At 46.8% G+C, this 72,089-nt stretch overlaps 2 protein-coding genes and 1 long non-coding RNA gene across 4 annotated transcripts; 1 reads left to right on the top strand and 2 right to left on the bottom strand.

Moving 5' to 3' along the window:
- The first annotated feature begins 24,741 nt into the window (after window positions 1–24,741).
- Window positions 24,742–42,671, top strand: LOC138792228 (ecto-ADP-ribosyltransferase 5-like). Of its 2 annotated transcripts, XM_069969392.1 has the most exons (6): window positions 24,742–25,110; window positions 27,365–27,427; window positions 31,154–31,835; window positions 35,484–35,540; window positions 38,397–38,429; window positions 39,519–42,671. In XM_069969392.1, the coding sequence occupies exons 2-6, from the start codon at window positions 27,371–27,373 to the stop codon at window positions 39,596–39,598; spliced, it is 909 nt and encodes a 302-aa protein (XP_069825493.1). In that variant the 5' UTR covers window positions 24,742–25,110; window positions 27,365–27,370; the 3' UTR covers window positions 39,599–42,671. The 2 variants fall into 2 exon arrangements, with proteins under 2 accessions (XP_069825493.1, XP_069825494.1); XM_069969393.1 differs by lacking the exons at window positions 24,742–25,110; window positions 27,365–27,427 and adding an exon at window positions 28,803–28,859.
- A 71-nt stretch (window positions 42,672–42,742) lies between these two features.
- LOC138792240 (uncharacterized) lies at window positions 42,743–43,125 on the bottom strand. Its single transcript, XR_011363111.1, has 2 exons — window positions 42,992–43,125; window positions 42,743–42,927 (listed from the first exon to the last, which is right to left on the bottom strand). It is a non-coding gene; the product is annotated as an uncharacterized lncRNA (long non-coding RNA).
- Window positions 43,126–43,998: 873 nt separating this feature from the next.
- On the bottom strand, window positions 43,999–62,561 carry LOC138793983 (ecto-ADP-ribosyltransferase 5-like). Its single transcript, XM_069972748.1, has 8 exons — window positions 62,523–62,561; window positions 61,772–62,471; window positions 60,796–60,828; window positions 57,970–58,197; window positions 53,755–53,868; window positions 48,227–48,340; window positions 47,483–47,596; window positions 43,999–44,649 (listed from the first exon to the last, which is right to left on the bottom strand). The coding sequence occupies exons 1-8, from the start codon at window positions 62,559–62,561 to the stop codon at window positions 44,561–44,563; spliced, it is 1,431 nt and encodes a 476-aa protein (XP_069828849.1). The 3' UTR covers window positions 43,999–44,560.
- Between the last annotated feature and the right edge of the window lie 9,528 nt (window positions 62,562–72,089).

Raw genomic sequence — 72,089 nt, 5'->3', positions numbered from 1 at the left:
GATCACATGCAAGCAGCATTAGAAAAAAAAAAGAATCAGAGCTGTTAGTGTAATGTAATGTACGCTCCTACATTATACTGTATTTCAGCCAGTTTTACTAAGCTGATGTTCCCTTTAGAAGTATGTTACGTGTTAAAAAAATGTTGATCATTTTCTGTTGTCCCGACCGTGGAACATTTGCTTATTTAGCTACGCCACTTTTCTGTAATCAGCCCTCAAAGATGGCGACTGAAAGCCAACCACTCCCCATATCATCCACGTCTCCATTATAATTGTGACGTCTCAAAACCATGCCCTAAGCCAACACCCCTATATCCGGTTATCTAGTCCGGTGGCCATTTTAACTCCTGGCATTTCTGTCCTCCGCCCATATTGCTTAGTGTCACTGAGGGGGCGGGCACACGACTCTCCGATAGAGTCTAACAACTGTTTTGCACATTTATTAATGAATGTTATTACCAGATGGTGAAGAAAGTTAGACAAAGGTTTGTTGAAAGGAAAAGCATAGAGACTGTTTGAAGGAATCAGGTCTAGTAGACCTGCTAGTGTATAAGATTGTTATACAGGAGTGTCAGTAGTCAGAGAGAAAAAGTACGTTTTATTAGGAATGTCAAGAGAAAAGTGATAATTGGTAAAGATCAAACGCAGAATTTTGTGCACTTATTAAGAACCCAATGGTATAAGGAGCCTGTAGTAACTTATTACTGTAACTTACACATTTTTATTTAAAAAGTATTTTGTAGGTATATATATATGTATCCCAATATATATTGTAAGCAGATTTTCTTTAAGTGTGTGTCCCCAACGTATGATATTTCAAAGAAGTAGTTTACTACAGTAAAATATATATATTTCTAAGGAGTAGTAACTTACTACTGTAATATATATATTTCTATGTAACTTTATTTAACAAGTGTTTATATATATATATATATGTGTATATATGTGTACACAACTATCCTAATAAGTTCTACGCAAATTGGTTTTTTTTTCCTACTAAGTTATAAGTATGTGTGTCACTGTCCAAGGTTACAGTCTGGTGTATAGGAGCACAGCGCTGATATCTTCTGTAACTTCAAGGATGTTAGAAAAAAAAAAAAAAAAACTTCCAAGAAGTTTTAACTCTTGTATCTATGATTTTACTGCTCACTGCTCAAGGTTAGAAGTGAGGTACAGAGCGTTCTACTTACTGATAAGAGACGCTTACTAGAGGAATGGATTCATTTCAGCTAATGATGGTACAAATTAAGCTGAAGGTTCTGACAAAAAGAATTATTCTATATACCGTATGTTTTACATTTCATCTTTAAGGTGTGTTTTATTTAATTTTTTTATCAAAAGAAGGTTAATATGGGACGAGTGTACAATGTTTAATTATTTTTATTTGTTATTTTTAGGGGTAACAGTTTTGTGATGATTATAGCAAACTAGCTCATGACTTTATATATTGTCTTATCCCTATAAAGCCACACCCATATCCATGGCTCCAGTCTGCACTCCTTATGCCCCCCCAATATATATATATATATATATATATATATTTTGTGTTAAGTGCATTGAATCCAGCATATCTGTTGACTCTTGATGTAGATTCAAATGGGGGAGGGGATAGAGGTAAATGGAAATGGAGTAGCCAATTTTAATGTTTTAAAAAAAAAAAAAAAAATTTTTAAACACCGTACAAATTTTTGTATTTTTGAATAAGGATGTTTTTATTACTTATTGTGTTTGATATTTTAAATTGTGAAAGATGAAAATGTAATTGAAAGCCCAAATATTAATGAAAGTTTAAAAGTTTTCATTGTAGATTATCCCAAACTTTTCAAAGATGGATGACACAAGACGCAAGGATATATGGTAACCGCCATGCAGTGTGACGTTCCACTGCAGAAACCGCTCCTGCCATAAGCTGGAGGTGAGGACAATCACTGAGACATGTAGGATGGTTGAGGGTAACTGTGCAGATGTCTATATGAAGCCCACCATTATGGGTTAATTGGCAAATTAGAGATTTGTTTGGTCCCTGGGCTTACCAAAAACACTTGTAAAAAAAAAAAAAAAAACTGTTCAAAGAAGAAAAGCTGCCATAGAGCGGCTGACGCAACGTTCACGCAGACAAACCCTGATGCCAAAAAGGGTGATGGATGATGGATAAAGCTGGTGATGCGGTGGTTTCTGTGCTCTTCCCAAGGTAACAGCGTACAAAGCGTACAAGGGAATGGGGAGATGTTTCCAGTCTCTTCCTGAGGTAACCGTACATAGTGTACAGGTGGAGGGGAGATGTGGATCTGTTTGTTTTTAAATCTTTTCCAGAGACGATCAGCAACAAGCTGAGAGACCAGCGGATGGAGAGGAGGTACAGGGTAAAGATGGCATGCAGACAGTAAGTAAGTAACTGTGTTTGCCGCCTGCCTTGTATCCCACTGTAAGTTATCTGACAAAACCAGCAGAAGGAAGCCATGTGTAATGTGATGTAGTATCCTCACATTGGGCGGCCCAGGGGTCAACAAATATAGCAGAGAGGGTTGTGTACGGCTGTATTATCTACACCTGTCATAACCTACTGTAAGTAACACCGTAAAGTGCCTGTCTGCATAGTCTGTCATCTTCCTGCCTGTTTCAGGGAATGTAAGTGGACGTCATCCACCTGCCACAGGTGGTCCATATAGGTATGTCCTTGTCTGTATTGGTGTCTTCTTTACAGGTCAAGCCAAAACTATGGGAGACGACAAAGCCAATGTCTGAGGTGATACTAGTGGCCTTAAAAGAAGCGATATAACTGAGGCCAAGAGTCCAAGTGTCTGTAAAGAGGCCTGTCAGTCAAAAGATGGGTTTAAGGATAAAGGATCCATACCAATGCTACTATTACAAAAAGGATCATATGATATATATTATTCTCATAATAAGGTCTTTGAAACCTTAGGTGATGTATCGTTTACACTTTGCTTTTATTTCTATGGTGGTTATCTTATGTGTAATATGTGATGATCTCAGTGAGACAAGAGATAATTTAGTAGGATCCAAATATTATATCGGTAATAAGCGCCCAGTTACTTCATATTATTGGTGTATGTATTATACTATATGATTATGTACAGGAAGAGATGTGACCATGCGACCAGTCATTAGACCTGTGGGATCTAATCATAAAGACGTTTTCTAGGTACAAAATGAAGTAAAAAGACTAAAAAGAAGTGGAAATTTTGAGAATCCCTTACTGAAGATTGTGAATTCACTAATTGGTTATTATAAGTGAATCTAGTGGTTACATAGTAGGTCACATTGTGGAGATTTTATTGCATTTACCTGTTATGCTGTTTTTGGTTTATGTATCAATCAACTTTTCATTTTGCTTTTGCCATGAGATAAGATTTGCTCACATCAAAATTTTTTCTTTTCAGAAACTTTTTAAAGTTAGTTGTTGTGACTTTCCAATACCCACATGATGCCGAAGTGGTAGAGTCCTTGTGATAGAGTCACGTCTGTTATATACAGTGAAGAACTTATTGTCTGATCACTCAGTGTCACAGGGAGACGTAGGAGTGACAGGAGACTAGTTAGGTTCGGGACGGAGGATTGTCTTACCTTTAAAGCAGTTCTACGGTAAAGGGACCTAGAGAAGGGGGCTACATCTGTAGTCAAGATTAGGGACAAATCTTAGGGACAGGAGTGATGAGACAATAAGGTTTGGTTATTTTGATAAAATCCGGAGAGGTATTTGTCATATATATATGTTGATTTGGGTATTGATAATAAGCTTTTATTTGTTTTGTTGTAACTAAGCTGTATATTGATGTATACTGTACAGACTCACCCATTGTTTAGTTTTTTTTTTCGGTTATTGCAGATCTACCTACCTCATCTGCTGTAAGTTTGTTCCGCCATCTATAACTTTCAATAAAACGTATGGTACTATTTTTGTCTATCCTATGGTGATGCCCATAAACTAATGGGAGTCCTTCAGGGTCTCTTCCAAGTGGTCTTATGCACAATACTGATCTGTTTTTCAGTAAAAGTGTTTATGTGTATTCTCTCTCGTATAAAACCTCGACAAACAGGAAGAAGCTTCACCCTCATATAAGAGACTAACGTTACTATGCTTTCTTTCTCTTATCGGTTCTCTTGAATCTGTGCCGCCTGGACATTTCTGGAGGTTGGATGCTGTACTAGTACTTGGAGGATGTTTTCACCTGTGGTCCCTTGATCAACCTGCGGCTGAGGGTAGAGTCCTTAAAACCTCCGGCTACGACCCAACCACCAGTGATGAACCATATCCATGCTCCACGGATGTCAAATGGGGGAATGATAAGGCCAGCGATACGATTTTACCTACCTGCACCGTACCTATATGACTACACCTATATATATTGCCCTCTTAAGAGACTGGAGATGATCAGAGCGTGATGAGAGCGTGATCAGAGGGTGACAGAGAGATGTTCTGGATAAAGAAGAGGAATGCTGGAAGCACGTCACTGAGAACAACTCCTGGAAAGTTATCATTTGTAGACACAATCCCCAAGGACCCAGAGACTCTTATCTATAAACAATTTATGGAAAACAACTACATTGTGCTCTTGGATTCATGAAAAAGTATCTTTGTACAGAATGTATTGTTTTAACCTTTTTGACCTTTTTGAATAATAATAATGAATACTAATATAGATGCCATTGCGCATGACTGAATATCTAAATCACTAGCACCGCCTCATCTATGTCTTATTAGCATTTGTTACCACCCTATATTTTATCTGACTATAAAATGTGATTACCATAATAAAACTTGGGCCATTTCTCCAGGCTTATAATCATGATACATTGTCTTATCTGTGTCCATGACGTATAAGTAACGAGCTGGTAATACTGCAGGATTCCAACTCTAGATATAATTAAAAAACCATCCTTTACCTGGGTTTTTGGCTTCTCTCCATAGAGAGAGGTCAACATATAAATTTAACCTTAACAGATGTCTGCCTGATCTCCCCTCATAATACTCCATCACTAAGATGTCTGCCTGATCTCTCATAATACTCCATCACTAAGATGTCTGCCTGATCTCCCCTCATAATACTCCATCACTAAGATGTCTGCCTGATCTCCCCTTATAATATTCCCATCACTAAGATGTCTGCCTGATCTCTCATAATACTCCATCACTAAGATGTCTGCCTGATCTCTCCTCATAATACTCCATCACTAAGATGTCTGCCTGATCTCTCATAATACTCCATCACTAAGATGTCTGCCTGATCTCCCCTCATAATACTCCATCACTAAGATGTCTGCCTGATCTCCCCTCATAATACTCCATCACTAAGATGTCTGCCTGATCTCTCCTCATAATACTCCATCACTAAGATGTCTGCCTGATCTCTCATAATACTCCATCACTAAGATGTCTGCCTGATCTCTCCTCATAATACTCCATCACCAAGATGTCTGCCTGATCTCTCCTCATAATACTCCATCACTAAGATGTCTGCCTGATCTCTCCTCATAATACTCCATCACTAAGATGTCTGCCTCAGGGCAGTTTCTAGGTCATTTTGACAACAGGGCGGATCTTGATAAAAGCGCCCCCCCTCACTCACTCAGTTCAGCCCTGGGGAAGGAAGGGGGGCTTTTATCAAGATTTGGGTTATTAGAAAGAAGCAGTGTGTGTATTGCGGCATAGAACAGTGTTGCACCCCTGCCAAATAATGTTCCACTGAATACAAAATCTTCATACAGGGACTCACAGGTGACATCTTCTTTGATCTGACGGGTTGACATCTTCTTTGATCTGACGGGTCCCTTTTCCTCTTCATCCGGCCCAGACCTCCATAACGGTTTCTTGCAGCTACAATTCATCTCTTTAGGACCTGCCAGACAGACATCTTAGGCTCTGCACTTCCAGCAACTTCCTTCCCCGTTTCCCACTTATAAAGTCCCAAACTGTATGCTGGGAGAGCTGGTGACCTCCATTATACACTGACATACAGGATACTGGGAGAGCTGGGTGACCTCCATTACACTGACATACAGGATGCTAGGAAAGCTGAGTGACCTCCATTACACTGACATACAGGATGCTGGGAAAGCTGGTGACCTCCATTATACACTGACATACAGGATACTGGGAGAGCTGGGTGACCTCCATTACACTGACATACAGGATACTGGGAAAGCTGGGTGACCTCCATTACACTGACATACAGGATACTGGGAGAGCTGGGTGACCTCCATTATACTGACATACAGGATGCTGGGGGAGCTGGGTGACCTCCATTATACACTGAAATACAGGATGCTGGGAGAGCTGGGTGACCTCCATTATACACTGACATACAGGATGCTGGGAAAGCTGGTGACCTCCATTATACACTGACATACAGGATGCTGGGAGAGCTGGGTGACCTCCATTATACACTGACATACAGGATGCTGGGAAAGCTGGTGACCTCCATTATACACTGACATACAGGATGCTGGGAGAGCTGGGTGACCTCCATTACACTGACATACAGGATACTGGGAAAGCTGTGTGACCTCCATTACACTGACATACAGGATACTGGGAGAGCTGGGTGACCTCCATTATACTGACATACAGGATGCTGGGAGAGCTGGGTGACCTCCATTATACACTGACATACAGGATACTGGGAGAGCTGGTGACCTCCATTATACACTGACATACAGGATGCTGAGAGAGCTGGGTGACCTCCATTATACACTGACATACAGGATGCTGGGAAAGCTGGTGACCTCCATTATACACTGACATACAGGATGCTGGGAGAGCTGGGTGACCTCCATTATACACTGACATACAGGATGCTGGGAAAGCTGGTGACCTCCATTATACACTGACATACAGGATGCTGGGAGAGCTGGGTGACCTCCATTATACACTGACATACAGGATACTGGGAAGCTGTGTGACCTCAATTACACTGACATACAGGATGCTGGGAAAGCTGGATGACCTCCATTATACACTGACATACAGGATGCTAGGAAAGCTGTGTGACCTCCATTACACTGACATACAGGATACTGGGAGAGCTGTGTGACCTCCATTACACTGACATACAGGATGCTAGGAAAGCTGTGTGACCTCCATTACACTGACATACAGGATGCTGGGAAAGCTGGGTGACCTCCATTATACACTGACATACAGGATGCTAGGAAAGCTGGGTGACCTCCATTACACTGACATACAGGATGCTAGGAAAGCTGTGTGACCTCCATTACACTGACATACAGGATACTGGGAGAGCTGGGTGACCTCCATTATTCACTGACATACAGGATACTGGGAGAGCTGGGTGACCTCCATTACATTGACATACAGGATGCTGGGAAAGCTGGATGACCTCCATTACACTGACATACAGGATACTGGGAGAGCTGGGTGACCTCCATTACACTGACATACAGGATGCTGGGAAAGCTGGATGACATGTAAACTTTGGCGCGAGGGGTGCTTATCGCGGGGGGGGGGGGGGGGGGTCGGGGCCATTATCGGGACATATCCCTCTATGCAGGATTCCCCCACCAGATACTCACCTGTCACCCTGCGGCCTCCAGCTCCTCTTCTGGTCCCTCCGTCCTCTTCTGGCTTCCGGTGCAGGCAGCCACCTGTCATACAGAGGCCGCCTGCACAGGAAGCCTCTGTGTCTCTGCCCCGGCTGCTGTTTCCTTTAGCTGTGCGAGGGTACGCACAGCTAAAGGTTGCTCTGGCCAGGGGATCTGGAACTTAAATTCCAGATCCCCCGGCCAGCCCTGAGGATGCGGGGGCTGCGGACTGGGTTCTGTCGGGTGCCGCAGGGCGCCCCCTAGCTGTGGGTGCCCCGTGCGGTGGCCCGGCTTGCCCGCCCCTAGAAACGGCCCTGGTCTGCCTGATCTCCCCTCATAATACTCCATCACTAAGATGTCTGCCTGATCTCCCCTCATAATACTCCATCACTAAGATGTCTGCCTGATCTCCCCTCATAATACCTCATCACTAAGATGTCTGCCTGATCTCCCCTCATAATACTCCATCACTAAGATGTCTGCCTGATCTCTCCTCATAATACTCCATCACTAAGATGTCTGCCTGATCTCCCCTCATAATACTCATCACTAAGATGTCTGCCTGATCTCTCATAATACCTCATCACTAAGATGTCTGCCTGATCTCCCCTCATAATACTCCATCACTAAGATGTCTGCCTGATCTCCCCTCATAATACTCCATCACTAAGATGTCTGCCTGATCTCTCCTCATAATACTCCATCACTAAGATGTCTGCCTGATCTCCCCTCATAATACTCCATCACTAAGATGTCTGCCTGATCTCTCATAATACTCCATCACTAAGATGTCTGCCTGATCTCTCATAATACCTCATCACTAAGATGTCTGCCTGATCTCCCCTCATAATACTCCATCACTAAGATGTCTGCCTGATCTCCCCTCATAATACTCCCATCACTAAGATGTCTGCCTGATCTCTCCTCATAATACCTCATCACTAAGATGTCTGCCTGATCTCCCCTCATAATACTCCATCACTAAGATGTCTGCCTGATCTCTCATAATACCTCATCACTAAGATGTCTGCCTGATCTCCCCTCATAATACTCCATCACTAAGATGTCTGCCTGATCTCCCCTCATAATACTCCATCACTAAGATGTCTGCCTGATCTCCCCTCATAATACTCCCATCACTAAGATGTCTGCCTGATCTCTCCTCATAATACCTCATCACTAAGATGTCTGGAACACAGAAAAAAAGACAAATTTGGTCAGCTCTCCTAGAACACCATTCACACTAGGCAGGAGCACGTTGCTATGGCTGAAATTGCAAACACACAAAAACACAGAAAAATGCAACAGCTCACCGCAATGGCAAGATACAGACCCACTACAGACATGAAAATAGTTAAAAGCAGCCTCCCCCCCAAAAAAAACTGCAAAAAAAACTTCCAGAAAAATAATGAGGCTTTAAGTTACCATTTGCAAATGTTGTAAACTACCCCACCACGTTACGGTGGCCTCATAACGAGGCAGTCCTACACTGCATTATGGCCTCTCCATGGCATGAAATACGCCTATGCTCTGGGCATGCAAGATCCAACCTATACCGGCAAAAGTAATTATGCGCTGGGGCCTCCCGCTGAGGGTAGTAGTAGGTGGTAGTACTGGGTAGGACCTGGGTAGCCAGTTGCCAGATGTTAGGTCACGGTATTGGCACGAGGGGAGCTGACTAACCCACTGGATCCTGACCATGCGGGGCCCAAGCAATTCCTCGTTGTCCCTAGTCAAGGCACCAATAACTAGACCAATGCCAGGGTTCAGAAACAACGGTAGTTGTGCGTTTATTATAACGGTGGTAACCAATAGCAACAGTCTCTCTGGATGCAACCAGGATTGAGGCAGACTTGAGTATAACTGTGAAATGGGTGATGCTGAAATAGGCTGTGATGGTAGCGTTACTTGAAGTGAGGAGACTGAATGATGGGAGTAGTAGTGCCGGAGATATGATACTGGGCGGAATAAGCTGAATGAAATACTTGCTGTTAATGAGGACGAATGATAAGGAGAGTAATGACTGAGAACGGCACCCAGATCTTGCTGAAGATGAGAATCTTGGAGACTTAGGAAGGTCCCGACTGGACCGGAATACTTTTGAGGTAACGCTGGAGCAGCAGAGAATAACTCCTTCTCCCCTGAAGGTGGAGAGAAGGCACACACACCCTTTCCTCTTAAAGGTAGAGGAAAGGACTGAGGTAGACAGGAAGTGACATAGCATCCCCAGCCAAAGCTCGACGGCTATTGGGGTTACCATGGCAGCAGGGGGAAGTCACGTGTCACCAAGCCTATTGCATTATCACTCCATTAAACCATAGGCAGATACATATGCATGAGAAATACTAGACTTGAACACTGGGGGGCGACATAGTACCAGCAGTTTGCAGTGGCCATTATAGTTTCCAGAACAGGAACACTAGAATACAGACAAATCCTGACACCAATATACACTTTTAGGAGAAATTAGAGAAAACCTCTGTTCTGGGACACTGCAATTACACCACCTTGGTGGGATAGGTGGAGTGCACGACCAATTAGAGGCAGCCACTCCCTCTATCCGGAACACAGAAAAAAGACAAATTTGGTCAGCTCTCCTATAACACCATTCACACTAGGCAGGAGCACGTTGTTATGGCTGAAGTTGCAAACACACAAAAACACATAAAAATGCAACAGCTCACCGCAATGGCAAGATACAGACCCACCACAGACATAAAAATAGTTAAAAGCAGCCTCCCCCCCGCCCCAACTGCTAAAAAAACTAACACTAAGGGTATAAACACACACACCGTATACGCAGCAGATACGCAACAAATACGCAGCAGATTTGATGGTGCAGATTTGATGCTGTGTTCATTTATATAGATCTAATCTGCTGCGTATTTCCTGCGTTTCGCAGCAGTAAATACGCTGCATATACGGTGTGTGTGTTTATACCCTGAAACCAAGGTTTTTTTTGGCAGTTGGGGGGGGGGGGGGCTGCTTTTAACTATTTTCATTTCTGTAGTGGGTCTGTATCTTGCCATTGCAGTGAGCTGTTGCATTTTTCTGTGTTTGCTAAGATGTCTGCCTAATCTCTCCTCATAATACATCACTAAGATGTCTGCCTGATCTCTGTCTGCCTCAGGCAGGCTCAATCAGCAGAGCACCTTTTAGGGCCCATTTACACAGAAAGATTATCTGACAATTTATCAGCCAAAGATTTGAAGCCAAAGCCAGAAACAGACTATAAACAGAGATCATGTCATAAAGGTAAGCCTGAGATTTTTCCTCTTTTCAAATCCATTTCTATCTTTAGCAGATAATCTGTCAAATAAACTTTCTGTGTAAATGGACCCTTAGGGTATAAACCCACACACCGTATATGCAGCGTATTTACTGCTGCGATACGCAGCAGATTAGATCTAAATAACTGAACACAGCATCAAATCTTCACCATCAAATCAGCTGCGTATTTGCTGCGTATACGGTGTGTGGGTTTGTACCCTTACACTGATCAATGCTATGCCTAGTGATTAGTGAATGCAATCTAAGGGCCCTATTCCACAGCCCGATTCGGCCAATTATCGTTTAGTGAAATAGAGAATGATCAGCCAATGATCGTGTCATCGGCTGATCGTTCATTTAGGGCCAGACCTAAAATCATCGTTCCCCCACCGCGCATCGCTTCGGTTGAATAGCGGTGTGCGGCGGGTGACCGACGATTTGACAGGCTGCAGCATCATACATTACCTGTCAGGTCTTCTCCGCGCTGTCTTTATCCCCGGGTCCTGCGCGCTCTATCTTCAGAATGGCCGGTCAGCTGACGGAGCGCTCAGCCAATCAGAGGCCGGGACGATGTCCTTGCAGCCCTCGCTCAACGATCATCGGGCCGTGGAATAGGCCCAGTAAACGAGCGGCAATCCAGCAGATCGACGCTCGTTTACATCGTTGATCGGGCCCTCCTCGGCCCGTGGAATAGGACCCTAAGTATTGCATGTAATAGTCCCCCAGGGGAACTTAAAATGTGTAAAAAAAAAAAAAAGGAAAAATCTTTATAAATACACCAAAGCCCCTCCCCCAATAAAGATTAAAATCACCCCCTTATCCCATTATATAAATAAAACATATAAAAATAATTAAATAAACATATTATATACTGTAGCGTGCGTAATTGTCCAATCTATTAAAATATGACAATCGCCATTGCAAACGGCGTAAATGAATAGAGGGAAAAAAGCGCCAGGATTGACATTTTTTTGGTTACATTATATATATAAAACCGTAATAAGAGTCACAATAGGACCATTGTATTAATAATTAATTGCAAAAAATAAAGGATTTTATAAAATATATTACCGAAGATAATCTGTGTAAACCTGCATATGGTTGTGTTTGGACTGACCTACAGAATAATGCTACCATGTCAACTATTTCTGTATAATGCATTGCGTACACACAGGAGGCCCATGACCTCTGGGGGAGACCCCTGACCTCTGAGGGAGACCCATGACCTCTGAGGGAGACCCATGACCTCTGAGGGAGACCCCTGACCTCTGAGGGAGACCCCTGACCTCTGAGGGAGACCCCTGACCTCTGAGGGAGACCCAGCTTTCTCACACTGGGACCTACATTATGCTGCACAATGTGTAGTCTTCAGACTTCATAATGCCATGCACACAGTCATCAGTCTAGTGCCAGAGGCAGCAAAGCAACCCCAGACCATCAGGGAACCTCCGCCATGTCTGACTGTAGGGACCGTGTTCTTTTCTTTGAAGGCCTCATTTTTTTTTCCTATAAACTCTATTTTGATGCCTTTTCCCAGAAAGCTCTACTTTTGTCTTATCTGACCAGAGAACATTCTTCCAAATAGTTTTTGGCTTTCTCAGGTAAGTTTTGGCAAACTCCAGCCTGACTTTTTTATGTCTCTGGGTCAGAAGTGGGGTCTTCCTGGGTATCCTACCATAGAGTCTAGAGATGAGCGAGCATGCTCGGCCGAGCTTGGTACTCGTTTGAGTATTAGGGTACTCGATGGTGCTCGTTACTCGGACGAGCATCTCGCGATACGCAAGACAATGGCATCTTCCTCTTCCTGCATGTTTAGCGGCTTTTTTTTAGCCAATCATCATGCAGGAGAGTCTTTGGGAGCTCGTAGCATCACGTGAGAACCCTACATGTCGATAGCAGCAATTGGCTGGCCAGATCAGATGACCTGGGCATATAAGAATAAGGTCCCGTGATGCTTGCTTCAGACGCAGGCTGGATGAGCATAGGCAGAGAGCTGCTGTGTGTCAGGGAGAGTGTTAGGGTCCATTTACACAGAAAGATTATCTGCCAAAGATTTGAAGCCAAAGCCAGAAATGGATTTGAAAAGAAGAAAAATCTCAGGCTTTCCTTTATGACCTGTTCTCTGTTGATAGCCTGTTTCTGGCTTTGGCTTCAAATCTTTGTCAGATAATCTTTCTGTGTAAATGGACCCTTAGGGTTTCAAAAATAGTGTCTGTTAGGCAGGAGTCGTCCAAAAAGAACCCAACAGTCCTTTTAAGGGCTACAACTACATGTTTTTTTTTTGGCCTCTGGCTGGGACTTGTAGTGCAGCTACCGCCATCTTGGCTGCACACTGTGCAGAGTGACTGGTGCCAGAAAGGGGACAGCACGTGGTCTACATAAACCCCAAAGAAATTGCCCAATGTCCTCTCAGTACTCATTTTTGCTGCTGCTGTACCTTGGCTTGCTGGGATCTGTAGTGCAGCTACACCTATCCTGGCTGTGCAGTGTAACGGGTGCTCTAAAACATACAGCACCTGGTATCTGGTACACACAGACTCCATAGACTACACCAAAAGTCCTCCCAGTTGCACCTAGTTGGGATCTTTCCTAACATGTGCCTTGCCCATCTTGGTCTGAGTTAGCAAAATTGTATTGAGGTTGACCACCTTGTTGTTGCCCCAGAGGCATCCATGCATGCTGCCCCTGCTGTTTCCTGTCCATTTCCGTGTTGTTTCCATCATTTTCTGAGGTTTCCAGGTTTTTACACAACCTTTCCTGTGCAGAAAGTTGGTCCCCTGCAAAAATACTCGCGTTTCCCATTGACTTCAATGAGGTTCGTTACTAGAAACGAGCACCTGAGCATCTGGAAATATTCGTCTCGAGTATCGAGGACCCGAGCATTTTAGTACTCGCTCATCTCTAATAGAGTCCATTTCATTCAGACGGCGACAGATAGTACGGGGTGACACTGTTGTACCCTCAGACTGCAGGGCAGATGGAACTTGTTTGGATGTTAGTCGAGGTTCTTTAGCCACCATCAGCACAATCTTTCGTTGAAATCTCTCGTCAATATTTCTTTTCCGTCCACATCTAGGGAGGTTAGCCGCAGTGCCCACATCTCGGGAGGTTAGCCGCAGTGCCCACATCTCGGGAGGTTAGCCGCAGTGCCCACACCTAGGGAGGTTAGCCGCAGTGCCCACATCTCGGGAGGTTAGCCGCAGTGCCCACACCTAGGGAGGTTAGCCGCAGTGCCCACATCTAGGGAGGTTAGCCGCAGTGCCCACACCTAGGGAGGTTAGCCGCAGTGCCCACATCTCGGGAGGTTAGCCGCAGTGCCCACACCTAGGGAGGTTAGCCACAGTGCCCACATCTAGGGAGGTTAGCTGCAGTGCCCACACCTAGGGAGGTTAGCCGCAGTGCCCACATCTAGGGAGGTTAGCCGCAGTGCCCACACCTAGGGAGGTTAGCCGCAGTGCCCACATCTAGGGAGGTTAGCCGCAGTGCCCACATCTCGGGAGGTTAGCCGCAGTGCCCACACCTAGGGAGGTTAGCCGCAGTGCCCACATCCAGGGAGGTTAGCTGCAGTGCAGGGGGCTTTACACTTGTTGATGACACTACACACGGTAGACACAGGAACATTCAGCTCTTTGGAGATGGACTTGTAGCGGTGAGATTGCTCATGCTTCCTCACTATTTGGCTTCTCGTATCCTCAGACAATTCTTTGGTCTTCTTTCTTTTCTCCATGCTCAATGTGGTCACACAAAGACACAGGACAGAGGTGGAGTCAACTTTAATCCATTTCAACTGGCTGCAAGTGTGAATTAGTTATTGCCACCACCTGTTATGTGCCGCAGGTAAGTAACAGCTGCTGGGAATTACACAGATTACAGAAGCATCACATGATTTTTCTATGATTTCTTTTGCTACGTTTACATGGAACGATAATTCACCCAATCGTACAATTAACAATTTCAAAGTACCGATTTTTTTTATATCGATCAGCGTTTAGACAGGACGATATATCGTACGGAAAAATCGTTTTGCGATCGCTTAAGTCTATCTCACACATAAGTAAAATCAGTGAACGACTGTTTACACGGAACGATCTGCTAATTTTTTGCGAACGACAAATGACGATTTAAGAACATGTTCAAAGATCAAAATGAACGTCTCGTCGTTTAATCAATTACTGCCTTTACACATACGATTATCGTTCGAATTCGATCGTTATCGTGCAAATTGGTTATCGTTCCGTGTAAACGCAGCATAAGGGTGACAATACTTTTGTTCACCCCTTTTTATGTTTGGTGTGGAATTATATCCAATTTGTCTTTTTGACAATTCTTTTTGTGGTTTTTCCATTGAAGACAAATTAAATGAAGAGATTAATCCCAAAGCATTTGTGATTGCAATCATTTTCTGGAAGAAATTTTGTATTATCTGACCGAATTGCAGGGGTGCCAATACTCTTGGCCAGCACTGTATGGTAGAAAGAAAGGCGCCATTACAAAGTACACCTATTCCTGAAAACACAAGCCCTTACATGGCCCTGTAGATAGAAAAATGAAAGTGCTAGAGCTCTTAGAAGCGGAGGAGGAAAAAACAAAAATGCAAAAATGAAAATTAGCGCTGTCCACTGGGTGATTTTGGGCTTGGTCTTCAAAGGGTTAATGTAGAGTGGTTACTGGGGCTTGTCTCCCTAGTCTTATCGCTCCTGTGCTCTGTGTGATTATTTGTATATAATATTTGTAACTAATAAAGTACAGTGGTACCTTGGTTTAAGAGTAACTTGGTTTAAGAGCGTTTTGGTTTAAAATCAAAATTGTGACTTGGTGTAAGAGCATTGCTTTGGTTTAAGAGCTCCCTGTACTGGGTGGGAGGGGTAGTGGGGGAGGGGCATGGTCTGCATAGCGGGATCTACAGCCCTGTACTCTGACCCAGGAAGTCTCCCTCACCTTCCAAATCATAGCAGATCCACTTCAGACTGTGGCTTACATCAGGGGACAGGACTGTGGAGGTAATCTCTCCATAACCCCTCTCTCCCCGGACAGAGAGTTCTGCTATACTGTGCCCACATCTGCCCTGCTCATTACTGTGTTTCCCATCCTCTCCATTACTGTACAGTAACTTATAATATCACAGATTCAGCTGTTTCTGAATGTTTGTTTCATCTGTTCTATATGTTATTCAGAATAATAAATCATTATTTTTGCGGTGTGGAACCAATTGTCTACATTAATAATAATAATAATGTTTTTATTTGTATAGTGCACACAGATTCCGCAGCGCTTCACCTATCTGTATGTTATTGGGTGTGGGAGGAAACCGGAGTACCCGGAGGAAACCCACGCAAACATGGAGAGAACATACAAACTCTTTGTAGATGTTGCCCTTTGTGGGATTTGAACCCAGGACTCCAGCGCTGCAAGGCTACTGTGCTAATTTCTATGATTTCTTATGGGAAAATTTGCTTTGGTGTAGGAGTGGATTTGGATTACAAGCACGGTCGCGAAACTAATTATGCTCATAATCCAAGCCACCACTCTATTGTTATTTTTTATGTGCTACCTTTTGTGCATATGCTTTTTTCTTTCTTTTTGGGTCTTGTGCTTTTATATGCATTGGTTTAGCACACAGGTCTAGAAATGGTGGTGCTTACAATTTGTTAGGGTTCACACACTCAATCACACGCCAACCTATCCACCATGGACATGACCAAATAGCTGTCTAAAGACACCAGGGACGAAATTATAGACTCGCACAAGGCTGGGATGGGCTACAGGACAATAGGCAAGCAGCTTGGTGAGAACATAACAACTGTTGCGCAATTGCTCGAAAATGGAAGAAACACAAGATGGCTGTCACTCTTCCCGGTCTGGGGTTCCATGCAAGATTTTGCCTCATGGAGTAAGGATGATTCTGAAAGAGGTCAGGACTCCTGCCTTCTATTAGTTACAATGGGAGAGCGTGCGCGTGCCTCCACTCTCTGCGCCTCTCCGCTCACAGAATTGACATGATCATATATAACAGATGTATAATAGTCATATGTAATAATTATTTGTAGTAAAATATAAAAGCAACAATTCACGCATGTCTGCAAGTCAAAGTATCCATAGATAGTATAGAGTCACAAAGGAACCGTGGTGTGCCACAATATACCATGCACATTTGTTATATGTACTGTATGAAAGCCACTCTTACTGCATGGTCAGTAAAATACACATTATATAGTTGTGAAATATCTCATAATAAATACAAACCCATTACAGTATATATTGAAATAATACATTGAATTCTGTGCTGAATGGTAATTTACTTGTAGGACAAATATCAATAAAGACTATGGCCAATAAATAGACACTATAGTAAGTCACAAAACATTGCAGAAAATATAAGTCTCCAATAATATATCCGTATATGTACGCGCCGTGCTAAGGCACAAAAGATTAGGCTACTGCAACTAGCATCTATGGTATCACGAATGAGGTTATGAAGCTATGAGCGAATCCCATAAAGACATATAGACCAATGACATATAAACTGTATATTTGCCGGGTAATTCATAATGTACCCATCCCAATATGTATAGCGCAGACAACGTTCATTACATAAAATTAAGTATCCATAATGCGCATATCCTGATAATATCATAGACTCCATGCGTAGCAACACTACCCCATCTATATAATAAGCAAACATTCGTGAGAGCGCATGCCCTAATGATACCCCATGGTAGTATAAAAACAATATCGCTGTTTACGCTGTTCACCCTATGGTAAAACTGGGCTATGTTCCTCAATTCAGTATGATTATAACGATAGGCAGCTTATATAAAGAAGCATTACACTGCCCTCTGGTGCCTATACTCACCAGAGACGATCGGTGTCCTGCGGCGCGGCTTCTTTCCGGTCCTGCAACACCATTCAAATCTCGTGCGCATGCGCCTCACCGCTCTCCTGACTCCATTCTGTCTCCAGGTCAATTAAGGGCTGGAAGTTACACTCCCCTATAGAAAATGCATTGGAGAGCGTGACTTCCGGCCTTCAGACAGCCTGGACACAGAAGAGCGGTGACGTACACGTGTGCAGGATTTGAACAGCGCCACAGGACCGGACCAAAGCAGTGCAACGGGACACCGATTGTCTCTGGTGAGTATACGCGCCATCCCGCAGCGGGGAGGCAAATCAATTTTTTTTTCTGGAATGCTTCTATAACTTTTTTATCTGACTGATTTTTTTAAATTAACTCTTTTTGATTGAGATTTTATTGAGATTTTTTTTTTAAGCAAACAAAACCCCGAGAGGGCATACTCTCTCATCCCTCTTCCTTCCCCTATAACACTGCTCGTAAATATCCTAACACAAGGTATTTCTACACAATGAGGTGGACGGCAGATATTTTATTAATGAAAATTATTTTTTTTTCTACACTGTAACTTATATTCCCCTGGGGGACTTTTATTATTACTACACTGATCTCTCATAGAGATCACTGCAGTATGTATATATATATATATATATATATATATATATATATATACTGCAAGGATCAATGAGATCAGTGTGTAAGCCCAGAGGAATCAAGCACAATCATTGCGATGCTGACACCCTGCCTCTCCACGATTGCATTGTTCTGGGGGGGCAATCCTGCCACTAGACACCTGGGGTGGCTCGTTTATAGTAATTTAAATGCAGCTGTCAGCTTTAACAGCTGCATCTAAATGGCTAATTAGCCAGGCACGGTCATCCACCGCTCCAGCTAATGCCTGCAGTCCCCGGCTAATGCCCGCAGCCAGGAGTCACGCAGTTGAAAACGGGCTTGTGGTGTGACCCCTCTCTTAACTACCCCACCTGCCGCAGGACATGCCGGCACATCCTTATGTGGGAGGGGTTTAAATCACCAACCCTTGCCACTGGATGTAGTAGCGGATGACGATCGTGGAGTTTTACAAGACCTGAGTTCCCTCCTCCAAGAAATTGAAGCACCCACAGATAGGACCCAGTTTACATTAAGTGCTCCTTCCCAGGCTACTGCTTCAACATCAGATAACAACAGGTGAGACAACCTCTAGGGAAGAAAGACGGGCTTGGAAGCTCTGGGGGGAAATTTGTTAAATAAAGAGGGAAATGTCGTTTTGTGGCCTATAGAACTATACATCACTGAGGCCAAACCCCATCTCGGTAATAGAAAATATTATTCCCCCTCCTCTCAGACCTGACTTTGGTCTTCAAGACGATGTTGGATGGCCTGCTTAATTCAGCAATGGAGAGAGATTATTACCAAGAAGGAATACACATTTATGGCAGTAGAAAAAAACGGTGATGCCAACGTTCTGCATGCTACCCAAAGTGCCTGAGAGCCCTCAGGTAGGCCGATTGTTTCGAGTATTGGGGGGCTCTGTGAAAGGGGCTGCACTTGCCTTGATTTCTTCTCGCAGACTATGGTTCTCCACCTGCCGTCATATGTCCGGGATTCTGCAAGGGGATGAATTTGAGGTCCCTACTGGAACGCTTCTTATGACCCTAGAGTCACTCTATACATACATTACCCATGACCATGCAGTGAGGGCAGCTGCTGCTTCCTAATCTTCCTTCGGGCGACAGACAACAACATGCATTTCTGTTGGAACTACTGTACTTTGTACTTAACCACAATTACTTTATATTTGACGATGTCTTTTATAGGCAGAAATCTAGTAAAGCAATGGGGGTGGGGTGTTCCCCCTCCTATGCTAACCTCTTCTTGGGGTGGTGAGAGGGGATACACATGTACCCCAACCCTTCTTTTCTCATTTATAAGATCGCCTAAGAATTAAGAAGTGTACAGGGGAGTCACAGGGTAAAAATGAGAGGTTTAAAAGCAATATTTGCCACTAAAAATTGCATACTTAAGAAACAAATAGCAACATCTCCGACGAGTACTGAAGATTGGGAAATGGAACCTATAAAATAATAATGATGGAATATTATAAGGTTTGGGGAATAACATCATTACAATTTTTTTTAATTGTGGTTTTAATGGCCAATATGGCGAGAGTCAATATTCTACTAGTGATAAATATAAAAAGAAATGGAGGGAGGAGAGGAAAGAGTGTAGGATGTAGGTGTTGGACAGGAGGGGGAGTGGGAGAAGGAGAAAGGGTGGAGGGGAAGAAGGGGAGAGGGTGGAGGGGGAGAGGGTGGAGGAAGAGAGGGTGGAGAGGGAGAAGGGGAGAGGGTGGAGGGGGAGAGGGTGGAGGGGGAGAAGGGGAGAGGGTGGAGGGGGAGAAGGGGAAAGGGCAGAGTGGGAGAAGGGGAGAGGGTGGAGGGGGAGAAGGGGAGAGAGAGGAGGGGGAGAAGGGGAGAGGGTGGAGGGGGAGAAGGGGAGAGGGTGGAGGGGGAGAGGGTGGAGGAAGAGAGGGTGGAGAGGGAGAAGGGGAGAGGGTGGAGGGGGAGAGGGTGGAGGGGGAGAAGGGGAGAGGGTGGAGGGGGAGAAGGGGAAAGGGCAGAGTGGGAGAAGGGGAGAGGGTGGAGGGGGAGAAGGGGAGAGAGAGGAGGGGGAGAAGGGGAGAGGGTGGAGGGGGAGAAGGGGAGAGGGTGGAGGGGGAGAAGGGGAAAGGGCAGAGTGGGAGAAGGGGAGAGGGTGGAGGGGGAGAAGGGGAGAGGGTGGAGGGGGAGAAGGGGAGAGGGTGGAGGGGGAGAAGGGGAGAGGGTGGAGGGGGAGAAGGGGAGAGAGTGGAGGGGGAGAAGGGGAGAGGGTGGAGGGGGAGAAGGGGAGAGGGGGGAGAAGGGGAGAGGGTGGAGGGGGAGAGGAGGGAGAGAGTGGAGGGGGAGAAGGAGAAAAGGTAGAGGGGGAGAGGGTGGAGGAGAAGAAGGGGGGAGGGGGAGAGCGTGGAGAGGGAGAAGGGGAGAGAGTGGAGGGGGAGAAGGGGAGAGAGTGGAGGGGGAGAAGGGGAGAGAGTGGAGGGGAGAAGGGGGGAGGGTGGAGGGGGAGAAGGAGGGTGGAGGGGGAGAGGGTGGAGGGGAAGAAGGGGAGAGGAGGAAGAGAGTGGAGGGGGAGAAGGAGAAAGGGTGGAGGGGGAGAGAGGGAGAGAGTGGAGCGGGAGAAGGGGAGAGAGTGGAGAGGGAGAAGGGGAGAGGGTGGAGGGGGAGAGAGTGGAGGGGAGAAGGGGAAAAGGTGGAGGGGGAGAAGGGGAGAGAGTGGAGGGGAGAAGGGGAAAGGGCAGAGTGGGAGAAGGGAAGAGGGGGGGAGAGAGTGGAGGGGGAGAAGGGGAGAGGGCGAAAGGAAGAGAGTGGAGGGGGAGAAGGAGAAAGGGTGAAGGGGAAGAAGGGGAGAGGGTGGAGGGGGAGATGAGGGAGAGAGTGGAGGGGGAGAAGGAGAAAGGGTGGAGGGGGAGAGGGTGGAGGAGAAGAAGGGGAGAGAGTGGAGAGGGAGAAGGGGAGAGAGTGGAGGGGGAGAAAGGGAGAGAGTGGAGGGGGAGAAAGGGAGAGAGTGGAGGGGAGAGGGTGGAGGGGAAGAAGTGGAGGGGGAGAGGAGGGAGAGAGTGGAGGGGAGAAGGAGAAAGGGTGGAGGGGGAGATAGGGAGAGAGTGGAGGGGGAGAAGGGGAGAGAGTGGAGGGGGAGAAGGGGAAAGGGTGGAGGGGGAGAAGGGGAGATAGTGGAGAGGGAGAAGGGGAAAGGGTGGAGGGGAGAAGGGGAAAGGGCAGAGTGGGAGAGGGTGGAGGGGGGGGAGAGAGTGGAGGGGGAGAAAGGGAGAGAGTGGAGGGGGAGAAGGGGAGAGAGTGGAGGGGGAGAAGGGGAAAGGGCAGGGTGGGAGAAGGGGGGGAGAGGGAGAGAAGGGGAGAGGGTGGAGGGGGAAAGGGTGGAGGGGGAGAGAGTGGAGGGGGAGAAAGGGAGAGAGTGGAGGGGGAGAAGGGGAGAGGGTGGAAGGGAAGTAGGGGAGAGGGTGTGTGGGGGGGGCATTAAAAGCAAAATAGAGAAAGTGAGAGAATATGAGGTTCTTATTATGAATAAATAAGAGATAACAAGATACGGTTATATATCTAAAAAATATAACAATAACAAAGGATATAACAATACTTATTGGTGTAACTGTAGGCAGAGGCTGTACTCCCTGAGCACCAGTAATGACATGGCCTTGGATAGAAAAAAAATAATGAGTGAGACCTTGATGCGACCTGGTGGAGAGTGGGATTGGATCCCGGGTCACCTTGGTTGGCCCTCCCGTAATGGGGCGTCATCTCTGCTGGACCGGACTTCTGAGAGGTAATGATTAAAAATATAAAGAGAAAACAAAATAATTATATGGAATAAACTTGTGAAGGATACATAAATCCACCTATGAATTGAGTTGAAGAATGTCAAGCTGGGGCGGGGAAAGTAAGCCAATCGAAAAAATATTCAGTTGACTTATCTATAACCTTGCCCCAGAAAAGTGCCAGGGGTCGGCATCATAAATGTAGATCATGACACCGGAATGGATGGACAGGTACTTCTTGCAGAGAGCGGTGCTGACTGTTTCTCAATCAGATTTTGAAGAAAAATTGGGAAATTTTGATGACTGAACCATCTCCTCCTTTGTATGTGCAGTGTATGGAGACAGAGAAGTGCAGGATCTCCTCGTGTGTGTGTGCAGTGTATGGAGACAGAGAAGTGCAGGATCTCCTCGTGTGTGTGTGCAGTGTATGGAGACAGAGAAGTGCAGGATCTCCTCCTCCTTTGTATGTGCAGTGTATGGAGACAGAGAAGTGCAGGATCTCCTCGTGTGTGTGTGCAGTGTATGGAGACAGAGAAGTGCAGGATCTCCTCGTGTGTGTGTGCAGTGTATGGAGACAGAGAAGTGCAGGATCTCCTCCTCTGTGTGTGTGTGTGTGTGTTTGCGTGTGTGTGTGTGTTTGCGCAGTGTATGGAGACAGAGAAGTGCAGGATCTCCTCCTCTGTATGTGCAGTATATGGAGACAGAGAAGTCCAGGATCTCCTCGTGTGTGTGTGTGTGTGTGTGTGCAGTGTATGGAGACAGAGAAGTGCAGGATCTCCTCCTCTGTGTGTGTGTGTGTGTGTTTGCGTGTGTGTGTGTTTGCGCAGTGTATGGAGACAGAGAAGTGCAGGATCTCCTCCTCTGTGTATGTGCAGTGTATGGAGACAGAGAAGTGCAGGATCTCCTCCTCTGTGTGTGCAGTGTATGGAGACAGAGAAGTGCAGGATCTCCTCGTGTGTGTGTGTGTGTGTGTGTGTGTGTGTGTGGTGTATAAAAAAAGAAGTACAGGATCTCCTCCTCTGTATGTGTGTGCAGTGTATGGAGACAGAGAAGTGCAGGATCTCTTCCTCTCTGTGTGTGTGTGCAGTGTATGGAGACAGAGAAGTGCAGGATCTCCTCCTCTGTGTGTGCAGTGTATGGAGACAGAGAAGTACAGGATCTCCTCCTCTGTGTGTGCAGTGTATGGAGACAGAGAAGTACAGGATCTCCTCCTCTGTGTGTGCAGTGTATGGAGACAGAGAAGTACAGGATCTCCTCCTCTGTGTGTGCAGTGTATGGAGACAGAGAAGTACAGGATCTCCTCCTCTGTGTGTGCAGTGTATGGAGACAGAGAAGTACAGGATCTCCTCCTCTGTGTGTGCAGTGTATGGAGACAGAGAAGTGCAGGATCTCCTCCTCTGTGTGTGTGTGTGTGTGTGTGTGTTTGCGCAGTGTATGGAGACAGAGAAGTGCAGGATCTCCTCCTCTCAGTATAAGATTTCCAGATACAGTGCTGCTCCTCCTCTTGTACGCACACGGCAGCTTATCCTGAAATGACAGCTATGTACTGCTCTGTGTCCTCCTCCTTTTATTATTCATGTAGTATATTATATGTGTAGTTTATGGCATGTGGAGAATGATTTTATAATGATGTTTGAAATTATTTTATCCAGTTTTACAGCATCCGCCTCATAAGCTCAATGTGACATTTGCTTCATTGTTATAATCAAAAGAGAAAAAAGCAGCTGGACACTATAGAATACACTATATGGACACTATAGAATACACTATATGGACACTATAGAATACACTATATGGACACTATAGAATACACTATATGGACACTATAGAATACACTATATGGACACTATAGAATACACTATATGGACACTATAGAATACACTATATGGACACTATAGAATACACTATATGGACACTATAGAATACACTATATGGACACTATAGAATACACTATATGGACACTATAGAATACACTATATGGACACTATAGAATAGCGCACAGCACTAGACGTGAAAATATCTATATGCAATCTTTATTTATAACATAAATCAAAAAAACAGAACATCACAACAAACTCAACAGATAAAATCAATTAAAAAACCATATAGGTATATTGAAGAACTGAGTATGGGGATATAATACTCCCCTACTCAACCAGGGGATCAAACTATTCTTTTAGTTCCACACGATAGCGTAGTATACTGTAACTGTAGTATATGTCGGATTCCGAACAAGATTACACCAATAATACTATAAAGTATACATACTCCAATAAATACATAAATAATACAAAGGTGCTATAGGGTAAAGTGCTATTTGTGCAATCCAATCAAACAAATCAATAACCTAGCACAATCTAAATATAATAATAAATAAAGTGAAACAAAATAAGGAAGCCGAATCCTAAATAATCCCAATAAGAACCCAATAAAGAGATCACCAAGGACCCTCCATGGGAACAGATGCCCTGGTGCGTATTTTCACGTCTAGTGGTGTGCGCCGTTCTATAGTGTCCAGCTGCTTTTTTCTTTTGATTATAGTTGTGTATAGTGGATACTTAGCTGCACCCCTCCTATTATCATTATTCTGTTCTCCTGGGTGAGAGCAGCTCCATATAAGTGTCCAATGCCCAACAGGAAGTATTATCCATTAACCAAAAAGGAAATAAATAATAAGTCTGAGAGTATAAGAATGAAAGTGAAAGAAGCTGCAGAGTATACGAGTATATATAGTGATCGCAGAGGCTCCGAGTGCACAGAGAAGCTGCAGAGTATACGAGTATATATAGTGATCGCAGAGGCTCCGAGTGCACAGAGAAGCTGCAGAGTATACGAGTATATATAGTGATCGCAGAGGCTCCAAGTGCACAGAGAAGCTGCAGAGTATACGAGTATATATAGTGATCGCAGAGGCTCCGAGTGCACAGAGAAGCTGCAGAGTATACGAGTATATATAGTGATCGCAGAGGCTCCGAGTGCACAGAGAAGCTGCAGAGTATACGAGTATATATAGTGATCGCAGAGGCTCCGAGTGCACAGAGAAGCTGCTGCGGGACAGGAGGTAAGAGACGTCTGCTGCCTATCATCTCCTACTGCTGGGGGGCGCTATACTCTATATATACTATACTCTATGTACTTTATATATACTGTACTCTATATACTCTATATATACTATACTCCATATACTATACTCTATGTACTCTATATATACTGTACTCTATATATACTATACTCCATATACTCTATATATACTATACTCTATATACTCTATATATACTATACTCTATATACACTATACTCTATATACTCTATATATACTATACTCTATGTACTCTATATATACTATACTCTATATACTCTATATATACTATTCTCTATATACTCTATATATACTATACTCTATGTACTTTATATATACTGTACTCTATGTACTCTATATACTCTATATATACTCTATGTACTCTATATATACTATACTCCATATACTCTATACATACTCTACTCTATATACGCTATATATACTATACTCCATATACTCTATATATACTATACTCTATATACTCTATATATACTATACTCTATGTACTCTATATATACTATACTCTATGTACTCTATATATACTATACTCTATATATACTATACTCTATATACTATACTCTATGTACTCTATATATACTATACTCCATGTACTCTATATATACTATACTCTATATACTCTATACATACTATACTCTATATACTATACTCTATGTACTCTATATATACTATACTCTATATACTCTATATATACTGTACTCTATGTACTCTATATATACTATACTCTATGTACTCTATATATACTGTACTCTATATACTCTATACATACTATACTCTATATATACACAATACTCTATAATAAGTGCCCCCCTTATTTTGAAGATGATGGTTACACGGGATTCTCGGTGGCCGGCGATGTCCATGATTCACTGAAATATGAAGGCCTGTGAAGTCTGAAATGGGCTGAAAATGTGTAAAATGACAGAGATTTATGTGTTTATCGCCTCTATGTGACGTATCGAGATGGTTTGGGGCATTTCTTTGCTCTTGGTAATTTTTGGATAACAGGAAACTGAAGGTAAAACAATGCTCCAGAATCCTCCTCTATTAGGGCCTGTTCACACTACGGAATCAGCGCCGAAATTCAGTACGGAACCAGGCGCCCAGACTTGGTGCCGAATCCTGTCTGCTATCTGTATGAAAACAGGCGAAAACGCATAAATCTCCATTTTACACATTTTCAGACTTTCATATTTCAGTGAATCATCGGCAATGTCGGAATCCCATGTAACCATCACCTCCAGAATAAGGGGGGCTCCTAGTTTGTTATGTGGGGAGCGGCTGACTTTAGTCATTATGTAGCTGTGATGATTGGTGAGACGTCACACTGTCTGACATTGGGTTCTATGTCTCCGGGAGGGGAGAGGATGTAAGACAGGAAGGTAGACCACATCCTGTACTCCGCACACCCTCCAGCCATCACAGGGAAGGAGACAGCTAGGGTGTTATGTTATGACCCCTTTAACCTCAGGATGTTAGGGTCACACATCACCCCCTACAGTCTCCAGTGACCCCAGGGGGAGCAGGGAGGATACAGGGACCTTTCTTCATGTTATCTCCCCCCTTCCTTATCACTTACAGACGCTAAAGGTGCCCATACACCTCAAAGTAAAGTCATCCAAGCCCATTACCAGCTGTATAAAGTGTATGGGGTTCTCCTGACAGAGGTTGCTGGTGAAGATAAGGGAGGGGCGTGATGGACAATCATCACCCGACACCTTTGTTCTGGGTGAGAGAAGCCTCAGTAAGAGCACCTTGACTGCGGCTTAAAGGGGTTGTTCAGGGGTTGTTTTTTTTCTTTCAAATCAGCTGGTTTCAGAAAGTTATACAGATTTCTAATTTACTTCTATTAAAAAATCTCCAGTCTTCCAGTACTTATCAGCTGCTGTATGACCTGCAGGAAGTGGTTTATTCTCTCCAGTCTGGCACAGTGCTCTCTGCTGCCACCTCTGTCCATGTCAGGAACTGTCCAGAACAGGAGAGGTTTTCTATGGGGATTTGCTGCTGCTCTGGAGAATAAGTCTCGGAAATCTTGAAATGATTGACAGTGCCAGACAAGACGAACCTGTCTATCAATCATCTCTGAGGGAAGATGTCGTCCATCTCCTGCTGGCAATCTCTAGGTTACATGAGCGGCTTCATCAGCTGAGGTGGTGGAAGCCATAAGGCCACTATATTGAGATATTAAGCTCCGTAACTTTCCTAAATCTCTTTATAGGTCAAGATGAAGATAGAATTTACGGTGGTCGTGTGTGTCGTTCATCTCTTCTACTTAACACAGGTAACATCCAGTGAATGGGAGTAACTGGGGTCCTCAGCCAAGGGACGTAATGTGACATAAGGTCAACATGGTCAGATTGATCATCAGTATACGTCATTTTTAGGGGACGAGTTCTGTGTATACAGTATGAAGGAGATGGGGGCTCCGAATCATCATCTCTGATCTCCTAAGGAACTTGTCTAATAATGGCGGTTATTATGTCCAGTGATCGGCTTCTACCAAGTCCTGGAAGATGAGATGGCACCATCCAGGTCTGAGGCTTGGCTTCCTCATCATTGAGAATATTAGAGCAGGTCACCTCCTCCATCATGGTCACCGCATGTAAATGAAGGCAGAGACCGTGCGATGGGAACCCGGACTCAAGAGTATAGAAATAAGGAAAGGTTATCTGCAGGAAGGTGTGTACATAGTGAGGTCAGAGTTTACCCAGGACGCCACACCCGACACGTACACATAGATAAGATGTGTATAATGTACATGTGCAGTGCCCCAGAACATGCAGACTACTACTCCTATTATGGCCATTTCTCTTGCTGTGTCCATGCCTGTTCTGGTAAGTGTTTGCACTGCAACTGCTGCTGGTTTTCCCCTAGTATTCTCTGGTAATGTGCATTCTCATGTGTATTCTCATGTATTCCTGTGTATTATTGCATTGTACAGTGGTATGCAAGGCTGTTGATCACGTGACCTGTAACCATGGTTCCTCCAATGGCCGACTAGCTCTGGCCAGGAGCAACCATGTGACCTCCCACTTCCTGCTGACAAGTGAGTTCAGCCCCGGCTTCCAAGCAAGGAGGATGTGTGGTTCTGTCCTCTCCCTCAGAAGAGTGACTGAGTCTGCTGCTGTATTCAAGTCTTCGGCTGTATCTGCCTGCTCAAGTGTCCGGATTCTTCTCTCTCATCTGGGTGTCATTCCGTTATCTCTCCTCATCGCTGCAAGGATTCACAGCAAGTATTATTCTCAAGCTAATCCACCCAGCAACGCTATTTCTCTCATACTCCTACTCCCATCATCCGGCACGTATTCTCACAGCCTATGCAGCACCACTCCTGCCTTATTTGTCAAAGCCTGCTATATACCCGGTTGCATCCGGACAGAACTGTTGCTACTAGTTACCTCATCTATAATAAAACCGCTGTTACTGAACCCTGGCATTGGTGTCCACTAACTGGTGCCCTGACTAAGTGCAGCGAAGAATCGCATGCCCATCATCACCCGCAGATTCCACAGACCGGCCCTACAGCTGTGCTGCCCTCAGGCCTATACCGTGACAAGTATAACCCCTGCAGCTGCCCCGGTCATTGCCCGCTCATAACACCAGCACTGCGGAAGTGGCCCCCAGGGGCCAGGGCATCGCACATGCTGAATGAGAGTAAGTCACCTTCATAGAGTGGATGACAGACCTAGCACACCTACTAGGCGCCATTTATCGTATGTATCATGCGGCTTTTGGGGTCACCTCAGGGTTACGGTGGAACAGCTGCCTCCACTCCCCGTATAGTGATGTCCTCATAGTAGAATAAAATATATATAATTAAAGTGGTTCTCCCGGGAAAAATTATTGATAGCTTATTCATCTGACACCCAGCACCCCGCCGATCAGCTGTTTGCCCCCACACTACACTGAGGACGGAGCCTGACATAGTTGGCTCCTCAGTGGTGGTGACAGCCTGGGCTTCTATAGAAGAGAATAAAAGGAGGCTGCAGTGACCTGGCACCATCACCACACTGAATATGGCACCCTGAAGATCAACTGTTGTAAGGGAACTCGGGACCTGGATGGAATACAGGGACAGATAGAAATTGTGAGCCCTAATGCTAGGCCCCCCCAAGACTCTACCCTTTTTCCAGCCTGGGGCAATGGTCTCTTTACTAGATAAGTGAAACTCAGAAAGGGACAAGACAGACAAACACAAATTACTAGTATACTTCTTATTAGATGCCAGAGTCCCAGTCCAGGGTGTGATAGGACCGGCCCTCTGACATTTTGACCACACATAATACATACTGACAGGGAAGGGAGATTGGAGGAGACATCTGTCCATTGTGGTGTCCCACCACAGGTGTTTCTTTCTCCCATATGCACCTGTCAGAGCAGGGCAGTATCCTGAACAAGATAGGAACTAGCCTCGACAGGACAAAGTTACCAGTATACAAGGTCTACGTATCCTATCGCGCAGTGCAGGTAACTGGGAAGACTTTGACACCTAGCTACACCCAGATAACCACGGCTGGGGTTTGTGCTACCCTACTGTGACGGGTTCTACGCTACTAGAGGGCAGAAGGCGGTCAGACAGTGTCTAAACGTGAGTACGAGTAACACTTCACTCCTGAAGATATATCTCTTAAGTTCCAGAAGAGTACAAAGCTACATTGGGTTAGGGCTCCTCTGGCACACTCCTCTCCTCTACTCGCACTTTCTATTCTCAACTCTACAAGCACTGCTGCAACTCTTCTCAAGCACCTAGCTCCAACACTAAGGTCAAGCACTAAAGTCTGTGTCAAGATCTATTACTTGTAAAATTGTATACCGAAACCTGCAAAGGTCTACAGTAAAGCTGTTATATTTTTCTACTACGCACGGGACTCTGTCTATCTCTGCTCACACATGCACCTATACACACACTGCTGTACACCTTGGGTTATTTATTTTTTCCCCTTTCTGTGGGTGGCGGTACCGACAGTCCGGGTGGGTCAGTTGCCAGTCAGTACTACCGTGACAAGAGCCCAAGGGACCCACAACAACCCGTCAGGTCACCGACCATTTGGGGAACACAGCCAGCCATAATACAATAGCAACATCCCACCTGTGTGCTGGACTAGCACTGGCGTCACAACAACTAACACCTCCAGCTGAGCTGACAAACACCAGTACTTACATCACACCTGGTGGCACACCACACCATCATCACTCAGTCCAAACCTTTTGCACACCGGCTAGGGCTAGCCGAAGAACCCAGGCGTGGTGGAACGTATCAATTACAACACAGCAAGTGCTAGAATCAGACATCAGAGTTTAGACTGATAGGAAACATTCCAATTATTTACAGCCGCTATTGCATGAACAACGGCCCTGGTTCCCACTCTGTGCACACAATGTATGGCCATTCTGAGTTCTATGGTTAATTGGAATCCAAGCACACACACAAATGTGCCCAGAATCTAAATAGAAATAAAATAATGTTCCTGCGTCTGATATGGCAGTATCGGATACAGGAACATGCAAAACAATGGCCGCTGTTTTTACTAAATGTGAACATAGTCTAAGAGTGCACATTTGGTCTCTCTAATTAGACATGAGCGAATATGCAGTAGTATGAAGGGAAGCGCTTTGTTACACTCCGGGTGCCAGAAAAAGCCGGATGAAGTCCTGAGAAACTTCAGGGATCCAGCTTTTCTAGGCACCCAGAGCAGAGTTCAAAAGCAGCAGCCTGAAAGCCGAGGGCAGAGTAAAAACAGGCTTTCCTTTGTTACTACAGTAGATTTGTTCATCTCTCTCTAATGTTCTCTGTCCCCATAAGGGCTGACAATCTAAAGCCACTTATTGGTATGAACCATCAGTGTTGGGATCTGATGGCATCTCAGACCCAAACAACAAACCATTTCCATGGTGCTGCCGTCACTTTGTCTTTTGTTTGTTTCAGCAAATGTGTTATGTAATTTGGGGACTCTTCAACAAACCCCCAAAACCACAGATCTTATAGCCCAAGTCTTTTCTCTTCCAGCTGTGGTGTCAGGCTCTGGAGCTGAACATGATGCCCGATGCTTTCGATGACCAATATATCTGTTGTGAAGAGGAAATGGAGCGTGAAATGGTGAAGGTTCTGGCCGAAGAAAGAAAATATCAACAATTTAATGTAATGTGGGAAAAAGCAACCAAAAACTGGAACAGAGAGAAATTAAATCTCCCGACTTCTTTTAAGGATGAGTATGGGGTGGCGGTGGTTCTATACACCATGGAAGGGCCATACCCTATCTATAAGCAGCTGAATAATAACATCTCCATTGCGGGAACGTCCCGGGACTATTATATGAACAATTTCCACTTTAAAGCTCTTCACTTCTACCTGACCCGAGCGTTACAGGAGCTGAGACAGGGCTGTGCCAAGCGCTTCACCACCTACCGGGGCACCAAGCTGGATTACAAAGTGTCCTCGGAACTACGATTCGGGCAGTTTGCATCTTCATCTCAACATAAAAATATAGCTCAATTCTTTGGAACGACGACTTTCTTTACCATCTCAACCTGCTTCGGCGTAGACATTGATGCACTATCAGCTTTTGAGGAACAAGAAGTCTTAATTCCAATTTCAGAAAAATTTCGCAACATAAAAAAAGATGGAAACTCCTATACACTGGAAAGTACGGGCGAGCTGTGCAGCTACTTCAACTGTGCCTACCTAGGAGGTGAGTGTGATGTCATCACTGTGAGGTCACAGGGGGTTATAGTTGTTTTCCAAGTTTTTAATATTAATGACCCCCAATATCACCAATGCATCCTTACTCGCCAGACATATGGCCATACGTTTTGTAGAAAAACCTGTCCTTTCCATCACCTCATGCTGAATATTCAGAAATGAAGTATACATGCCTGACTCTCTACTAATGACATTGCAGAGATTCGCTCATCATACAGTCGAGTCTCATTATTACAGGCAGCAGCTAATATCCAGTGTAACCAGCATGTGCAGCATGGACAACAGCTAGACGGGCCAGGAGCCACTCAATAGGGTCCTGGTAGGTGTCACAGGTATCTGGAGCCATGCTGACTGCATCTAACAGCTGCTGGTGAACCCACAGCTGCTAAAGGGCCCATAGAGCCAACATTACCATCCAAATCCCACAGATGTTTAATTGGGTTCAAGTCTGGGGAATAGGGGCCAGGGTAGTACTGGGAAGTCTCGGTCTTGCTCTTCTAACCAATGTCAGACATTTCTTATCTTGCTGGAAGATCCCATCAACCCCAGGGGAGACAATCAGCGGAACCCCCCCCCCCCCACCCCGCGCGTGCGGACTTAGCACCGAATCCTGCCTTCTATCTGTGTGAAATGGATGGGCTCATGCACCTCCTCTATCCGCGCCTCTCCGCTCAAAGAATTGACATGTCAATTCTTTGAGCGGGGGCACACAAGCACTCCCATTTAAACAGATAGAAGGCAGGATTCGTCGACTAGTCCGCGCAGGGGGGGTTCCGCGCGGAATTTTGGTGCCGATTCCATAGTGTGAACTGGCCCTAAGAGTGTATGTGATCTGCAAGAATGGATCCATACCCAGATTGACTGAGAGCACCTCTATATACAATAGATAGGTGGCACAGTGAATGCCGCAAGAACATCCCTGGACCATAACGCTGCCACCTCCAGCTTGTGTTCTTTCAGCAATGGCGGCAGGGTGTTTCTTCTCTAATGTTTATCTGCTGACACACCATCCGATTCATGAAGCAGAAAACTCCACTAATCAGAGAAGACAGCCCATTACCAATCAATCAGAGGAGAAGACAACCCTTTACTGATCATCAAAGAAGACAGTCCCTTTACCAACCAGTGAAGGAGACAGTCCCTTTACAATGGAATAGAGAAAACAACAATTTACCAATCAGTGAGAAGACAACCTTTTACCAATCATCAGAGAAGACAACCCTTTACCAACCAGTGAGAAGACAGCCCTTTACTAGAGATGAGCAAATATGATTCGATCGAGATATTGATCGAATATTGCTGTATTCGAAAGATTCAAATTTAATCGAGTAGTGTGACGAATACACGGGAAACATTCGAAAGACTCCCATCACACTTGGCGCTTTTTAAAATCCAATCAGCATGTGGGGAGGCCATGAGGGACCCTGGGAGTATGCACGCAGTGCGAAAAATGACGTCTACCCTCATTGGATGGCTGAACCACATGACCTTGAATATTTAATAATTGACTCCTGCCTCTCGACCGCAGATGAGCTTTCAACCTAGTCAGGGAGAGATATTCGAGCAGGGAGAGATAGGTTTTAGTAGTGTTTTGGTTATGCAGGATTACTACTGAACCCAAAAGTCCTTTTCAGGGCTAATATCCAGCGAAAAAGTCATCTCTGGATCCAAAGCTTCTCAGTGCTAAGACATAGATGATATAACAGCAGCAGCACCAGCATCAGAGGCAGCATCAGCATCAGAAGCTGTATTCATTCCAGTACCCTGTGTGTACAAGTGACTTATAGTGTCCCTGGTTTAGCCCACTAAGGCCACGTTAATGTTATACATATTGTGCCAGTTGTCCAGTAAAAGGCACATGATACCTATTGTGCCAGTTGCCCAGCAAAAGGCACGTGATAACTATTGTGCCAATTGCCCAGTAAAAGGCATGTAATGCGTGATACGCGCGAATAACATGACGCTCTACGGACGCACTTTGGAATCATGTATGTAACGATGCGCAAGAAATACAGGGAAATGTGTGAACATTGCCATAAACGTTTGTTAAGCGTTCGCAAATATTTTTCCTTTGCAACTGCGGAGAGTGCCATTATACTGCGATTTTGGGGTGTTGAGTGCACCCAGGCATGCTCCCCCTAATGTCACAGTGTTATTCCGGAGGTGTTGGCATTGTTTAAGGAGGTTTCATGGGGGACTTGACTTGACTCCAAGTAGTCGAATTTGGATTTCCAAGTGCCAAGAATTTTTTTCCCATAGACTATAATGGGATCGAATACTCATTCGAATAGTCGAATATCGGTGCCTATTCAATTCGAATTCTCGAAAGTCACATATTTCACTACTCGCTCATCTCTACCCTTTACCAATCATCAGAGAAGACAACCCATTACCAACCAGAGGAGAAGACAACCCTTTACCATTCGACAGAGAAGACAACCCTGTACCAACCAGCGGAGAAGACAGCCCTTTACCAATCATCAGAGAAGACAGCCCTTTACCAACCAGAGGAGACAACCCTTTAACAATCAGAAGACAACCCTTTACCAACCAGTGGAGAAGACAACTCTCTACCAATCATCAGAGAAGACAACCCTTTACCGATCAATGGAGAATGCAACCCTTTCCCAATCATTACAGAAGACAGCCCTTTATCAACAAGCAGAGAAGACAACCTTTACCCACCAGCGGAGAAGGCATCCCTTTATCAATCATCAGAGAAGACAGCCCTTTACTAACCAGGGGAGAAGACGCTTTATCAGCCAACAGGGTACAACCTCTTACCAATCAGATGAGGTCTGATCCCAATATTGCCGGGCAGATTAACTAAAAATTGAAACACCATGAAGCTAATGCAAAAACTCTCAGGGAGGCATTTATTAAGTCCGGCGTTTTTTACGCCGGACTTAAAAATGCCCCCGCAGCTCCGGCGGTACAGGGATTTATGTAGAGGCGGACTGCCTGTACATAAATCCTGTGCGCGCCGGTGCGCACCGCCGAAAACCTACGCCAGCTGAGGACTGGAGTAGGTTTTCGGCGTACATTTGGGCGGAACGGATGATAAATCGCGCGGACTCTGAGTCCGCGCCCTCCGTTCCGCCCACTTCCCGCCTACTTTCCGCCCCCTGGCGTACTCGGCGGAAAGTGCCGATTTGCGATTATTTTATTCGCAAATCGGCCATTTGCGTATAAAATAATACGCAAATCGGCACTTTCCGCCAAAAATCATCCGTCCGCCGGATGATAAATGTGGCCCTCAGTATTTATTTATATTGCAATAAAGCTTTAAAGGGGTACCCTGGGCCAACTTACTTTAGAATGGAACTCAATTGCTGGAAGCCTGACATCACAGTTTCAGCGCCGCCATTCAGTGCTGTGACGTCACGTTCTTCAGGCTGTGTCGCCCTCCAGACGTCATATGAAGTAGTGACGGTAATAATGTGACTCCTCGGTGTATACCAGCAGCCTCTTACCACCATACACATGTTACACAACATCCGATCTGCTGCTTCGGGTTCTGCTGTTACTTTCTATACTTTTTTCGTCTTCCTTAACACAATAGGTTTTTATGCATTTTTTTGTTAAAAAAAAATTTCTTTTCACGTTTCATTTTATGATCTATGATCTCTGATTATAGGAGAAAAGAGAAAGGATCCCGTGTGCAACTCTGGCTCTAATTCACTGAAGGTGACAGGTAAGACATGTATTATAATCCACCTGTATTCAGGGATTTCATCAGTGGGCCATGTACTGTATATAGAGCGTAGGTCATGGAGGGGCCCTGTATATACAGGGGAGGTCATGGAGGGGTCATGTATATACAGGAGAGGTCATGGAGGGGCCATGTACAGTATATACAGGGGAGGTAATGGAGAGGCCATGTATATACAGGGGAGGTCATGGAGAGGCCATGTATTCACCATCATAGACAGGATAGTGTGTGACATCATAGACAGGATAGTGTGTGACATCATAGACAGGACAGTGTGTGACATCATAGACTGGATAGTGTGTGACATCAGAGACAGGATAGTGTGCGAAATCAGAGACAGGATAGTGTGTGACATCATAGACAGGAGAGTGTGTGACATCATAGACTGGGGAGTGTGTGACATCATAGACAGTGTGTGACATCATAGACAGGAGTGTGTGTGACATCATAGACTGGAGAGTGTGTGACATTATGGACAGTGTGTGACATCATGGACAGGAGTGTGTGTGACATCATAGACTGGAGAGTGTGTGACATTATGGACAGTGTGTGACATCATGGACAGTGTGTGACATCATAGACATCATTACTAAGACTGTATAATTCTCGGACAAACTGTACCAGTACTATGTCCTGTGTCCGCGCTGTGACCTGTATATATAAGACAATCACCAGTGATATCCTATATATACCAGACAGGAGGAAGTTATCACCATCCGTAACTAACAGAAGACTGGAACTTACAATGGACGACACCAGAAGAACAAGTTACAAGGTCCCAGTGCCAAGGGTGATGCCCGCCCCTCCCATCATGTCAGCCAATCAGATGCCTTCTCCTGGGGGTCCGCTGAAATGTGCTCATGTGACCAACCAGGAGGGGGCGTCACCCCGGAAACTCCTCCTTCTGGGGATCCGCTATTTATGAACTAGGGTTAAAGCGACTCTGTACCCACAATCTGACCCCTCCAAACCACTTGTACCTTCGGATAGCTGCGTTTACTCCAAGATCTGACCTGGGGTCCGTTCGGCAGGTGATGCAGTTATTGTCCTAAAAACAACTTTTAAAGAGGATGTACCATCAGGTACATCCTCTTGACTTTAACCCACCGCTAGAACGGCGCCCCCAGTGGGAGGGAATTCCCTCCCTTCTATGATGCGGCTCCATTAATTCTAAAGGAGCCGCGTCATAGAGGGGAGGGAATTCCCTCCCACTGGGGGCGGGCCGTTCTATCGGTGGGTTAAATTCAAGAGGATGTACCTGATGGTACATTCTCTTTAAACTTGCAGCCCCGTACCCTACAGACGTGGCCTAGATTGTGTATGAATTAGGCTGACACCACCTCTCTGTCCCTCCTCCCCGTCCTCCTCATCATTAGGAATGCCCTAGGCAGATTGTCTCCTATTCATCAACTGTGTCAGCACGGCACATGGGCTGGATTGTTAAGGCACCCCAAAAACTCTTCACACAGAAGAGACATCCAAGCCAAATCACAAATTTTTAGAAATGATTAATAAAGTTTATTTGGACAGTTATTTTGAAAACATGTTTATCACACAAAAATTCATAAAATATTCTTTATACAAAGGACAACACAGGACAGACAACACAACATAAGGAAAGGGAGACAACACGGTTCATACCTGTATCATATGGGAGATAAAGTGCATGCTTTGACCAGCGGATCTTATATATTACAAAGTGCCATGTGCATCATGCAATAGACAAAAAATGGCGGAGGCAAAGCGTGCAAAAAATAAAAATGGTCCCGCATAGATTGGTTTTCAGAGGTGAAAGATAAAGAGGTAAAGTGCAAAGTGCTTAAGTACCAACTAATGATCACCTCGGAAAGGTGATACAATGCATTTGGCTCAGATGTCTCTTCTGTGTGAGTTTTGAGGTGATGTAAGCATTCCACATCTTTGAGCATAGAGAGTGTCTTTTTTTTACTCTTTGGAGGCTATTTAGCAAAGGTTTTTCGGTTTAACTGGATCGTAAAAGCACATGTGCAATGTTCAGACAGGAGAAAATGTTCCAGTGGCATTCCTAATGATGAAGAGGGTGGGGAGGAGGGATGGAGGGGTGGCGCAAAAGTAGGGCACAGATATTCTAAGCCCCGGCCATAGGGCACAGCGCTGCCAGTTTAAAAGTAGTTTTTTAGCACAATAACTGCATCACCTGCCGAATGGACCCCAGGACAGATCTTGGATTAAAAGCAGCTATCTAACGGTACAAGCGGTTTGGGGGGGACAGATTGTGGGTAGAGAGTCACTTTAAAGAGGACCTGTCACCCCCCCGTGCCGGGTCAGAGCCCAGCCGACCTTCCACTAGAGCCCCTTATACTCACCTCATTCCCGAAGCCCCGCTTCTTCAGCTGGTCCCGGGACGGTGATATCACCGTGGGAAGCCCGGCCCGTGTGTTGCTGAGGTGAGTCCGACGCTGCTGAGATGAGTCCAACGCCCATAGAGGATGACGGCTCCATTCATTCTCTATGAGCGTCAGACTTATCTCAGCATCTCAGCGCGCGCGCCGGGCTTCCCAGGGTGATATCTCTGTCCCCGGACCGGTTCCAAGAACGGGACTTCGGGAACGAGGTGAGTATAAGGGGCTCTAGCGGGGGATCGGCCAGGCTCTGACCTGGCACGGGGGGTGACAGCTTCCCTTTAAAGTGGATCCCTAGTGCCTCCCCCCCCAACAGTCAGGAACCCATGACCTTTATGACATTTCCTTTTCCAGCCATTGCTTCTGTTATTGTTTTGTTGCTTATAAGTTTTGTTTTTATTTGTTTGTTTTTTTTAAAAGAAAGAAATTTAAAAAATTTAAATTTTTTTTATTCTAGGAGAGAAACTGAAAAATCCTGTGTGCAATTCTGGTAAGAACAATCCAGATGTGGATGATCCAGAGTAATACATGTGTGGGTGATCTAGATGTGGGTGATCCAGAGTAATGCAGATGTGGATGATCCAGAGTAATACATGTGTGGGTGATCTACATGTATGTGATCCAGAGTAATCCAGATGCAGGTGATCCAGAATAATCCAGATGCAGGTGATCCAGAGTAATGCATATCTGGGTGATGGTGGAGGATCCAGTGTTCACCATGTTGGGATTTTGTAGGTTTTGACAAAAAGCTAATTGACGTTTTTTCCAGTTATTTATTGCTATTAGCAGACAACACGTTTCAGACATGGAGATCTTTCTCAGGGCCCACAATTTCCCATATGGGGGAGGGTGTGGTACCCACAAGGAGGATTAAATAAAGCTAATCCACTGTGCACACCAATATAAAGTGCAGCCGCTACAGGAACCAACCTAATCCACTGTGCACACCAATACAAAGTGCAGCCGCACCATGAACAAACCGTATCCACTGTGCACACCAATACAAAGTGCAGCCGCTACAGGAACAAACCTAATCCACAGAGAGGGTTGCCCCACATCACACACAGTCCAGCCTGGGGTGTAAAAAATGGCAACAAAGTGTTGTTCTGCCCACACTGATGCCAGATGTTACACCCAGAACCTCTCTGTGATAGCAGGGGAGCCCTTGTACAGCTTTTATCCCTCCTGACTGTAATCTCGCTATTACATGGAGCGATTATCGGACTCATTTGACCGATTACTTACCGTTAAGGCAGATAATCGTTTTGTGTAATAGCGCATGTTGAAAGACAATGTCAGCTGATCATGGTTTTTTAACATGGTCTTGAACTTGATGGAGACGCTTTATGTGGCGGACTGTGGAATCAGTGCTAAACAGTAAGTTCTCGTCTCACATAACGGAGGATGAGATCAGGCAGTGGGGGATTAGCGCCATCTGTAGGCGAGGTCCAGAACATCTCACTCTGTCCTGTTACATTAGTGTTTATATATACTATATATGTTAGTACGTGTATACACTCTTCATATTAGTGAGACTATAATGATGTGACTGATGTAGTCCTCCATGTTGTTTTTCCAGGGCTCATTCTGTATTCTGGATCCAGGCTCTTCTTCTCCGTTGCACTGGTCCTGAACGTTGCGATTCTTCTCCTGCACTGAGGTCTCTGTGGACACAGAAGATGTGGAGGAGCCGACTGGGCGCGGGATTATTCCACCCTGCATGTACAGTAACTCTGCAGGAGTGGAAGGCTTTATACTTTTCTATGCTTTATTATACATCTATACATCTGCTATAGTAAGCCATCGTTCCTTACATCCACCACCATCTTCACATGTGTAATAGGTTATTACTGAGCCCCCCAGGGACATTGATGGTCTCCCAGGTCATCCGTATATGGCGGTGTCTTCTGCTGGACATTGGGGGGCCATTATTATGTCAGATCACGGCCCCCGGAGGATCCTCTGTGCTGTGTTGGGGTATCCAGGCACGGTCATGGTTTAGGGGTCACCACCTTCCTGAGTATCAGGTTTGATAAATCTTCCTCAAAGTCATTTACTGTATATTTTTCTACATGAACGAGAAATGTGAAGTTTTCTGTATGTAATAAGGAATTATTATATGTAGAGAGAATGTTCTATTAGAGCCCCCAGGTAGAAGCGTGTCGGACCTCCTATGTCCATGTGGACAGGATCACATTCTGCAGTTCTCAGGCTCCTCTAAGCTGCCTCTTCTATATCATTACATAGATGTCTATTAGGTCACGATGTGGAGATGGTGAGGCCGGGGAAGCAAGGAAACCTTACTGCCGTGCTTCTGCCATTGTCCTGCTCACAGTTTTCCCCTGCCATAGGACCGGGCCATGCAGGGGTGTAGCCCTGGTGCCCTGGTGCAATATGTTAGCTTGGGGCCCCCCCATCTCATCCGATCAGGCAAAGTCCTATCTAACGTTATATCCAATTACTCTAATGTGCCACCATGTTCTAATGCCCTGTCACTGCCTCCACCTCATGTACTGCACTACTGCCCCCTATAGATAATGGACTGTACTGTGTCATTGTCTAATCATTGTATTCCAATCTATGACTCTACAAAATAAGAAAACCGTCATACAGTGACTCACAGGTGACGTCTTCTTTTATCTGAGGCGTCACTTTCCCTTTTCCTCTCCATCCGGCCCAGACCTCCATGATGATTCCTTCCAGATACGTTTCATCTTTTCAGAACCGGCAAGACAAACAATTTAGGCTCCACCCATTTCTAGCAACTTCCTTCCCTTTCTCCCTCCTGTCCGCTCCCATAGTAACTGCGCTGTGTGGGATGCCCCCTGTATGTAGGATCCCCTGCTGTGCCCCCTGTATGTAGGATCCCCTGCTGTGCCCCCTGTATGTAGGATCCCCTGCTGTGCCCCCTGTATGTAGGATCCCCTGCTGTGCCCCCATGAGCTAATAATGCCCCCAGAGGTGCCACCATGTAGTAAAAATGCCCCCAGAGGTGCCCCCATGAACTAATAATGCCCCAGAGGTGCCCCATGAGCTAATATTGCCCCCAGAGGTGCCCTCATGAACTAATAATGCCCCCAGAGGTGCCCCCATGAACTATTAATGCCCCCAGAGGTGCCCCCATGAACTATTAATGCCCCCAGAGTTGCCCCCATATACTAATAATGCCCCCAGAGATGCCCCCCATATACTAATAATGCCCCCCAGAGGTGCCCCCATGAGATAATAATGCCCCCAGAGGTGCCCCCATGAACTAATAATGCCCCCAGAGTTGCCCCCATATACTAATAATGCCCCCAGAGGTGCCCCCATATACTAATAATGCCCCCCAGAGTTGCCCCCATATACTAATAATGCCCCCAGAGGTGCCCCCATATACTAATAATGCCCCCCAGAGGTGCCCCCATGAGATAATAATGCCCCCAGAGGTGCCCCCATATACTAATAATGCCCCCCAGAGGTGCCCCCATGAGATAATAATGCCCCCAGAGGTGCCCCCATATACTAATAATGCCCCCAGAGGTGCCCCCATATACTAATAATGCCCCCAGAGGTGCCCCCATGAGCTAATAAAGCCCCCAGAGGTGCCCCCATGAGCTAATAATGCCCCCAGAGGTGCCCTCATGAACTAATAATGCACCCAGAGGTGCCCCCATGAACTAATAATGCCCCCAGAGGTGCCCCCATGAACTAATAATGCCCCTAGAGTTGCCCCCATATACTAATAATGCCCCCAGAGGTGCCCCCCATATACTAATACTGCCCCCAGAGGTGCCCCCATACACTAATAATGCCCCCAGAGGTGCCCCCCATATACTAATAATGACCCCATGAGATAATAATGCCCCCAGAGGTGCCCCCATATACTAATAATGCCCCCAGAGGTGCCCCCATGAGATAATAATGCCCCCAGAGGTGCCCCCATGAGATAATAATGCCCCCAGAGGTGCCCCCATATACTAATAATGCCCCCAGAGGTGCCCCCATATACTAATAATGCCCCCAGAGGTGCCCCCATATACTAATAATGCCCCCAGAGGTGCCCCCATGAACTAAGCCGCAGGGACGGGACCTCCGGCAGGCGTGATGACGTCACCTCATCACGCCTGCCGGAGAATACAGGAATACAGGAGGAGGACGCTGAGGAGGTGCTGCTCCTGCATTCTGCTCGCTTTAATATTCCGCCCGCTCACAGTGTGGGCGGAACATCAAAGCGATCTGTGCATCCCGAGAAGCTGCGTCCGTGCAGCTATCCTCTATCATTTTACCAGAGCTGAAAGCTGAGCTGTGATTGGTTGCTGTGAGAGCTGAGCTGTGATTGGTTGCTGTGAGAGCTGAGCTGTGATTGGTTGCTGTGAGAGCTGAGCTGTGATTGGTTGCTGTGAGAGCTGAGCTGTGATTGGTTGCTGTGAGAGCTGAGCTGTGATTGGTTGCTGTGAGAGCTGAGCTGTGATTGGTTGCTGTGAGCAGTTAGCACCAGTCTAAATATTACACCCTGTGATAAATCTCCCCCATAATGTTTTTTTATAGCCTTGCCAAAGTTATAACCAAAAAAAAACCTGCTAATCTAACATTCAATCCATTGTGGACTCTTTACGGCTCAAAATTTCTGAAAAAGACTGTGTACTTGCAATAAAAAAATGGGGAAAAAAAAAAATGAGTTTTAGCTGTAATCCTTGGCTACCCGGCCACCCTGGTCCTGAGCGATGGCTGATGTGTGTACAGAGCGGCCCCATAACTAAGACCGTCCCTGACCGTGACCTACGGCCGATCCTGGGCTGCACCTCAAACTGACGTCACACGTAAATCAAAAGGCAAAAATATATTTCTATAACATAAAAACATTAAAGGTGGTAAGAAAATCATCCGTCGTCCCACAAACGTCTCTACAGACAATAACCAGTAAGTGTGCCGGGCGTGTGGCTGGATGTGATGGACTGAGGTCCGGAATCTCAGGAGGTCTCAGCTGTGATGACTGTAGAATCCGCCTCTGATCAGGGGACGGTATATACAGGGCTCCTTATATACAGGGATATCTGTGTCCGGCCGAGCCTCTGATCAGGGGACGTTATATACAGGACTCCTTATATACAGGGCTCCTTATATACAGGGCTCCTTATATACAGGGATAATCTGTGTCCGTCCGAGCCTCTGATCAAGGGACGTTATATACAGGACTCCTTATATACAGGGCTCCTTATATACAGGGCTCCTGATATACAGGGATAATCTGTGTCCGTCCGAGCCTCTGATCAGGGGACGTTATATACAGGGCTCGCTATATACAGGGCTCCTTATATACAGGGCTCCCTATATACAGGGCTCCTTATATACAGGGCTCCTTATATATAGGGCTTCCTATATACAGGGATATCTGTGTCCGGCCGAGCCTCTGATCAGGGGACGGTATATACAGGACTCCTTATATACAGGGCTCCTTATATACAGGAGTTCTTATATACAGGGCTAGTTATATACAGGACTCCTTATAAACAGGGATACTCTGTATCCGGCCGAGCCTGTGATCAGGGGACATTATATACAGGGCTCCTTATATACAGGGCTCCTTATATACAGGGCTCCCTATATACAGGGCTCCCTATATACAGGGCTCCTTATATACAGGGCTCCCTATATACAGGGCTCCTGATATACAGGGCTCCTTATATACAGGGCTCCTGATATACAGGGATATCTGTGTCCGTCCGAGCCTCTGATCAGGGGGGCATTATATACAGGGCTCCTTATATACAGGGCTCCCGATATACAGGGCTCCTTATATACAGGGCTCCTTATATACAGGGCTCCCTATATACAGGGATATCTCTGTCCGGCCGAGCCTCTGATCAGGGGACGTTATATACAGGGCTCTTTATATACAGGGCTCGCTATATACAGGGCTCCCTATATACAGGGCTCCTTATATACAGGGCTCCCTATATACAGGGATATCTGTGGCCGAGCCTCTGATCAGGGGACGGTATATACAGGGCTCCTTATATACAGGGCTCCCTATATACAGGGCTCCTTATATACAGGGCTCCCTATATACAGGGCTCCTTATATACAGGGCTCGCTATATACAGGGCTCCTTATATACAGGGCTCCCTATATACAGGGCTCCTTATATACAGGGCTCCCTATATACAGGGCTCCTTATATACAGGGCTCCTTATATACAGGGCTCCTTATATACAGGGATATCTCTGTCCGGCCGAGCCTCTGATCAGGGGACGTTATATACAGGGCTCCTTATATACAGGGCTCGCTATATACAGGGCTCCTTATATACAGGGCTCGCTATATACAGGGCTCCCTATATACAGGGCTCCTGATATACAGGGATAATCTGTGTCCGGCCGAGCCTCTGATCAGGGGACGTTATATACAGGGCTCCTTATATACAGGGCTCGCTATATACAGGGCTCCTTATATACAGGGCTCGCTATATACAGGGCTCCTTATATACAGGGCTCCTTATATACAGGGCTCGCTATATACAGGGCTCCTTATATACAGGGCTCCCTATATACAGGGCTCCTTATATACAGGGCTCCCTATATACAGGGCTCCTTATATACAGGGCTCCCTATATACAGGGATATCTGTGTCCAGAACACGTCAGACCCGGATGATGAATCTCCGACAGAAGTTACAGATTATAATGGAGCCAAGAAGGACGACAACTGTGATCAGCGCCACAAAACTACCTGGAAAAAAAGAAGAAGAAATCTTATTAATCAATGTCCTCCAGTTGGTCACATGTTCTATGGCCACATAATGGGCAGGTGTAGCCCTAGAACTCTGGGTGGAAGGCCGGTGTGCCTCCTTATAATATAAGGTTTACATCTAACAATGTGGTAATTGTATAGCAGGACCTTGTTTGACAGGCTCCTCCCCCTTATTAAGGCCCCTCCCCCACTGTATATGCAGTAGTTTCCTGTTAATATAATTTAATTATTTTTTGGTGACTTAGTTACTTGGGGAAAACAGCAGACCGCCCGCTCTTCAGTACTTGTCTTTATTACCCCATACACCAACTCAGCAGCTTTATGCTATAACTCACACAGAGAGGACACTGAGTACATAGCATGGATTCTGGGGCTCTCAACCCCCTGGGAGACCGCCCCGGGTTACACCGCACCTGGATAACCACCTGACTGAAGCCTACGTGCCTCTGAAAGGGCCCGGTCTACCTCACAGAATAATACAGCGTTGCGTCACTGTTTCAGGGGTTTCCAGAGCTGGTAACAAGCCTGTAGGTAGGTCCCTGCGTGGCTCGTCTCTATGTGTCACCAGGTCTTGGACACACAATCCAGCGGTTAGTGTCTCGCCCTTCTCAGCTCCTCCTGTCAGCAGCGGGACAGTCCCACAACAGTCCCCTGGGGGTAGCAGTCCCTCCTGTCAGCAGCGGGGCAGTCCCACAACAGTCCCCTGGGGGTAGCAGTCCCTCCCGTCAGCAGTGGGGCAGTCCCACAACAGTCCCCTGGGGGTAGCAGTCCCTCCCGTCAGCAGTGGGGCAGTCCCGTAACAGTCCCCTGGGGGTAGCAGTCCCTCCCGTCAGCAGTGGGGCAGTCCCACAACAGTCCCCTGGGGGTAGCAGTCCCTCCCGTCAGCAGCGGGGCAGTCCCACAACAGTCCCCTGGTGGTAGCAGTCCCTTCTGTCAGCAGCGGGGCAGTCCCACAATATTCCCCTGGGGGTAGCAGTCCCTCCCGTCAGCAGCGGGGCAGTCCCATAACAGTCCCCTGGAGGTAGCAGTCCCTCCCATCAGCAGCGGGGCAGTCCCACAACAGTCCCCTGGTGGTAGCAGTCCCTTCTGTCAGCAGCGGGGCAGTCCCACAATATTCCCCTGGGGGTAGCAGTCCCTCCCGTCAGCAGCGGGGCAGTCCCATAACAGTCCCCTGGGGGTAGCAGTCCCTCCCGTCAGCAGCGGGGCAGTCCCACAACAGTCCCCTGGGGGTAGCAGTCCCTCCCGTCAGCAGCGGGGCAGTCCCATAACAGTCCCCTGGGGGTAGCAGTCCCTCCCGTCAGCAGCGGGGCAGTCCCACAATATTCCCCTGGGGGTAGCAGTCCCTCCCGTCAGCAGCGGGGCAGTCCCACAATATTCCCCTGGGGGTAGCAGTCCCTCCCGTCAGCAGCGGGGCAGTCCCACAACAGTCCCCTGGTGGTAGCAGTCCCTTCTGTCAGCAGCGGGGCAGTCCCACAATATTCCCCTGGGGGTAGCAGTCCCTCCCGTCAGCAGCGGGGCAGTCCCACAATATTCCCCTGGGGGTAGCAGTCCCTCCCGTCAGCAGCGGGGCAGTCCCACAACAGTCCCCTGGTGGCAGCAGTCCCTCCCGTCAGCAGCGGGGCAGTCCCACAACAGTCCCCTGGGGGTAGCAGTCCCTCCCGTCAGCAGCGGGGCAGTCCCATAACAGTCCCCTGGGGGTAGCAGTCCCTCCCGTCAGCAGCGGGGCAGTCCCGTAACAGTCCCCTGGAGGTAGCAGTCCCTCCCGTCAGCAGCGGGGCAGTCCCGCAACAGTCCCCTGGAGGTAGCAGTCCCTCCTGTCAGCAGCGGGGCAGTCCCATAACAGTCCCCTGGGGGTAGCAGTCCCTCCTGTCAGCAGCGGGGCAGTCCAACAACAGTCCCCTGGGGGTAGAAGTCCCTCCCGTCAGCAGCGGGGCAGTCCCACAACAGTCCCCTGGGGGTAGCAGTCCCTTCTGTCAGCAGCGGGGCAGTCCCGTAACAGTCCCCTGGGGGTAGCAGTCCCTCCTGTCAGCAGCGGGGCAGTCCCACAACAGTCCCCTGGGGGTAGCAGTCCCTCCCGTCAGCAGCGGGGCAGTCCCACAACAGTCCCCTGGGGGTAGCAGTCCCTCCCGTCAGCAGCGGGGCAGTCCTGTAACAGTCCCCTGGGGGTAGCAGTCCCTCCCATCAGCAGCGGGGCAGTCCCATAACAGTCCCCTGGGGGTAGCAGTCCCTCCGTCAGCAGCGGGGCAGTCCCACAATATTCCCCTGGCGGTAGCAATCCCTCCTGTCAGCAGCGGGGCAGTCCCACAACAGTCCCCTGGTGGTAGCAGTCCCTCCCGTCAGCAGTGGGGCAGTCCCACAACAGTCCCCTGGGGGTAGCAGTCCCTCCTGTCAGCAGTGGGGCAGTCCTGGCCAAGTCTTTCTTGGTGAGCTGTCCTTCAAAATGACCGGATCAGCAGAGGGGGTGGATGCAGTCTAAGGTGCTCAGGGGGCACAGATAGTCCTCCCATAGCTCTGCTCACATGTCAGGCTCCGCCTACACTATAAACTCCACCCCTACATATACTTTACACTTATTCTTACTGTGTGAATAAGCTGCAGTCACTTATCGAAACTGTGCCCCATAAAGTGAAGCTGCGATGTGAAGCATGGGGGACAGACGGATCAGCAGCTGGAGCTTCTGATGATGGGACTGATGTTAGGTTAGAAACCACCATAGACTCTAATGGACAATACAACTAAGGTGGAGTCACCGACACTTATAACACAGCACTGACTATAGACGTCCATATTATATATGGGCCGGAGCCCTCACCTTGTAGCCGACTCAGCTCCTCCTGCAGCGACCTCAGAGATCTCCGATGATGTAAGAAAGATTTCCGTATAGAATGTTCTCTCCTGCGCAGAGGAACGATCAGGCTGGAAAGATCTGAAAAGAAGAAGGTAAAGATCCCAAGATGAATCATAGAGCGGGCGATCCTTCAACTATGGAGACACCACGAGGGCCTCTATCTCCTCACTGACGTAGGCCGAGACCCCACTGCCAGCATTTGTATGTACAAGAGAATGATCCCCTCTAAGGGGTCTGTGCCCATTGGGAAGTCTCTCATCCCCCAGCCTTGTTATGCTGTGTGGAGTCCATCTTGGTGTGGCCAGAGTCCATCTTGGTGTGGCCAGAGTCCATCTTGGTGTGGCCAGAGTCCATCTTGGTGTGGCCAGAGTCCATCTTGGTGTGGCCAGAGTCCATCTTGGTGTGGCCGGAGTCCATCTTATAAAAGATAGCAAAGGAATAGTGTATATGTGTTTGTGACCAGGTAATGTATAACTCTATCCTAGCTGGCTGCCCTATTAAAGGGGTACTCCAGAGACTCGAAAAGAGAATATGGGCACCGTGTTACCAATGACATCAGGGATATGTAATACACAAATCAGTTGGGACTGCAGTCAATAAGATCACAGCAGGAATCTGGTGACATCACAGTCACTCCTGGCTGTAGTGATGAGGTCATAGCTGTAGATTATAAGCAGTCACGTTGTATATCGGTCTGGGTCTCCTCACCTCGTAGTCTCGGGATCTGTTCCTGCAGTGATGTCAGTAATCTCCCGTGATGTAATACAGCGCTCAGGATGGAGTTTTCTCTCTCATGAAGCGGAACGATCAGTGCAGTGAGATCTGCCGGGAAGAAAGAGCGAGGTGGAGAGGAGTATACAGGAATACATGGAGTCACACAGCCCCCCGGAGTATACAGGAATACATGGAGTCACACAGCCCCCCGGAGTATACAGGAATACATGGAGTCACACAGCCCCCTGGAGTATACAGGAATACATGGAGTCACACAGCCCCCCGGAGTATACAGGAATACATGGAGTCAAACAGCCCCCCCTGGAGTATACAGGAATACGTGGAGTCACACAGCCCCCCGGAGTATATAGGAATACATGGAGTCACACAGCCCCCCGGAGTATACAGGAATACATGGAGTCACACAGCCCCCGGAGTATACAGGAATACGTGGAGTCACACAGCCCCCCGGAGTATATAGGAATACATGGAGTCACACAGCCCCCGGAGTATACAGGAATACATGGAGTCACACAGCCCCCCGGAGTATACAGGAATACATGGAGTCACACAGCCCCCGGAGTATACAGGAATACATGGAGTCACACAGCCCCCGGAGTATACAGGAATACATGGAGTCACACAGCCCCCGGAGTACACAGGAATACATGGAGTCACACAGCCCCCCGGAGTATACAGGAATACATGGAGTCACACAGCCCCCCGGAGTATACAGGAATACATGGAGTCACACATCCCCCCGGAGTATACAGGAATACATGGAGTCACACAGCCCCCCGGAGTATACAGGAATACATGGAGTCACACAGCCCCCCGGAGTATACAGGAATACATGGAGTCACACAGCCTCCCCCCCGGAGTATACAGGAATACAGGGAGTCACACTGCCCCCCGGAGTATACAGGAATACATGGAGTCACACAGCCCCCGGAGTATACAGGAATACATGGAGTCACACTGCCCCCCGGAGTATACAGGAATACATGGAGTCACACAGCCCCCGGAGTATACAGGAATACATGGAGTCACACAGCCTCCCCCCCGGAGTATACAGGAATACATGGAGTCACACAGCCCCCCGGAGTATACAGGAATACATGGAGTCACACAGCCCCCCGGAGTATACAGGAATACATGGAGTCACACAGCCCCCCGGAGTATACAGGAATACATGGAGTCACACTGCCCCCGGAGTATACAGGAATACATGGAGTCACACAGCCCCCGGAGTATACAGGAATACATGGAGTCACACAGCCCCCGGAGTACACAGGAATACATGGAGTCACACAGCCCCCGGAGTATACAGGAATACATGGAGTCACACAGCCCCCCGGAGTATACAGGAATACATGGAGTCACACAGCCCCCGGAGTATACAGGAATACAGGGAGTCACACTGCCCCCCGGAGTATACAGGAATACATGGAGTCACACAGCCCCCGGAGTATACAGGAATACATGGAGTCACACTGCCCCCCGGAGTATACAGGAATACATGGAGTCACACAGCCCCCGGAGTATACAGGAATACATGGAGTCACACAGCCCCGCGGAGTATACAGGAATACATGGAGTCACACAGCCCCGCGGAGTATACAGGAATACATGGAGTCACACAGCCCCCCGGAGTATACAGGAATACATGGAGTCACACAGCCCCCGGAGTATACAGGAATACATGGAGTCACACTGCCCCCCGGAGTATACAGGAATACATGGAGTCATACAGCCCCCGGAGTATACAGGAATACATGGAGTCACACAGCCCCCTGGAGTATACAGGAATACATGGAGTCACACAGCCCCCCGGAGTATACAGGAATACATGGAGTCACACAGCCCCCCGGAGTATACAGGAATACATGGAGTCACACAGCCCCCGGAGTATACAGGAATACATGAGTCACACAGCCCCCCGGAGTATACAGGAATACATGGAGTCACACAGCGCCGCGGAGTATACAGGAATACATGGAGTCACACAGCGCCGCGGAGTATACAGGAATACATGGAGTCACACAGCCCCGCGGAGTATACAGGAATACATGGAGTCACACAGCCCCGCGGAGTATACAGGAATACATGGAGTCACACAGCCCCCTGGAGTATACAGGAATACATGGAGTCACACAGCCCCCGGAGTATACAGGAATACATGGAGTCACACAGCCCCCCGGAGTATACAGGAATACATGGAGTCACATAGCCCCCCGGAGTATACAGGAATACATGGAGTCACACAGCCCCACGGAGTATACAGGAATACATGGAGTCACACAGCCCCCGGAGTATACAGGAATACATGGAGTCACACAGCCCCCCGGAGTATACAGGAATACATGGAGTCACATAGCCCCCCGGAGTATACAGGAATACATGGAGTCACACAGCCCCACGGAGTATACAGGAATACATGGAGTCACACAGCCCCCCGGAGTATACAGGAATACATGGAGTCACACAGCCCCGCGGAGTATACAGGAATACATGGAGTCACACAGCCCCCCGGAGTATACAGGAATACATGGAGTCACACTGCCCCCCGGAGTATACAGGAATACATGGAGTCACACAGCCCCCGGAGTATACAGGAATACATGGAGTCACACAGCCCCCGGAGTATACAGGAATACATGGAGTCACACAGCCCCCCGGAGTATACAGGAATACATGGAGTCACACAGCCCCCGGAGTATACAGGAATACATGGAGTCACACAGCCCCCTGGAGTATACAGGAATACATGGAGTCACACAGCCCCCCGGACTATACAGGAATACATGGAGTCACACAGCCCCCCGGAGTATACAGGAATACATGGAGTCACACAGCCCCCCGGAGTATACAGGAATACATGGAGTCACACAGCCCCCCGGAGTATACAGGAATACATGGAGTCACACAGCGCCGCGGAGTATACAGGAATACATGGAGTCACACAGCCCCCCGGAGTATACAGGAATACATGGAGTCACACAGCCCCCGGAGTATACAGGAATACATGGAGTCACACAGCCCCCCGGAGTATACAGGAATACATGGAGTCACATAGCCCCCCGGAGTATACAGGAATACATGGAGTCACACAGCCCCACGGAGTATACAGGAATACATGGAGTCACACAGCCCCGCGGAGTATACAGGAATACATGGAGTCACACAGCCCCCCGGAGTATACAGGAATACATGGAGTCACACAGCGCCGCGGAGTATACAGGAATACATGGAGTCACACAGCCCCCCGGAGTATACAGGAATACATGGAGTCACACAGCCCCCCGGAGTATACAGGAATACATGGAGTCACACAGCCCCCCGGAGTATACAGGAATCCATGGAGTCACACAGCCCCCTGGAGTATACAGGAATACATGGAGTCACACAGCCCCCGGAGTATACAGGAATACATGGAGTCACACAGCCCCCGGAGTATACAGGAATACATGGAGTCACACAGCCCCCCGGAGTATACAGGAATACATGGAGTCACACAGCCCCCCGGAGTATACAGGAATACATGGAGTCACACAGCCCCCCGGAGTATACAGGAATACATGGAGTCACATAGCCCCCCGGAGTATACAGGAATACATGGAGTCACATAGCCCCCCGGAGTATACAGGAATACATGGAGTCACATAGCCCCCGGAGTATACAGGAATTCATGGAGTCACACAGCCTCCCCCCCGGAGTATACAGGAATACATGGAGTCACATAGCCCCCGGAGTATACAGGAATTCATGGAGTCACACAGCCTCCCCCCCGGAGTATACAGGAATACATGGAGTCACATAGCCCCCGGAGTATACAGGAATTCATGGAGTCACACAGCCTCCCCCCCGGAGTATACAGGAATACATGGAGTCACACAGCCCCCGGAGTATACAGGAATACATGGAGTCACACAGCCCCCGGAGTATACAGGAATACATGGAGTCACACAGCTCCCCGGAGTATACAGGAATACATGGAGTCACACAGCTCCCCACCCGGAGTATACAGGAATACATGGAGTCACACAGCCCCCCGGAGTATACAGGAATACATGGAGTCACACAGTCCCCGGAGTATACAGGAATACATGGAGTCACACAGCCCCCCGGAGTATACAGGAATACATGGAGTCACACAGTCCCCTGGAGTATACAGGAATACATGGAGTCACACAGCCCCCCGGAGTATACAGGAATACATGGAGTCACATAGCCCCCGGAGTATACAGGAATTCATGGAGTCACACAGCCCCCCGGAGTATACAGGAATACATGGAGTCACACACCCCCCCGGAGTATACAGGAATACATGGAGTCACACAGCCCCCTGGAGTATACAGGAATACATGGAGTCACACAGCCCCCGGAGTATACAGGAATACATGGAGTCACACAGCCCCCTGGAGTATACAGGAATACATGGAGTCACATAGCCTCCCGGAGTATACAGGAATACATGGAGTCACACAGCCCCCCGGAGTATACAGGAATACATGGAGTCACACAGCCCCCCGGAGTATACAGGAATACATGGAGTCACACAGCCCCCCGGAGTATACAGGAATACATGGAGTCACACAGCCCCCCGGAGTATACAGGAATACATGGAGTCACACAGCCCCCCCCCCCCCCGGAGTATACAGGAATACATGGAGTCACATAGCCCCCTGGAGTATACAGGAATTCATGGAGTCACATAGCCCCGCGGAGTATACAAGAATACATGGAGTCACGCAGCCCCCCGGAGTATACAGGAATACATGGAGTCTTACAGCCCCCCGGAGTATACAGGAATACATGGAGTCACACAGCCCCCGGAGTATACAGGAATACATGGAGTCACACAGCCCCACGGAGTATACAGGAATACACGGAGTCACACTGCCCCCCGGAGTATACAGGAATACATGGAGTCACACAGCCCCCGGAGTATACAGGAATACATGGAGTCACATAGCCCCCCGGAGTATACAGGAATACATGGAGTCACACAGCCCCCCGGAGTATACAGGAATACATGGAGTCACACAGCCCCCCCCCCCCCCCCAGAGTATACAGGAATACATGGAGTCACATAGCCCCCCGGAGTATACAGGAATACATGGAGTCACACAGCCCCCCACCCGGAGTATACAGGAATACATGGAGTCACAGAGCCCCCGGAGTATACAGGAATACATGGAGTCACACAGCCCCCGGAGTATACAGGAATACATGGAGTCACACAGCCCCCGGAGTATACAGGAATACATGGAGTCACACAGCCCCCCGGAGTATACAGGAATACATGGAGTCACACAGCCCCCCACCCGGAGTATACAGGAATACATGGGGGCTTTTAGTGTGGAGCGTTCCTTATATTGTGTATAACATGGGGGTCCTGCAGTCCTCAGTCAGTCACTATGGAGGTTGCCGTTCTTGGCTCTTATTATAGACGACACAAGGACGTATAGAAGAGCTATAGATTATAAGCAGTCACACTGTATATCGGCTCCTGTTCTCACCTCGCTGTTTCTTCAGCTCTTCCTGCAGCGATGTCAGTAATTGATGATGATTTCTAAGGACGTTCCTATATTCCTCTTCTCTTTCCAGCATAGGATCGACTAATACGGCGAGATCTGTTCAAAGAAACGACATGTGGGAGATGGAAATACACCGCGCCACTGGAGATCAGAGGAAACAATGTCATAGTGACCTCTATATGAGAACGGTAGTGGTCATACTCTGTTACGTATGCTTAACACCTGAACTGTGCAAATATCTATTGACTTCTATTGGAGGGTGTAGTGGTCATACTCTGTTACGTATGCTTAACACCTGAACTGTGCCAATATCTATTGACTTCTATTGGAGGGTGTAGTGGTCATACTCTGTTACGTATGCTTAACACCTGAACTCTGCCAACATCTATTGACTTCTATTGGAGAGTGTAGTGGTCATACTCTGTTACGTATGCTTAACAAATGAACTGTGCCAATATCTATTGACTTCTATTGGAGAGTGTAGTGGTCATAATCTGTTACATATGCTCAACACTTGAACTGTGAAACATCTATTGACTTCTATTGGAGAGTGTAGTGGTCATACTCTGTTACGTATGCTCAACACCTGAACTCTGCCAACATCTATTGACTTCTATTGGAGAGTGTAGTGGTCATACTCTGTTACGTATGCTCAACACCTGAACTGTGCCATTATCTATTGAGTTCTATTGGAGAGTGTAGTGGTCATACTCTGTTATGTATGCTCAGCACCTGAACTGTGAAAACATTGATTGACTTCTATTGGAGAGTGTAGTGGTCATACTGTTACGTATGCTAAGCCCCTGAACTATGCCATCATCTATTGACTTCTATTGGAGAGTGTAGTGGTCATACTTTGTACTATACTATGACTAGAAGCTGCTCTGCCCCTATCATCACCCATTGGCATTGGTTGGGTTGTGTGTTATAACAGGTGTGCCATCATTCGTTGTAATACTTTCACCTGATGATAGTTGCTTATATGTGAGGCTGAGCGTGAAGTGTCTGATACTTTAGTTAGTGGAGTTGCGCACATGACGCATGCCTGGCCTCTGTACGCGCAGTGCTCGCCGCCATGTTTTTGTAGTTCATCCATGTGTGTGTAGTCTCTGTTCTATTTCCAATATTATTTATTATGACTTGTTATGGTGGAGGAGAGGTGTGGGGGGCATATAGGTGGGCTAGAATATTGGTAACATCCGCTCCTGGTGAAGCATTAAGTTGTGAAACACGCCGGGCGCTCCCAGGGATCCCGGTGATATTGGCATCTGTAGGTTTTTACTGTTACCAGTGTTTTTTCTTTCTTCTGCTCCTGTGATATTGCTCTATGTGTTGTGACTAGGGGGGTTACTATTATAGTATTGCTGCTATATGACTATAACACCCAGGACTCGCACTCACTGAACTGACCAGCAGGTGGAGCCAGATTACTTTGCAACATTTCTGTAATGTACTCCTATACTACTGTGTCCTATATTTGTTGCTCCGGTACAGGATTATTACCCTGGTTCCCTTTCTTGTCTGTGTAATTTCATCAGTATATATGTCTGTATTTTATTCTATCTCTCTCTCTTATTCTGTTGTAGCATTGACCATTACGTAGGACAGGTTATATTCTTCAGGACCTACAAGGAAGGGGACGGTCCACCCATCCTCCATGTGAGCAGGTGTTACAGTATAAGTAGTAGCGTGTGCCGGCTCCATACTATGGGATCCCCATTCACAGGCAGCCGCCCTTACCAGAGCACTCAGCAGCATTCCAAGTATATTGATTGTGTTGGGCTCATACATTGTATAATTACACATTACACCCCTCCCCCCATTGGTGGGTAGTTCCCCAATGGGTAGGTAGGTTGCCCATTAGGTATGCCCCAGTAGGTGACAGGTCCCCCTGAAGGTAGTTAGGTAGATTCTCCCAGCTAGATATAGAGGTCCCCCCAGAGGTATTTAGGTAGGTTCCTCCAGCTAGGTAGGGAGGTCCCCTCACAGGTACTTAGGTAGGTTCCCCCAGCTAGGTAGGCAGATCCCCCATCTAGGTAGGCAGATCCCCAATAGGTAGTTAGGTAGGTTTCCCCAGCTAGGTTGGCAGGTCCCCCATAGGTAATTAGGTAGGTTCCCCCAGCTAGGCAGGCAGGTCCCCCAAAGGTAGTTAGGTAGATTTTCCCAGGTAGGTAGGCAGATCCCCCATAGGTAGTTAGGTAGGTTCCCCCAGCTAAGTAGGCAGGTCCCCCATTGGTAGTTAGGTAGGTTTCCCCAGCTAGGCAGGCAGGTCCCCCATAGATAGTTAGGTAGGTTTCCCCAGGTAGGTAGGCAGGTCCCCCATAGGTAGTTCCCCCAGATAGGTAGGCAGGTCCCCCATAGGTAGTTAGGTAGGTTCCCCCAGCTAGGTAGGCTGGTCCCCCATAGGTAGTTAGGTAGGTTCCCCCAGATAGGTAGGCAGATCCCCGATAGGTAGTTAGGTAGGTTCCCCCAGTTAGGTAGGCAGGTCCCCTCAAAAGGTATTTAGGTGGGTTCCCCCAGGTAGGTAGGTAGGGCTGTCCCCTCATATGTACTTAGGTAGGTTCCCCCAGGTAGGTAGGCAGGTCCCCCATAGGTAGTTAGGTAGGTTCCCCCAGGTAGGTTGGCAGGTCCCCCATAGGTAGTTAGGTAGGTTCCCCCAGGTAGGTTGGCAGGTCCCCTCAAAAGGTATTTAGGTAGGTTCCCCCAGGTAGGTAGGGCTGTCCCCTCATATGTACTTAGGTAGGTTCCCCCAGGTAGGTATGGCTGTCCCCTCATATGTACTTAGGTAGGTTCCCCCAGGTAGGTAGGCAGGTCCCCCATAGGTAGTTAGGTAGTTTCCCCCAGGTAGGTAGGTAGGTTGGTTTTGAAGAATCAGGATGATGAAGGACTAAGGCTGAGGCAAAGGTGTCTTTTCTCTGCTGTTTAAGCTTGGGGGAGGGGAGTCCCAATCTTTGGTCCTTTCTTGGTCAGACTGGAAATTGGTAGTAAACTGGTAGTAAACTGGTGGTAACAGTTTGTGAATCCAAGGAAGCAAAATCCTCAAGCTACAATGAGCTTCTCATCTCCATCTGCAAACCCTGCCCTGATGCTACATCACACGATGGAAATGGATGCCATCCCTGACTGAAGCCGATCCCCAGGGCAGATTGTAGTGTCCCAGCACAGGTGTGCCACTAAGTTCTATTGCATCTGGGCAAAGTAACTTGTATCCGGTTCATACAGTGGGATATGGTCTAAGTGTATTCTGTGTTTTCCCCACTAGGTGTCACTACTGTGTTTTCTCTATGTTTTATTCTGTGCACAGCTGAAGGAAGCAATGGGTTAACTGTTATCTGTCTGTTAATTTTCCTCCTGACATAGATGCAGGTTGCCCTCCTTTTTCTGCTCTATTCTGTCCATCCTGTGAGGATCACCTTGTCCACGCCAGGAATACTCTCTACACAGTACAGGGCAGGGACCTGTTTCCTGTTAGGCACTGACCCCAGTGGAACAAAGTTGCAGTTAGCCTACGTATTCCACTGTGTAACGCACGCCTGTCCTGGAAAGGTTGATAATGAGAGACATTGTTTTACCATGAAAAGAATGTATTCTTCCTATGGCCCCTGAAATTTCCAGTCTTTAAGGGGCAGTCCCTAAGAACATGATTTTTGCTCCTCAACGGTCAACTTGTGTCTCTCTACGGGCATTGCTCTCAGCATGAGATGGTATAAGTCTGGGGACATGTGGGGATCCCATTGTACATGTTCAGTTTATGGAACCTGATGCTAATACAGATGGAGATGCAGGAAGTGGTATATTCTCTCCATTCCTACAGTACTTATCAGCTGCTGTATGCCCTGCAGGAAGTGGTCTATTCTTTCCAGTTTGACACAGTGCTCTCTGCTGCCACCTCTGTCCATGTCAGGAACTGTCCAGAGCAGGAGACGTTTTCTATGGGGATCACTGCTGCTCTGGACAGTTCCTGACATGGACAGCAGTGGCAGCACTGTGTCAGACTGGAGAGAATACACCACTTCCTGCAGGACATACAGCAGCTGATAAGTACTGGAAGACTGGAGATTTTTTTAATGGAAGTAAATTACAAATCTATATAACTTCCTGCCATCAGTTGATTTGAAAGAAAATCTTTTGGGGTGAATAACCCCTTTAGCAAAAAAAAAAAAAAAAAAAGTAAGCAGAATATGAGATGACACTGACCTTGGATCCTGTAGTCCAGGGCGGCCATCTCCTCTAGCAGGAAGCCCTCTGTTTCTTTGTTATTTAGTGTTTCCTTCATTTCCTTGATCTGTGCTTGGTGATGCTCTCTGTACAGGAAAGTCTTGGTCATGTGATCCTCCAGGGCATCCATCCTTTCCTCAATCTCGGCCGCAGATATGGCCGTCCTGTGTTCTTTGCCTTTCGCTTCTTCCTTCGACTCAGATAAATCTTTAAAACACAAATGAGGCTTAATAATCATTCAAGGACTGAACATTATTACAGATTAGCAATAGAGACTGTGATATACACACTGGGGGCACCTCATTTTCAGTGGATAAGTAGTGAAATCTGTAATCCCTGGTGGTCCAGTAGTGGGCTCTGTAATCCCTGGTGGTCCAGTAGTGGGGTCTGTAATCCCTGATCGTCCACTAGTGGGGTCTGTAATCCCTGATCTTCCACTAGTGGGGTCTGTAATCCCTGATCTTCCAGTAGTGGGGTCTGTAATCCCTGATCTTCCAGTAGTGGAGTCTGTAATCCCTGATCTTCCACTAGTGGGGTTTATAATCCCTGATCTTCCAGTAGTGGGATCTGTAATCCCTGATCTTCCAGTAGTGGGGTCTGTAATCCCTGATCTTCCAGTAGTGGGGTCTGTAATCCCTGATCTTCCAGTAGGGGGGTCTGTAATCCCTGATCTTCCACTAGTGGGGTCTGTAATCCCTGATCTTCCACTAGTGGGGTCTGTAATCCCTGATCTTTCAGTAGTGGGGTCTGTAATCCCTGATCTTCCAGTAGTGGGGTCTGTAATCCCTGATCTTCCAGTAGTGGTGTCTGTAATCCCTGGTGGTCCAGTAGTGGGGTCTGTAATCCCTGATCTTCCAGTAGTGGGGTCTGTAATCCCTGATCTTCCAGGAGTGGGGTCTGTAATCCCTGATCTTTCAGTAGTGGGGTCTGTAATCCCTGATCTTCCAGTAGTGGGGTCTGTAATCCCTGGTGGTCCAGTAGTGGGGTCTGTAATCCCTGATTTTCCAGTAGATGGGTCTGTAATCCCTGATCTTCCAGTAGTGGGGTCTGTAATCCCTGATCTTCCAGTAGTGGGGTCTGTAATCCCTGATCTTCCAGTAGTGGGGTCTGTAATCCCTGATCTTTCAGTAGTGGGGTCTGTAATCCCTGATCTTCCAGTAGTGGGGTCTGTAATCCCTGATCTTCCAGTAGTGGGGTCTGTAATCCCTGATCTTCCAGTAGTGGGGTCTGTAATCTCTGATCTTCCACTATTGGGGTCTGTAATCCCTGGTGGTCCAGTAGTGGGGTCTGTAATCCTGGTGGTCTAGTAGTGGGGTCTGTAATCCTGGTGGTCTAGTAGTGGGTTGGCAGTCCAGTTTTTTGGATCTCTAACCTCTTGTAAGATTATGAGGTCTGTAACCCCTGGTTGTCCAGTTTGTTGGGTCTCTAACCTCTTGTCAAATAGCGAGGTCTGTAACTCTTGCTTGTCCTGTTTTCTGTTTTTTTAACTTCTTGTGGTCAAGAAGTAGGGTCTGTAACCCCTGGTTGTCCAGTTTTGTTGGTTCTCTAACTTTGTGAGGTCAAGGAGTGGGGTCTTTAAACCTTGGTTGACCAATTGTCACAGTTTCTAACCTCTTGAGATCAAGTAGTGGGGTCTATAACCCCTGTTGTCCAGTTTTTTGGGTTCATCTAACCTTCTGTGGTCAAGTAGAGTGGTATTTAACACCTAGCTGTAAAGTTTTCCGGGGTCTCTAACCTCCTATGGTCAAGTAGTGGTGCCTGTTAACCCTGGTTTTCCAGTATGTTGGGTCTCTAACCTCTTGTAAAGTAATGAGGCCTGTAACTCCTGTGTGTCCAGTTTTCTGTTTTTCTAACTTCTTGTGGTCAAATAGTGAGGTCTGTAAGACCTGGTTGTCCCGTTTTGGGGATCTTTCACTTCCCATGGTCAAATAGTGGGATCTTTAAACCAGTTTTCTCGGTTTCTAACCTCTAGTGGTCAAGAAGTGATGTCTATAACTCCGGTTGTTCAGTTTTAGGGTTCCTCTAACCACCTGTGCCCAAGTAGAGGGGTCCTTTACCCCTAGTTGCCCAATTGTTGAGGTTTCTGAACTCCTGTGGCCAGGTAATAGGGCCTTTAAACCTTGGTTGACCAGTTTTCTGGGTTTCTAACCTTATGTGATCCGGTAGTGTGGTCCTTAAACCCTAGTTGTCCAGTTTATGGGCTCTCTTACCTCTAGTGGTCAGGTAGTGGGTTTGTAAAACCTGGTTGTCCAGTTTTTGGGTCTCTTACCTCTCGTAATCAAGTTATGGGACCTATAAACCTTGGTTGACCAGTTTTCTTGGTTTCTAACCTTATGTGGCCAAGTAGTGAGGTCCTTAAGCCCTGGCTGTCCAGTTTTTGTGGTCTTTAACCTCAAGTGGTCAAGTGGTGGGGTCTGTAAACCTTGGTAGTCCAGTTTTTTGGGTCTCTAACCTCTTGTGGTCAATATGTGGGGACTGTAACACCAGTTTATTTAATTTCCGGGATCTCTTTCCATCTGTGCAACCCCTAAACCCTGGTCGTCTACTGTTGCATCTGATGGTCAGAAAGTTTTGTCAGTAACCCCTGGTGGTCTAGAAAGTGATCTATAATCCCTGGGGTGTACTAGTAGTAAGCCTGTAATCCAAGATAGACCAGTAGTAATGATTCAATCCCTGATGGCCCAATCATGGTCAAGTCGTGGGGTCTGTTCATCTTGGTGCCGTAATAAAATAACCACAAGGCAACCACCATCCCACCCCAAAGACATCTATGTATATCTGTATGGTGTACCAATGATAGCTCACCTGATCGACACACAGCCACTTCCCTCTTCTCCCCTATAGAGATAGAAGCAAAAATTAGTCTTGGAGCCGTAATATTGTCTACACTTTAAATCTTTAAAGCGGTATTATGACCACTATCTAATAATGTATGTGCTGCAAGGGTAGGGGAGAAATAGAAAACAAAACCTACTCACCTAGCCCTGGTACCCTGCAGCTCCTGTTCCTCTCCGCCCGGTCCCCTGATCTACTCTCTTCTTTTTGCTTCCAACATGGACCCTCGAGAGCAGGACCTGTCACATCAGCCAGACACTGTGGTCGGTGGTAGTGATTGGCTGATATCCTGGTCCTAAGCGCTCATCTTGAAAGCAGAAAGAAGAGAGAAGATCTGGGCAGCAGCAGGGGACTAGAGATAGGTAAGTATGCTTTTTTATTTCCTCCCTTTCCTCTACAGCTGTAATAAATTAATGAATGAGTTTGTTGCAGAATGTGCAGCGCTTGGGCCTATAGTCGGCAAAGGGGACACCTTTACTGTTTCGACCCCTACAAGATAGGCACCTTACCCAATTGTTTATTCTTGGTGTTCAACACATTGAAATCAATAGGCTATGCTTCTCTCCCTGTTCTGTACAGATACCTAATGAGTAGTGTTAGGCGAACTTGACAAATTGTTTGGGTTTCCGAAATTAAACACGCTGTCTTTGACTCCTGGCAGCTGGAGAAGATGGCTGCTAGGAAAACATGGATGTAGACTATGGCTTTATCTATGTTTTCCATGACTTCCTAGGGTGGCATCCAACTTCTTCAGCCACCCAGAGTCAAATGACGAGCATTCGGGTTCGGAGAACATTGGTGAATTCGAACAATTTGGAACGTTTGCTCAACACCACTGATGAGTCCATTTACACCAGGCGCCCACCCACCCGAATGTTTCATCCCTATGGGGGGTTTACAAGGTAACTTCACCAGCTTGCTGGCATCGCCCTGAAGCAGCATTTACCTCCTAGATAGGCGCAGTTATAGTGGCTGCACATCTCCCCGGTACTTGCAACAAAGAACTCTAAACTCAATTGTGAATAAAATAGAAACTTCTCTGTGGGAGGAATCAGAACTTCTTTTTCATCTGGAAAAAAAGACAATTTACCAAGTGTGACACCAAAGCAAGTTGTTATATGAAAGAAAGATAGTGTGCCGAAGGACGCTGCTTCCAAAATGTTTGAGGAAGATGAGGTGAATCTACCAAACTTGAACACCGGCCGTATCTGGAAGTAGTCTTTACTCCCTCTATACGTTGTTTGGTTGACGTTACAGTTTGGTTTCAGGATCTGTAACGCTCTGGTTAGATAGAAGTGAAGAGCTTTGAAGTGGAACTTTTCCATGTAATCTTCGCGGGAGGCTCCGGCTATGGTGAGGTTTCCATTGAGCTGTTTGTGTATAGGATTTCCCACCGGATACTGATTGGTAAATGTCAGCAGAGCAATTCCATGCTCATCCTCAAACCCTTCCGGAAGCTTCAGATCATCTTTAATTTCTTCCCACCGCTCAGTCGCGTTGGTCCAGGCCTCCTTAAACTGCTTGTTTGCCTTCTCCTTCTGAAGCACCTTGGGCATGATGTCCTCTTCCATCTTTTCGGCGCAGCCAATGTACTGATCATCAAATATGTTGGGATTATACTTCAATATATGGATATTACTATGGACCTGTGTAGAGAGAGAGAATGGAAGACTTCATGGGAGCATATTCAAGGTTACGTAGCTATGATCTCCAACTAGACTGAAGCTAAGAGCCATGTCAGCAAGTCCTACAATGTGAAATACTAAAATGAGACTAGAAGTCCATATCAGAGAAGAAAGAAAGCAACCAGTAGGCGTGGAACATGCCTGCTACCTAAGACAATGTTGCCGATGTGGTCCTCTAGTTTCCACCCTTTAACCCCTCATACTGGGATCTAGATTTCACTGTGGTGGGGAGGTGGTTGGCATTGGGCACCTAGAAACACACCAAGTTGTCAGGAATGGACTGAGGTCTGGATTGGAAGATTATGTGAGTAGTCAAGCAAAAGGTCATGATTAGCAGCCCAGGTCTGGTGGTCAGATATGACTGGGGTCAGACCCAAAAAAGCCATGAGGCAGAGATGAGCTCAGGAATAATGTCAGTGGGGATCACTTCTCTTCTGCGGTGTAGACAGCTCATGGATCCTGGTTAGTCTACTGAGAAGCAGGGACATTAGGGCAATCACAAATGGTGCTGGTGTCCCATGCTTCCTGGTAAGGGTCAAAGTTTAGTGGCCCCTGGTTTCCTGCTTCTGAGGTTCACTCCAGGTTCTTACTTGCTGCTGACTTTGTCCTTGGCTCTGGCCAGTGACGTAGGGCGGATACTTCCAGCAGATAGACGAGTGGTTCCCTGTCCTGGCCTTACATCAGAGTTGTCCACAGAAATGAACAAACATACTTGGTGATGTTGATGCCGTCATGATCACTGACAATGAATGGCGGAGAAGGACTTGCATGTGTGCACTGGTCCTTTAAGAATCAGGGAGGGAGCCCCCAAGCCAGGCAGATTATAGGTAGAAGCATAAGAAGCTAAAAGAGAATGAGCATAGCCGACATCGCAGTTTATCAGCCATGTTTACCATGATGAAGCTATCGTGACTTCACTATGACCCCGCCATATATTGTCCTGGTATCACCCATTGTTTTCCCTACAATACCTTCACAGAAAAAAATCCCCTTCATCCTGTAAGTACATGACGCCTCGATCCGCTGACTCACAGGTAACCGGCCATCGATGCCGCAGAACCGGTTTGTCTTCTTTATCTAACATTGACTTCTTGTAAGATGCCGATTCCCAGAAATGGCGGTATTATATGGCGGTATTATATGGGAATCGTATGAGGGACCAGGGGGGAGAGCTGTGGGATTCATGTCCTATACCTGATCAATAGGGCCAATCATCATAATACGGGGCCGATGTGCTCACCAGAGAACCAGGGCTGCACATATGGACTGCTCAGCCGCATGCATTGAAGAGCCACCAAACCCAGATAAACATTCTAGAACATTCCCACTTCTGGACTCCACCTGACGTATGATGGGACAACTATTCTAATGGGGATTGGTGTGTATTTTCTTCTAATATCTTGTGACTGATTCATTAACATGTAGCACTGCCATTGTAAATGCATCTAAATAAAAAGGCGCAAAAAAAGCGACTATGAAAAAATTCCGCAGTCTTATTCACCTGGTTCTGACCAGACGTAAGCTTGCGCCTGTTTATGCGACTTTTTAAAAAGCCGCAAATGATAAATTGGGCGCTAATTCCCGATTATGCGAATTTTTGGGTGAATACTTAAAACAGGCAGATTAAAAAAAAAAAAGTTGCATCTAAAAATATTCACCTGTCGAATACTGGTTCGTAAATAGAACTTAGACCAAAAATGGGTGAAAAATGCAAATATTCACCAAAAATTAGGTGCAAACCCCTTGATAAATGTCCCCCATAATGTCTATTCTTAACGTAGCTTATAAATTACTAATGTGTAAAAAAAAAACATTAAAGAAATAAAAATTTTGAGAACTTTACATCACCATAACAAGATGCTCCACCCATGAGAAGATGCCCCACCCATGAGAAGATGCCCTACCCAGGAGATGATACTCCACACATGAGAAGATGCCCCACCCAGGAGATGATGCTCCACCCATGAGAAGATGCTCCACCCATGAGAAGATGCCCACCCAAGAGATGATGCTCCACCCATGAGAAGCTGCCCCACCCATGAGAGGATGCCCCACCCATAAGAAGATGCTCCACCCATGAGAAGATGCCCCACCCATGAGAAGATGCCCCACCCAAGAAATGATGCTCCACCCATGAGAAGCTGCCCTACCCATAAGAAGATGCTCCACCAATGAGAAGATGTCATCATGAAGAACCTATATTATTTTTGATATTTAGGTCATGACCTCAGCATTATTATAGACAACATGTGCTTCATATGATTGGTGGGAGGACCAATACCTGAGGACACCGGGAGAAAATCAGCAGCCAGAATACCGGGAGGACGAGAAAGGAGAATTTAGGTCTCTGCATCTTTTCTGCAAAAACAATAGTAAACCTTAATTTGAAAGGTTCCCTTTCTGACACCCTTATATATAACACCCCCACCTATCCAACACCCCAATATATATGAAACCCCACCTATCCAACACCTCAATGTATACAACACCCCACATATCCATCACCTCAATATATACAACACCCCACATATCCATCACCCCAATATATATAACACCCCCACCTATCCAACACCCCAATATATGTATATAACACCCCACTTATACAACACCCTAATATATATAACACCCCACCTATCCAACAACCCAATATATAACACCACAATTATACAACACCCCACTTGTCCAACACCCCCAATATATATAACAACCCACCTATCCAACACCCCAATACATACAACACCCCACATATCCAACACCCCAATATATACAACACCCTACCTATCCAACACCCCAATATATACAACACCCCACCTATCCAACACCTCAATATATCCAACACCCCACATATCCAACACCCCAATATATATATAACACCCCACATATCCAACACCCCAATATATACAACACCCTACCTATCCAACACCCCAATATATACAACACCCCACCTATCCAACACCTCAATATATCCAACACCCCACATATCCAACACCCCAATATATATAACATCCCACTTATCCAACACCCCAATATATATGACACCCCACTTATCCAACACCCCAATATATATAACACTCCACTTATCCAACACCCCAATATATATGAAACCCCACTTATCCAACACCCCAATATATATATAACCCCACCTATGCAACACCCCAATATATATAACACCCCACTTATGCAACCCCCTAATATACAACACCCCACTTGTCCGCCACGCCAATATATATAACACACCACAAATCCAACACCCCAATATATATAACACTGCACATATCCAACACCCCAATATATACAACACCCCACATATCCAACACCCCAATATATACAACACCCCACAGATCCAACAGCCTAATATATATAACACCCCATTAAATATAACACCCCACTTATCCAACACCCCAGTATATATAACACCCCACTTATCCAACACCCCAATATATATATAACACCCCACTTATCCAACACCCTAATATATATAACACCCCACCTATCCAACAACCCAATATATAACACCCCAATTATACAACACCCCACTTGTCCAACACCCCCAATATATATAACAACCCACCTATCAAACACCCCAATATATACAACACCCCCCTTATCCAACACCCCAATATATATAACACCCCACATATCCAACACCTCAATATATCCAACACCCCACATATCCAACACCCCAATATATATAACATCCCACTTATCCAACACCCCAATATATATGACACCCCACTTATCCAACACTCCAATATATATAACACTCCACTTATCCAACACCCCAATATATATGAAACCCCACTTATCCAACACCCCAATATATATATCACCCCACTTATCCAACAGCCCAATATATAACACCCTACTTATCCGACAACCCTATATATATATATATATATATATATATATATATAACCCCACCTATGCAACACCCCAATATATATAACACCCCACTTATCCAACCCCCTAATATATAACACCCCACTTGTCCGCCACGCCAATATATATAACATACCACAAATCCAACACCCCAATATATATAACACTGCACATATCCAACACCCCAATATATACAACACCCCACATATCCAACACCCCAATATATACAACACCCCACAGATCCAACAGCCTAATATATATAACACCCCATTAAATATAACACCCCACTTATCCAACACCCCAGTATATATAACACCCCACTTATCCAACACCCCAATATATATAACACCCACACCTACCCAACACTCCAAAACCACATATCCACCATCCCTATATATCCATCCATATATATCCACCATCCCTATATATCCATCCTTATATATCCACCATCCCTATATATCCATCCTTATATATCCACCATCCCTATATATCCATCCTTATATATCCACCATCCCTATATATCCATCCTTATATACAGTATCCACCATCCCTATATATCCACCATCCCTATATATCCATCCTTATATACAGTATCCACCATCCCTATATATCCACCATCCCTATATATCCATCCTTATATATCCACCATCCCTATATATCCACCACCCCTATATAACCATCCCTATATATCCACCATCCCTATATATCCATCCTTATATATCCACCATCCCTATATATCCATCCTTATATATCCACCATCCCTATATATCCATCCTTATATATCCACCATCCCTATATATCCATCCTTATATACAGTATCCACCATCCCTATATATCCACCATCCCTATATATCCATCCTTATATACAGTATCCACCATCCCTATATATCCACCATCCCTATATATCCATCCTTATATATCCACCATCCCTATATATCCACCACCCCTATATAACCATCCCTATATATCCACCATGCCTATATATCCATCCCTATATATCCACCATCCCTATATATCCACCACCCCTATATAACCATCCCTATATATCCACCATGCCTATATATCCATCCCTATATATCCACCATCCCTATATATCCATCCCTATATATCCACCATCCCTATATATCCATCCTTATATATCCACCACCCCTATATAACCATCCTTATATACAGTATCCACCATCCCTATATAACCATCCCTATATATCCACCATTCCTATATAACCATTCCTATATATCCACCATCCCTATATAACCATCCCTATATATCCACCATCCCTATATATCCACCATCCCTATATAACCATCCTTCCATATCCACCATCCCTATATACCCACTATCCATACATATCCACCATCCCTATATAACCATCCTTCCATATCCACCATCCTTACATACCCACTATCCATACATATCCACCATCCCTATATAACCATCCTTATATACAGTATCCACCATCCCTATATATCCACCATCCCTATATACCCACCATCCCTATATAACCATCCCTATATACTCACCATCCCTATATAACCATCCCTATATACCCACCATCCCTATATATCCATCCTTATATATCCACCACCCCTATATAACCATCCCTATATATCCACCATCCCTATATATCCACCATCCCTATATCACCATCCCTATATACCCACCATCCCTATATCACCATCCCTATATACCCACCATCCCTATATACCCACCATCCCTATATATCCATCCTTATATATCCACCACCCCTATATAACCATCCCTATATATCCACCATCCCTATATATCCACCATCCCTATATACCCACCATCCCTATATCACCATCCCTATATACCCACCATCCCTATATACCCACCATCCCTATATAACCATCCCTATATACCCACCATCCCTATATAACCATCCCTATATACCCACCATCCGTATATATCCATCCTTATATATCCACCACCCCTATATAACCATCCCTATATATCCACCATCCCTATATATCCACCATCCCTATATAACCATCCTTCCATATCCACCATCCCTATATACCCACTATCCATACATATCCACCATCCCTATATACCCATCCTTATATACAGTACCCACCATCCCTATATCACCATCCCTATATACCCACCATCCCTATATCACCATCCCTATATACCCACCATCCCTATATACCCACCATCCCTATATACCCACCATCCCTATATACCTACCATCCCTATATACCCACCATCCCTATATACCCACCATCCCTATATATCCATCCTTATATACCCACCATCCCTATATACCCACCATCCCTATATACCCACCATCCCTATATCACCATCCCTATATACCCACCATCCCTATATATCCATCCTTATATACCCACCATCCCTATATACCCACCATCCCTATATAACCATCCCTATATACCCACCATCCCTATATATCCATCCTTATATATCCACCACCCCTATATAACCATCCCTATATATCCACCATCCCTATATATCCACCATCCCTATATACCCACTACATACCCACCACCATTGCTGGCTCCTGGACACCTCCTTCGCTCCCTCTAACACCTTGGGATATGTTTTTAAGCTTCTAATAGACATTTTATAGGATTAATAAAACTCACAGATAAGAGTGGAGATAAGAGGCGTGGGGTGGTGTGATCCTGAGCGTCTGGGTGACTGATCAGCACTGATCTTCCAGTTTCTGCCAGTTAGTTTCTCTTCTAGGTTGGGCATGTTGGTTTAGTTTCTGTTTCCTAGTGATAATTGTAAAGATGCTGAAATTCCCCTAGTAAGTGCCCTGCCCAGGCTAACTGTTCTTCCAAGCCTGTTCCAGTGGTGTCCACACAGCATGTACCTATATAGTATCATTACCATCCAGTCAGAGCGCCCCCATAACCGTACCAGTAACCCCCAGTGATCTGAATGCGATCTATGTCCTCAGTTATTCTGTTCTCTATTGTACTGAGTTACTGGTGTGGTGACCCAGGGGAGGACATGGTGGTAGGAGAGGTTCCTCCGATAACAGGTAACCTTACTGGACCCCAAAGAGGAAACGGTGGTAGGACAGGCTCCTCCGGTAACAGGTAACCTTACTGGACACCGGAGGAGGACACGGTGGTAGGAGAGGCTCCTCCGGTAACAGGTAATCTTACTGGACACCGGAGGAGGACACGGTGGTAGGAGAGGCTCCTCCGGTAACAGGTAACCTTACTGGACCCCAGGGAGGACATGGAGGTAGGAGAGGCTCCTCCGGTAACAGGTAACCTTACTGGACACCGGAGGAGGACACGGTGGTAGGAGAGGCTCCTCCGGTAACAGGTAACCTTACTGGACCCCAGGGAGGACATGGAGGTAGGAGAGGCTCCTCCGGTAACAGGTAACCTTACTGGACACCGGAGGAGGACACAGTGGTAGGAGACTTCTGGTAACAGGTAACCTTACTGGACCCTGGGGGAGGACACAGTGGTAGGAGAGGCTCCTCGGGTAACAGGTAACCTTACTGGACCCTGGGGGAGGACACGGTGGTAGGAGAGGCTCCTCCGGTAACAGGTAACCTTACTGGACCACAGAGAGGACACGGTGGTAGAAGAGGCTCCTTCGGTGACAGGTAACCTTACTGGACCTCTGGGAGGACATGGTGGTAGGAGAGGCTCCTCCGGTAACAGCTAACCTTACTGGACCCCGGGGAGGACATGGTGGTAGGAGAGGCTCCTCCGGTAACAGCTAACCTTACTGGACCCCGGGGAGGACATGGTGGTAGGAGAGGATCCTCCGGTGACAGGTAACCTTACTGGACCTCAGGGAGGACATGGTGGTAGGAGAGGCTCCTCCGGTAACAGGTAACCTTACTGGACCCCGGGGAGGACACAGTGGTAGGAGAGCTTCCTCCGATAACAGGTAACCTTACTGGACCCCGGGGAGGACATGGTGGTAGGAGAGGCTCCTCCGGTGACAGGTAACCTTACTGGACCTCAGGGAGGACATGGTGGTAGGAGAGGCTCCTCCGGCAACAGGTAACCTTACTGGACCCCGGGGAGGACATGGTGGTAGGAGAGGCTCCTCCGGTGACAGGTAACCTTACTGGACCTCGGGGAGGACATGGTGGTAGGAGAGGCTCCTCCGGTAACAGGTAACCTTACTGGACCTCGGGAGGACACGGTGGTAGGAGAGGCTCCTCCGGTAACAGGTAACCTTACTGGACCCCGGGGAGGACACGGTGGTAGGAGAGGCTCCTCCGGTAACAGGTAACCTTACTGGACCTCGGGGAGGACATGGTGGTAGGAGAGGCTCCTCCGGTAACAGGTAACCTTACTGGACCACAGGGAGGACATGGAGGTAGGAGAGGCTCCTCCGGTAACAGGTAACCTTACTGGACCTGGGGGAGGACACGGTGGTAGAAGAGGCTCCTCCGGTGACAGGTAACCTTACTGGACCTCGGGGAGGACATGGTGGTAGGAGAGGCTCCTCCGGTAACAGGTAACTTTACTGGACCTCGGGAGGACACGGTGGTAGGAGAGGCTCCTCCGGTAACAGGTAACCTTACTGGACCCTGGGGAGGATACAGTGGTAGGAGAGGCTCCTCCGGTAACAGGTAATCTTACTGGACCCCAGGGGAGGACACGGTGGTAGGAGAGGCTCCTCCGGTAACAGGTATTCTTACTGGACCCCAGGGGAGGACATGGTGGTAGGAAACTTCTGGTAACAGGTAACCTTACTGGACCCCGATATGGTAGCATTTAATTTTTTAGCTCTTTAGTGGAATACCCCTTTAACAGTGGTGACAGGGTGGACTACTAAGAGGGGACACTGTCCATACAATTCTGTAATCTGGTTGAGAGGGACTTGGCAACTTTGATAAGGTTGCGGACGCGGTTACATTAGTAGACATAGAGAGAAAACCAGTACTCACCGTAAAAGATTTAACCTTGCTGTAATGAGCACAAGGAGTAGCACGTCCAGGAGGACTGGGCACCAGTGCAACAACTGGTAGGAGCCGACCTTAGAATTTGTCAGGAAAGCAGGGGGCACTTCGGCAAGAAATGCAGCTTCTCATACCCCTGGCTAATCTAAACTCACTGCAGAACTCAGGACTTGATTTGAGACTTGAGACAGTGACCATCTTAGTGTGGACCCGCAGATTCCCTCAGGAATAGTCGCACTGGTTAATAAAACATAGTTATGCCAACAGGAAAACAGGAACAGCAGCTGGTTAGGTAGAGGTGAGCTTTAGTCAGCGACCAGAGCCCTGGAAGAAGACTGTCTCTGGTGCAGACTCAGGAACAAACTGAAACAGAAGACACTAAGACCAGGAGCTCTGTCAGGCCGGCACTAACCACCATTATATACTACAGGCAGACGTTCCTATTGGTGGAGGCATCTTGAGGAGACTCGATCAGTGATAAACTGACAGGGATGGGGAGACTCAAGGCTCTGACAGGCCAGGACTAGGACACAACCGGTGGCGGACAAGTATGTGCAAAACATCATAGACACAGTTAACCCTTTATCCGCTTCCAGTGTATGCTTGCCATCAGTGAATAGAATCTTAAAAGGATTGTTCACCAATAAAAAAATTCTTTCAAACCATCTGATGCCAGCAAGTGCCAGAGATTTTTTATTTACTTCTTCCAGTACTTATCAGTTGCTGTATGTCCTGCAGGAAGTGATGTATTCTCTCCAGTCTGACACAGTGCCCT

Source organism: Dendropsophus ebraccatus, chromosome 5 (assembly GCF_027789765.1).
Source record: "Dendropsophus ebraccatus isolate aDenEbr1 chromosome 5, aDenEbr1.pat, whole genome shotgun sequence".
In the NCBI taxonomy this organism is placed as follows: Eukaryota; Metazoa; Chordata; class Amphibia; order Anura; family Hylidae; genus Dendropsophus; species Dendropsophus ebraccatus.
Note: the sequence above shows the minus strand (reverse complement) of the source record. Positions and strands in the feature narration are given on the sequence as shown.

Excerpts from the sequence above, each read along its gene's own strand:
- LOC138793983 (XM_069972748.1), bottom strand. The coding sequence starts at position 62,561 with ATGGCTCTTAGCTTCAGTCTAGTTGGAGATCATAGCTAC. Across the intron at positions 62,472-62,522 it reads TAGTTGGAGATCATAGCTAC|GTCCATAGTAATATCCATAT; the intron begins GTAACCTTGAAT and ends CTCTCTACACAG. Across the intron at positions 47,597-48,226 it reads ACAGATCCCGAGACTACGAG|ATCTTTCCAGCCTGATCGTT; the intron begins GTGAGGAGACCC and ends TCTTCTTTTCAG.
- LOC138792228 (XM_069969392.1), top strand. The coding sequence starts at position 27,371 with ATGAAGATAGAATTTACGGTGGTCGTGTGTGTCGTTCATCTCTTCTAC. Across the intron at positions 27,428-31,153 it reads ATCTCTTCTACTTAACACAG|CTGTGGTGTCAGGCTCTGGA; the intron begins GTAACATCCAGT and ends TTTCTCTTCCAG. Across the intron at positions 31,836-35,483 it reads CAACTGTGCCTACCTAGGAG|GAGAAAAGAGAAAGGATCCC; the intron begins GTGAGTGTGATG and ends CTCTGATTATAG.